Genomic DNA, 72,089 nt, shown 5'->3' with positions numbered 1-72,089 from the left:
TCAGATACATTAGTGAAAGGAAGAAGATGAAAAATTGAATTGTTAATAATAATAATAATAATTTTATTCTTATGTACCGCCATACCCAGCGAGTTCTAGGCGGTTCACATAAATTAGATTAGGATCCGCAAAGATGCTGGGAACTGATACGTGAAGAGTGATGAGGAAAAAGCAAACGTGCTAAACAAATACTTCTATTCTGTGTTCACGGAAGAAAATCCTGGAAAAGGACCGAGATTGTCTGGCAAAGTAACACAAGAAAATGGAGTAGATTCTGCGCCGTTCATGGAGGAAAGTGTTTATGAACAACTTGAAAAACTGAAGGTGGACAAAGCGATGGGACCGGACGGGATCCATCCCAGGATACTGAGGGAGCTCAGAGAGGTTCTGGTGGGTCCTATTAAAAACTTATTCAACAAATCTCTGAAGATGGGAGTGGTTCCTGGGGATTGGAGGAGAGCGGATATGGTCCCTAATCATAAAAGTGGTCACAGAGATGAAGCGGGAAACTATAGGCCGGAAAGCCTCACTTCGGTTGTTGGAAAAATAACAGAAGTGTTGCTGAAAGAAAGGATAGTGTACTTCCTAGAATCTAATGGATTACAGGATCTGAGGCAACATGGCTTTACCAAAGGTAAAATGTGCCAAACAAACCTGATTGAATTTTTTGATTGGGTAACCAGAGAGCTGGATCGAGGACATATGCTAGATGTAATTTACCTGGATTTCAGCAAAGCCTTTGACACGGTTCCTCATAGGGGGCTCTTGGACAAACTTGAAGGACTGAAATTAGGACCCAAAGTGGTGAACTGGATTAGAAACTGGTTGTCGGACAGACGCCAGAGGGTGGTGGTTAATGGAAGTCGCTCGGAGGAAAGAAAGGTGAGTAGTGGAGTCCCTCAGGGTTTGGTGCTGGGGCTGATCCTGTTCCATATATTTGTGAGTGACATTGCTGAAGGGTTAGAAGGAAAGGTCTGCCTTTTTGCAGATGATACCAAGATTTGTAACAGAGTAGACACCGAAGAGGGAGTGGAGAATATGAAAAAGGATCTGCAAAAGTTAGAGGAATGGTCTAATGCCTGGCAACTAAAATTCAATGCAAAGAAATGCAGAGTAATGCATTTGGGGATTAATAATAGGAAGGAACCGTATATGATGGGAGGAGAGAAGCTGATATGCACGGACGGGGAGAGGGACCTTGGGGTTATAGTGTCCGAAGATCTAAAGGCGAAAAAACAGTGTGACAAGGCAGTGGCTGCTGCCAGAAGGATTCTGGGCTGTATAAAGAGAGGCGTAGCCAGTAGAAGGAAGAAGGTGTTGATGCCCCTGTACAGGTCATTGGTGAGGCCCCACTTGGAGTATTGTGTTCAGTTTTGGAGACCGTATCTGGCAAAGGACATAAGAAATAATAGTAAATATTAAAGAACTAAGGCCAGTATTGGGAAGGCTTGCATGGCATGTGTCTGTATATGGCCTTTTGGTTGAGGATGGACTGGGGAGGGCTTCAATGGCTGGGAGGGTGCAGACAGGCTGGAGTGAGCTTTGACGGAGACTTCAGCATTTGGAACCCAAGCACAGTACCGGGTAGAGCTTTGGGCAGACTGGATGGACCATTCGGGTCTTTATCTGCCATCATCTGCTATGTTACCCAGAGAACCTGACAAATCAAATCAAGCCTGTAAGGCGCGTGAATCCTCTAGTCAAGCGGCTGCACCAATTGCACAAAACAAGCCATTTAGATGTACGAGGGGCCAGCACGTTTAATAGACTGGCCACACAGACATCCCAGCAGAGTGCTTCTGGGGACCAATGTAGTGAACCTCACATATAATGGACGCGTTGGCACTTAGCGCGTGCTAAATCAGCTAACGTGCCTTAGTAAAAGGACCCCTAAATGTCCCAGGTACACAACTCACATAACCCCCTTATAGTGTAAGGCTAGCCCTCTAAAACCCACCTAAAACCTACTGAACCCAACTGTACACCATACCAATAGACCTTTTGCCTGTAGGTGTCACCTCTAACACCCCTCCTTGAGATTTAGATGAACAGCATGGAAATCTATCTAGAAAATAGGTTTCAAAAAAATAGCAAATTGGACGTTTTTGGCGAGAAACACATCCACCTGCCTCTTTATGCCATTTTTTGGGATGTTCCTTTTTAAAAATGAGCCTAAGAGCCACCGTAGCCTGCTATATAGGGAAATGCATTTGTTAGCATACATTCGGTTCATTTGGGTTCCTTCAAGAATAAACCTATGAATAAATGCACATGTAGTCAGTTTTCATAGGTTAAAACATTTTAACATGCATTAAAAAAAAAAAATGCATTAAACAAATCACTGAGATTTCCCAAGTCGGGAACAAGTCCAAAAATTAAGAAAATAATCTGTTTAATCTGTGTAGGGCAGCAGAGATAAACTGGTCGTATATACAGGACTAGAATTTAATATTTATTTCATAATTATTTGCATATAGGTATAGATACGATACTGCTGCCTATAATAAAGTAAAATTGTAATATCCCATCCTCTCTCCTTGACATGGTTATGTCACACATAGAGCCTAGGTTAGCCTGAGGCATTTTTTTCCACTAATATGCAGAGCTCCAGGGGAGGAAGAGAACCTTGTATAGTAAGTGGGAAAATCAAATGCTCAATACGCTTGGAGGCTCTGAAATTTGACAAAACTCAGCTGGCTTCAATTATAATAAGATGGTTACAAAGTAGTCCGGTTGAAAAACGAAATAAACTTAAGGTTTCTGTAACTTAATTGACCCAACAGGAATCCATCCTAGAATCCTTTAGGGAATCTTCCCCTCACCATCCCCTCTTTTTTTTTTTCCTTTTCTTTATTTGGTCTTCATTTTTCTGCCTCTGGAAGAAACTGGCTTCAACAATTTATGCATCATTTTCCCAGGAACTGTATACATAGTTTTCTGTTCTCAGGGGAGCTGAAACTGCCTGTTATGCCATTTCACTTTCTGAACCCCTGCATCTCCCCTGCTCTCTGGACCTAGTGCATTCCATCTGACACAGCTCAAGTCGGTTCCCAGTGGCTGCCGTCCTGGGGGTGGGGGAGATGGGGGTGGAGGCTGCATGTTTTCCCATCACTTTGCCTTGCTTTTTTCTCCGGGAAAACTTGAGTTCCCACAGTACAAAAAAAGTAACAGTTTTTGGCTGTGATGGCTTTCGAAATCCCAGCACCCCTCACTGAACTCTTGAGCTCTCAGTTGTCGACTGCTTGAGATACATTGACATTCAGAGCTTTTTCAGACTTCTCCTCCCTCTCTACACATCGGGCACCTTTTCTGATACAAACAGATCAGTATCTCTGTGATAAAATATTTTACACATCGCTTAGTTCTAAATCGTCAAACACTGTTCTAATCTGTTGTGGGATCTGAAAGTATAAGTACAACACAGTAATCTAAATGAGCAGTGGCCTGCCTGTGTTGATTGCCACCCAGAGTAGGGTGACCAGATTTGCCGTTTGGAAAATACGGCGCTCTAATCTCGCCCCCAGGCCCGCCCAGTTCCACCCTGTCATGGCCTGGTTCCACCCCCAGCCTCACCTCCAATCCTGCCCCCTGCCACCTGCTCTCGTCGGGCAGGACTTCCGCGCATGTGCGGATGCATCGCGATGACGTCACGTACCTTATCTGCGCATGCGCAGATGCTCTACTGCGAAGGAAAGCTTTTCAAAACCCAAAGTGCCAGGTTTTGAAAAGCTGTCCAGACCCCTGGACATGTCCACGGAATATGGTATGTGACGTCATCGCGATGCATCCACACATGCGCGGATGTCCTGCCTGACGAAAGCAGGTGGTGGGGGGCGGGGTTAGGGCGGGATTGGAGGTGAGGCTGGGGCGAGACTAGGGGTCCGGATTTTCCAAACAGATAATCAAAAGGAGGACATGTCCACGGGATATGGTACATGACATCATCGCGATGCATCCGCACATCGCGGATGTCCTGCCCGACGAGAGCAGGCGGCGGGGGGCGGGGTTGGGGCGGGATTGGAGGTGAGGCTGGGGGTGGAACCAGGCCATGACAGGGTGGAACTAGGCGGGCCTGGGGGGCGAGACTAGGAGTCCGGATTTTCCAAACGGATAATCAAAAGGAGGACATGTCCAGGGGATATGGTACATGACGTCATCGCGATGCATCCGCACATGCGCAGATGTCCTGCCCGATGAGGGCGGGGGGCGGAGTTAGGGCAGGATTGGAGGTGAAGATGGGGGTGGAACCATGCCATGGGCGGGCCTGGGGGGCGAGACTAGGGGTCCGGATTTTCCAAACGGATAATCAAAACGAGGACATGTCTGGGGAAATCCGGACACCTGGAAATCCTTAACCCAGGGCAGAGCATCTTCTCCAGGCAGTGGGGGAGTGCATGGAGCAGTTCTGGTGCTGCAGTCTGGTAGGCATAGCTGTCAGCTCTGTGGAGCACGGGTGAGGCTTCCACTTACATGCATAAATGACATGACCGCAATCACTGCCAGGTCTACGGCTGTGTTAATTATGGGCTCATAAATGTGAGGCATGCTGATCCCAGGTTAGGCTAGTTTTCTGTAATGTATGTTTGTGAGTGACATTGCTGAAGGGTTAGAAGGGAAAGTGTGCCTTTTTGCAGATGATACCAAGATTTGTAACAGAGTCTGATGCTGATATAGGCTCTCATCACACAGCCCCACTTTGAGACTTTTTCCCCTAAAAGTGCTCCAGCTGCTGATGTGTCTGGAAGCTATAACACATCATTTAGGGTTACCTGCTGAGGGGAAGCATTAGAAGAGCAGGAAGATGAATTGTAGCCTGTTACAGTACTTCTAGGCTCTAATGAGCTTGAATGCAGTACAGCGAGAAAAGGGGAGGAGGCCCTAGAGAAAAGGGGAGGAGGCCCTAGAGAAAAGGGGAGGAGGCCCTAGAGAAAAGGGGAGGAGGCCCTAGAGAAAAGGGGAGGAGGCCCTAGAGAAAAGGGGAGGAGGCCCTAGAGAAAAGGGGAGGAGGCCCTAGAGAAAAGGGGAGGAGGCCCTAGAGAAATGGCACTACCTACGTGGTATGTTTTGTAAATACTAAAACTCACCTTCTCTTCACTGGCACTGATCTAGCACTACATGACAGGCATGTAGTAGGAATGTTTGTTTATATAGTTCACGTGCCGCCATTGTATGATACAGGGTTATCTGCTGCCATATGCCATGTCAGCCAGACAGGCTGATCCTGTCCTGCTTTTGCATGGAATTGTAGTGCCTGTCTTCACAGGAAAAAATCTGAATTACAATGAGGCTAAACCATAACTATGTCAACCTGTACAGTGGGTCTGGCGTAAGGTGACAACCCAAAATCTAACGTATATACTGAGAATCATGATATATGCATAGAGGCTTTTTTAGCCTTCAGTGAAACTCATTCTTTGCACTGTATGTTTCCATGAAATCTTATTCATTCCCACCAAAATATTTAGTGATCAATAATACTGTATTATTTACTTTCAGCTAGAATTCTTCTTACTAGAGCATACACATTGACACACAGCTAGAAGCAAACACCTCTCTTTTTGACCCCAGAAACATTCAGGAATACAGTATCTTCTTACTGGAGCTCAGGGCCGATCCTGTTCAATATGTTTGTGAGTGACATTTCTGAAGGGTTAGAAGGAAAAGTGTGCCTTTTTGCAGATCATACCAAGATTTGTAACAGAGTAGACACCGAAGAGGGAGTGGAAAATATGAAAAAGGATCTGCAAAAGTTAGAGGAATGGTCTAATGCCTGGCAACTAAAATTCAATGCAAAGAAATGCAGAGTAATGCATTTGGGGATTAATAATCGGAAGGAACCGTATATGCTGGGAGGTGAGAAGTTGATATGCACAGACGGGGAGAGGGACCTTGGGGTGATAGTGTCCAAAGATCTAAAGGCGAAAAAACAGTGTGACAAGGCAGTGGCTGCTGCTAGAAGTATGCTGTGGCTGCTGCCAGAAGGATGGTGGGCGGTATAAAGAGAGGAGTAGCCAGTAGAAGGAAGAAGGTGTTGATGCCCCTGTACAGTTTTGGAGACTGTATCTGGCGAAGGACATAAGAAGACTTGAAGCGGTCCAGAGGAGGGCGACGAAAATGATAGGAGGCTTGTGCCAGAAGACGTATGAGGAGAGACTAGAAGCCCTGAATATGTCTACCCTAGAGGAAAGGAGGGACAGGGGAGATATGATTCAGATGTTCAAATACTTGAAAGGTATTAACGTATAACAAAATCTTTTCCAGAGAAAGGAAAATGGTAAAACCAGAGGACATAATTTGAGGTTGAGGGGTGGTAGATTCAATCTAATCTAAACCTTAAGTTTATATACTGCATCATCTCCACGAATATGAAGCTCGACACGGTTTACAAGAACTTAAAAATATAGGTAGAGAAGGAAAAGGTTTGCATGAACTTATATGTAGAAGGGAAGAAAAAGGGGGGAGGATAGAATTACAATTTGGTGAAAAGCCAAGTTTTCAGTTGTTTGCGGAATAATTGGAGGGAGCCCAGGTTCCGTAGCGGGATGGTGAGGTCGTTCCAAAGTCCTGTGATTTTGAAGAGAAGGGATTTTCCCAGTTTACCTGCATAATGAATGCCGAGTAGAGAGGGGAAGGCTAGTTTATACCTTTGGGCGGTTCTGGAGGAGATGGGACTTGAGGAGTTGTAAGATAGTGGGATAAGGGGAGGAAGGATGTCGTGAATGATCTTAAAAGCCAGGCAGGAACATTTGAAATGGATTTTGGAGATCATTGGGAGCCAATGAAGTTTGGCAAGGAGTGGGGAGACATGGTCAGATTTGCGTTTTATAAAGATCAATTTGGCTGCAATATTTTGGATTAGCTGGAGTCTTTGAAGACTTTTTTTTTGATAGGCTTAAGTAGATGGCATTGCAGTAATCTAGTTTGGAGAGGATGATGGATTGGACAAGGATGGCAAAATGTTGTTGGCGGAAGTAGGATCTTACTTTTCTCAGCATGTGGAGACTGAAAAAGCATGATTTTGCCAAGGAGTTGAGGTGGTCATTGAGGGAAAGAGAAGAATCGATAATGATGCCAAGGACCTTGGCATGAGAATTCAAGCTGCAGTGCCTGAGGGTAATGCGAAGAGGGTGGGCAGGTGTTCTAATTTTGGGCTGAGCCAGAGTAATTTTGTTTTTGATTCATTTAGTTTCATCTGTACAAAGAGGGACCAGGAGCGGAGTCTCATTATGCAAGCTGTAATGTTCTTGTGGAGGTTGGTGAGGTTCTGGTCTGTCTCAAGGAGGACAAGGATGTCATCTGCGTATGTGTAGATTGTTTCAAGGGGGGATAGTTGAAAGAGTTTCAGGGAGGACATATAGATGTTAAAGAGAATAGGGGATAGGGGTGATCCCTGAGGGACACCGCAAGATGGTGTCCAAGGAGTGTACATGGTGCCATTTGTGTTGACGGTGTAGGAGCAAGAGCGTAAGAAGTTTAAGAACCACTTTAGGACGGTGGAATCAATTCCTATCTCGGAAAGTTGGTAAAGTAGTATGTCGTGGTGGACGACATCAAAAGCAGCAGAAAGATCGAATTGTAATAGGACAGCGAATTTGATACGTGAATGTAGTTGTTGAAATGTTAGGAAATTCTACTTTACGGAGAGGGTGGTGGATGCCTGGAATGCACTCCCGAGAGAGGTGGTGGAGAGGAAAACAGTGACTGAGTTCAAAGAAGTGTGGTATGAACACAGAGGATCTAGAATCAGAAAATAATATTCAATATTGAACTAAGGCCAGACTGGGCAGACTTGCACAGTCTGTGTCTGTATATGGCCTTTTGGGGGAAGATGGGCTGCAGAGGGCTTTAATGGCTGGGAGGGTTTAGATGGGATGGAGTAGGTTTTAAAGGAGATTTCGGCAGTTGGAACCCAAGCACAGTACCGGGTAGAGCTTTGGATTCTTGCCCAGAAATAGCTAAGAAGAAAAAAATTTAAATTGAATCAGGTTGGGCAGACTGGATGGACCATTCGGGTCTTTATCTGCCGTCATCTACTATGTTACTATGTAATAAGTCATTTCACCAGGCCCAGTGAGAAAGTAACCATTAATATTATCTAGGAAGTCAGTTCTGCTCAGAGTTTCCCTGAGATATCAACATCTTCATACATTTTATCACCCTGCTTCTTCAAGAGTGAGGTCATAAGCAGTGCACGGAGGTGGCAAAGTCTCGGGTGCACCTCCATTACTTTTTTCAGGTATTTATTTGAATATTTTGGTGAGTGTAACTGAAGTAGATTTTGGAAAATTAATAAGCCGTGCAATTTTGGTCGCACTGGAAATTTCTCAAGCCTAAGTTAAGAACATAAGAACATAAGAAGCGCCATCTCCGGATCAGACCTTCGGTCCATCAAGTCCGGCGATCCGCACACGCGGAGGCCCTGCTAGGTATTCACCTGGCTTATTTTATAGCCAACCATATCTTTATATGCCTATCTCAAGGAGATATGCATCTAGTTTGCTTTTGAAACCTAGGACTGTCGATTCCGCAATAATCTCCCCTGGGAGAGTATTCCAGATGTCAACCACTCTCTGTGTGAAGCAGAACTTCCTGACATTAGTCCTGAACTTGCCCCCCCTTAGCTTCATTTCATGTCCTCTTGTCCGTGTCAAATTGGACATTGTAAATAATCTTCTCTGCTCTATTTTGTCAATTCCTTTCAGTATTTTGAAGGTCTCGATCATATCCCCACGCAGTCTCCTTTTCTCAAGGGAGAACAATCCCAGTGTTTTAAGTCGATCCTCATATTCCAGTTTCTCCATACCCTTCACTAGTTTAGTTGCTCGTCTCTGCACCCTCTCCAGCAGTTTTATATCCTTCTTTAGGTAGGGAGACCAATGTTGGACGCAGTATTCCAAGTGGGGTCTGACCATTGCCCTATAAAGCGGCATTATAACTTTCTCCGATCTACTCGAGATTCCTTTCTTTATCATGCCCAACATTCTATTTGCCTTATTTGCCGCTGCCACGCATTGTGCCGACGGCTTCAGGGTCCTATCTATCAGTACACCCAGATCTCTTTCTTGTTCACTTTTCCCCAGAGTTGCACCTGACATTCTGTACTCGTATTCCTTATTTTTACTGCCTAAATGCATTACCTTGCATTTCTCCACGTTGAACTTCATCTGCCATTTCTCCGCCCATTTTTGTAACCGACACAAATCGCTCTGGAGTTCCTCACTGTCCTCCTGCGATCTGATTGCCCGGCAGAGTTTTGTGTCGTCTGCAAACTTGATGATCTCACTGGATGTTCCGTTTTCCAGGTCATTGATATAAATATTAAAAAGGATCGGCCCAAGTACCGAGCCCTGGGGCACACCACTAGTCACTCTCTCCCAGTCGGAGAACTTCCCATTTATGCCCACTCTCTGCTTTCGGTTTTCCAGCCATTTGCCTATCCATCTTTGTATATCTCCCTCTATGCCATGGCTTTGTAGCTTCCTGAGAAGTCTTTCGTGTGGAACTTTGTCAAATGCTTTCTGGAAGTCCAAGTATATTATGTCCACCGGCTTTCCACTATCAATTTGCTCGTTCACGGTCTCAAAGAATTGGAGTAAATTCGTCAGACACGATTTCCCTTTCCTGAATCCATGTTGACTGGGTTTCATCAAGTCGTGTGTGTCCAAGTGCTGAACTATGCTATCCTTGATCAGTGATTCAATCATCTTGCCGGGGACAGACGTAAGACTCACAGGTCTATAGTTGCCCGGTTCTCCTCTCGATCCTTTTTTGAAAATTGGCGTGACGTTCGCTTTCCTCCAGTCGTCTGGTATCTGACCAGTTCTGATTGACAGGTTTGCAAGTTTTTGCAATAACTCTCCAATTTCAATCTTCAATTCCTTCAAGACTCTCGGGTGAATTTCATCCGGTCCAGGTGATTTGTCACTTTTAAGTTTGTCGATCTGATAGTATATCTGGGCTAAGTCCACTTCAACTGTGGTGAGGCTGTCTTCTATTTCTCCTGCAAACACTTTCTCCGCTTCAGGTATTGTTGAGGTGTCCTCCTTCGTAAAAACGGACGCAAAGAAGGAATTTAGTTTGTCTGCGATTTGTTTATCTTCCTTGATGTACCCTTTTCTTCCCTTGTCGTCCAGGGGTCCCACTGCCTCTTTTGCAGGTTTTTTCCCTTTCACGTATCTAAAGAAGGGCTTGAAGTTTTTGGCCTCCCGGGCTATTTTTTCCTCATAGTCCTGTTTTGCTTCCCTCACCGCCTTGTGACATTTCTTCTGTTCATCTTTATGTTTGTTCCAGGCTTCGGTTGTCTTCGTGCATTTCCATTTTTTGAAAGAGTCCTTCTTTACCTTTATGGCTTCCTTCACCTGTATGGTAAGCCATGCCGGTTCTCTTTTGCCTTTAGTTCTCCGATCTTTGGAAATCCTCGGAATGTAGAGATCTTGTGCTTCTGCAATAGTATTTTTCAATAGGCACCATGCCTGATCTACTGTTTCAAGTTTGTCCACCATCTTCTCGAGTCGTTTTGTTACCATGGCTCTCATGCAATCGTATTTACCCTTTTTAAAGTTTAAGGTGGTGGTTAAGGTTTTGACATGTTTCCCTTTCCCGATGTCAAGTTTAAAGTTGATTACATTGTGATCACTCGTTCCCAGTGGAACCATGACTTCTACTTCTGTTATCGGTCCAGTGAGACCATTTAGGACCAAGTCCAAGGTGGCGTCGCCTCTTGTCGGCTCTTTTACCATTTGCTCCAGGAAGCAATCCCCTAGCACCTCCAGGAACTTGGCCTCCTTGCCGCAGTTGGAGGCTCCTAGTTTCCAGTCTATTCCTGGGAAATTGAAGTCTCCCAATATAACTACATTGCCTGTCTTGCATACTTGTTTGATTTCCTCCATCATTTCTGAGTCAGTGACTTCCGCCTGTCCTGGGGGACGATAGTAAAGGCCAATTTTTATATCTGCGCCATTGCGACCAGGAATTTTGATCCAGAGGGACTCCAGCTTCTCTTTCCTGTCTGTTGTACTCATTCCAACAGAATCTATTTCTTCCTTAACATATAGGGCAATACCTCCACCTTTCTGCCCTTCTCGATCTCTTCTATATAGTTTGTATCCCTGTAGTACTGTGTCCCATTTGTTTTCTTCATTCCACCATGTTTCTGTTATGCCAATGATATCCATGTTCTCATGTCTTGCTATCGTCTCTAGTTCTCCCATTTTGTTTCCTAGACTTCTAGCATTTGTATACATACATCTAAGTTCCCTTCGTGTTACCTTTTTGGACCTTCTACTCTTGGCTGTCCTTACAGTTTCATTTACGGTATCCTTTACTGCTCCTGTGTTATCTCCCATGTTTGCTGTGTGGTCATCCCCTCCTGTGTCTGAGTTGTCCTTTCCTGCTTGTTCTCCTTTGTTGGCTGTGAGGTCGACCTCTCTTGTGTATGAGTAGTGGTCCTTTGTTCCTACGTCGGGGCATCCTGTTGTCCGTGCCATCGACCGGTTGTCGACTGTCGGCTTTCCCCTGTCCTTCAGTTTAAAGCCTTCTCTATTGCTTTCTTCATGTTGCCTGCCAAAACTCTTGCTCCTTCCTTGTTGAGGTGTAGTCCATCCCTTCTGTAGTACTTGCTTTTTCCCCAGAACGCCGTCCAGTTGCGCACGAAGTCGAAGCCTTCGTCTTCGCACCATCGTCTCATCCAGGCGTTGATCACTTGCAATTCCCCTTGTCTCTTTCCATCTGCTCTTGGTACAGGGAGGATTTCAGAGAAGGCCACCTTCACCTCCCTGATCTTCAATTGTCTTCCGAGTGAGCGGAGCTGGCCCTTCATCTCTTCCCTGTCATACTTCCGCCCGCTCACATCATTTGTTCCCACGTGGATAAGCACAGCGGTGTCCACTCCCCGTGCGCCATCTATGATCCTGGAGATCCTGCTGGTCACATCCTTTACTCTTGCTCCAGGCAGACAGGTGACGACTCTGTCCTCTCTTCCTCCTGCGGTGTGGCTGTCCACGTGTCGTATAATGGAGTCGCCTACGATGATCCCCATCTTCTTTATTCGGGAGTTCCTTGGGGGGCGTAGGTCCACGTCCTTGGAGTAGGGCCAGTCATCTTCCTCCAATGATACTCTTGAAATTGTTTCCTGTTCTTTGGGTGGGGGGACATCTTCCTGTGCTCTCACTATTCCTCCTGTTGTGCGGTTGTCTCCTATCTCGTCTTCGTTTTCTTCTGTGTTTGCATGGATGTCTTCTCTCCTCACATGTGTTTCCTGAGTACAGTTTTCCAGCCCTGGGAACTCTACGTGGTGCTGATGGGCTTCCTCTATGAACGTTTCTAGATCCTTGACCTCGTCGTTTGGGCTGTACTCCACTAGAATCTTCCCTTGTGCTCGGATTCTGTCTTCGAGTTCCATCACTGTTCCCTCCAATAGTCTTACCTGACATTTCAAGCTATCCATCTCCATGCATCGATCGCAAATGTATGCCTGGATCCCCGAAGGGAGGTAGTCATACATATTGCAGTCGATGCAGAAGACAGGAAAGCTCATCTTCTGACTTCCTTGGGCTTCCATTTCGTGCTTCACTCGTGGGTTGTCTGAGTGATTTGTTGTGACCTACTGCTGCTCTTTTTCCTACTGATCCTACCTCCCCCTTACCTTCTGACTTCCTGACTGCAAGCTTCCTATTTGAGTGAGTCTGTTTGTGTTACAGTGCCTGTGCCTTTGTGTGCTTGTGTCCCTTGCCTGCTGCTTCCTTGTGTTGCTTGCCTTGTTGTCTCTCTCGTGTGTGCTGTCTCTGCTCTACCTCACCTTGATTGTATGTGCGGGTTGGTTTCTTTTGTGTCTGTCTCTTCCTTACCTTCTGTGGTTGTCGGTTCCTTACCGGTCTGTTCTCCTCTGTTATGCCATTTAATACAACATGGAACGTTGGAAGAGTCTCACCCTGACTCCTCGGAGATATCATTATAATCTTCAAGCATTAAATGCTGTTCCTGAAATTTTTTTGACCCTACTGTGAAGAAACAGTTTTGTGTGAATCCATTAACCCCTTTGATTCGATAAAGGGTGCTCAAATATGAGCCCCCAAATTTAGTGCAGATCCTAGAGCAGTGGTTCCCAACCCTTTCCTGGAGGACCACCAGGCCAGTCGGGTTTTCAGGATCGCCCTAATGAATATGCATGAGAGAGATCTGCATATAATGGAGGTGCGAGGCATGCAAATCTGCTCCATGCATATTCATTAGGGCGATCCTGAAAACCCGGCTGGCCTAGTGGTCCTCCAGGATAGGGTTGGGAACCATTGGCCTAGAGCAGGGTCCAAAATAATTAGTTCAGGCCTCTTTAACAAAGCCGCATGATTGAGTGTCGTGCTGCTCTGAAGCCCATTCCAGTGCCTTTAATTTAGGTGCCATAAAGTGCTTTAACCTCACCATTTTTGCCATTTCTAATGGCGTTCTTCAGTTAACTTATAATTCCCCCCCCCAAGGGTGAACAGGGCAAACTGTTTCATTTTGTTTAGCTTCTGATGTCATTTATGAGATTTATTCATTTTTTTTTTTGCTTTCTTGTTTTGGGGAAATATCATCGATAGCGAACACTGTCTCACAATAATGTACATTGGGGCCCTTTTCCTAAAACCGTAGCAAAAATGGCCTTAGTGCACCCTTATATGAGCCAGAAAACAAATACCCAAGGCACTACTTAAAGAATTTTTCATGCCCTTACTGGGGTGGTAAATTCATCATTGGTCTTGGTAAAGTGACTTGTGCTGTAAATATTTTTTAATATTTTTAATATCAATTTCAATAAATATAAAGTGCATTATGTGGCGAAGAGTTGAGTCGGTTCAACGAATGGCCACCAGGATGGTCTCGGGGCTCAAGGATCTCCCATATGAGGAAAGGCTGAATAAATTGAAGCTATACTCACTCGAAGAACACAAAGAGAGAGGAGACATGATTGAGACGTTTAAATATATCACGGGCCGTATCAAGGTGGAAGATGATATCTTCTTTCTTAAAGGACCCTCGACCACGAGAGGGCATCTGTTGAAAATCAGGGGCGGGAAATTTCATGGCGACACCAGGAAGTATTTCTTCACCGAAAGGGTGGTTGATCGTCGGAATGAACTTCCACTGCAGGTGATTGAGGCCAGTAGCGTGTCAGATTTTAAAAGTAAATGGGATACGCATGTAGGATCTCTAGGGGGGTAAAGTCAGGGGGGTGGGTCATTAGAGTGGGCAGACTTGATGGGCTGTGGCCCTTTTCTGCCGTCATGTTTCTATGTGCGTAAGGTGCTAGAGGAAGGAAAGCACTTATCTTTTGTGCCCGACGGCTGCCCAAACGTTTCACACTCGGTTCATTAGGGGCTATGCCTCCTTCTAGTATTGCACCAAACCTAAAAATATTTACAGCACAAGTCACTTTACCAAGACCAATGATGAATTTACCACCCTAGTAAGGGCATGAAAAATTCTTTAAGTAGTGCCTTGGGTATTTGAGGTCTGGTAATTTAATATAAACTTGATATGAATTTGTTCTCTGGCTCATATTAGTTTTTTGTTTTGAACAAGTTTCTATTTTCTTCAATCTTATTTGACTTAGTATAACTTTACCATGAATCTTGTCCACAAGCCAAGGCCAAGTCGTGCTCCTGACCCAACACCCCCCTCCCTCGCTCATGCCACAGAGGCATCATCAGCAAAGGAAAGTCCCTAGGCTGGCCAGAAACTGTCTGTTGACAAGGCTTCCTCTGCTCTCTGGCTGCCACTACTGCTTCAGGTGAGTGAGTGGGGAGGGGGGTGTCAGGACCAGCTCTACAGCTTCGAGAACAGAGGGAGGAAGGGAGGGGGTTATCAGGAGCGTCTCTGCTGCTTCGGGAATGGTAGGAGGGAGGTAAAGGAGGGAGGGAGTAAAGGGGAAGGGAGAGAAAGTAACCCAGAAAGAAGGGAAGAACAGATGCTGGACCTACAAGTCTGTGTGTGTGTGTGTTGGGGAGGGGGTGCGGACAATAGAGTGAGGTGGAAAGGGAAACAAAACTATTTTTTACAGTAACTCTCAAGCAATCAGAAAGCACAGTTATCTGGCATCTACCAATCCCCATGGGTGTCTATGGTGTTTGAACAAATGAGCATAATGGTTTGCAATTGTGAGCGTGATTTATGCAATAGTGAACCATTTTGAAATAATGCACCCCTTTACACTACTGAAAGACAGTGACACTGGTACAAAATAGTGCCATTGAAAATGACCAGTTATCTGCCAACAAACAATTTTACCAGCCAGGAGCCATTTCTAGTTTTTTATTTTATTTTTTATTTATTCAATTTTTCTATACCGTTCTCCCAGGGGAGTTCGGAACGGTTTACATGAATTTATTCAAGTACTCAAGCATTTTTCCCTGTCTGTCCTGGCGGGCTCACAATCTAGCTAATGTACCTGGGGCAATGGGGGGATTAAGTGACTTGCCCAGGGTCACAAGGAGCAGCGTGGGTTTGAACCCACAACCCCAGGGTGCTGAGGCCATAGCTTTAACCACTGCGCCACACACTCCCCACTGCTTTGAATATTGGTGCGTATCCCTAGACTTTCACAATTCCAGAGGCTCACAGGCAGCTACAGACTTTGGCCTTGCTCTTAAAACCCATCCTAAGTTTTAATTTCACAAATTGTTGAACATGATATCAGCATTTTCAAAGAGTAACTTCTCTGTCCAGACATTTTTGATTAGGGTCTAAAGAATTTCTGCCAACAAACTGTTGTACTGGAAACCACAGCTGACATATCTTTTGTGCACTAATCCCGACTACTATCCCTCAAAGCATGTGGTGCTGCTTCACAGTGATTCACACACAAGACTAAATATAGAACTGAACTGAAAGAAATGTACAAGGAATGTGGAGCATTCCCTCTCCTGCCCTCTCCTGCCAGCTGACTGAGCGTGCTGTGTGATTGGTGGTATTCTTTCTGAATACCAAAGACTGCTGCTTTCAAATATGTTGGCCCCAGTTTGATCCCTCTTATCAAAAGGTATCTGGAATGTCCAGATCTGGGCTCCTTAACATTTTCATTTCATTTTATAAACCTAATTCATCTTTCTTTTTTGCTATTGTAGTTTTCAAAGCCCAACCAAAACTCCCTGCCACAGCTTGTTGTTAAGGATGGTACAGAGAGCATCCCACATTTTGTAAATATGTAGAGATAATCATCCCAGAAAGACCTGTACTTTTATCTTTGAGGATTTGATAGCTTGCATATCACTGGAGCGTGGATGTGATGTACAAATCCAGATTAAAAACTATAGACAAAAAAATACCATGAAGGAACAAAAAGGAGAGGGAAGGTATAGCACAACGATGTAAATCCAAATAGAATTTATAAGTCTAAAATCAAACAGTACACAAAAGAAGTGATGTAAATCATCCGTAACATAGCATGTTAACAAAGAAAAAGAAATACAGTTTACGAGCATAATTCGTTCCAGAAGCATGCTCGTAATCCAAAGTACTCGTATATCAAAGCATATGTCCCCATAGGCCATAATGGCAACACTGACAATTAGTTCCAGAACCCAAAAGGTGCCAAGGAAGTGGCGAGGGGTGGCCCAGGGGTGTGTACCTGCAGCGCTGTCTCCTCTGTCCGCCTCCTCCGTCTGCCAGCCATTGGAGATCCCCGCAGCGCCGCTTTGAGCGAATGGAGAACCTCACAGTGCCGCTTCGGGGGAATGCCTCTTCTCTCCACCAGCCGCTGAAGAACCTCTGAGCCCACACAGCACCGCTTCAGGGGGATTCCTCTGCCGTCCGCCGGCCAGCCTTCCACACCGGGTACCTTCCACATGTTGGAGAGCCTTTGAGAGCCCACGCAGCCTAGTGCCGTCCCACTGCACATTGCGTATGATCACGCACGTCGATGATTCACGTTGTGCGTGATCATACGCAACATGCAGGTGGGACGGCACTCGGCTGTGTAGGCTCAGATAGAGGCTCTCCAACATGTGGAAGGTACCCGGCGTGGAAGGCTTGGCGGCGGACGGCAGAGGAATCCCCCTGAAGCGGCACTTCCTGCAGTGTAAGTGCTCGTTTATCGGGGCAGTGCTCGGTTTGCGAGACGAAAGTTTGCTGAGTGTTTTTCTCGTCTTGCAAAACACTCGCAAACCGCGTTACTCGCAAACCGAGGTTCCACTGTATGCTTATTAAGTAGGCTATGATGAGAAAGAGTAGTCACAATTAAAACTCCACCTCTTCATACTTGATTTAAACATAAACATTAAGGTCCTCTTTTACTAAGGTGTGCTAAGTATTTTAGTGCTTGTTTAGCGTGCAATATTTATCGCGTGCTGAAAAGCATAGCGCACCTTAGTCACTACATTCCCGCAGCATCAGAGAGAGAAGAACCAAGGGATGGACTGGGCCCATATGCCCACAGGAGGGGCCTAAGAAAACTGGGCCAATTACGGTTGGCCCAGGCGCCTAAGGCCCCTCCTATGGGCGGGGCCTTAGGCGCCTGGGCCAATCAGGCCCTAGGCCCACCATTCCGAGGATAGCAGTCCTGCCAGCCAGACTTGGGACCCAGCCGGCCAATGTTCAGGTAAGTTAAGGGGGTGTCCGGGGTTAGGGGGTTTGGGGAGCATTCAGGGGGGTCGCGAGGGTACGCCATGGGCAGGAGGGCCTGGGATCCCTCCTTCCAGTTTGGGGTTTTGTCGGAGGGGATCATGATCATTGCAGTGGGGGATGGGCCAGTTACAGGATTCTGTAACCAGCGTTGTTTTTTGACTGATGCCGGTTACAGAATCCTGCTTTTAGGCGAAGGACTGCCCCCCCCCCCTCCTTCGCCTAAAAGGTCTGGGTTTGGGCGTTTGGGACTTGGGTGATTTTGGGAATGTGGTGTAGGGATAGATGTAGTGGCAGTCTGGGCCAGTAGACTGCTGAAAGTGCAGGTAGGCCATTCTCAAAAAAGCCCCTAAATTTGGACCTTTTTTTGAGAATGGACATTTCCCTGCTGCCAACTTCAGCATCTGCTGACTTAGGCTAAAAGGAGACTTATATGGTGGTTTTTTTTATTATGCCCCTCCACATGTACTTGTATTTCAAGACACTACTTATCAAGTTAAAATTTAATAAAATGTTTTGCTTGTCTTGCAAAAACACTTGCATACCAAGTTACTTGCAATCCAAGGTTTTACTGTACTTAAAAAATGGGGATAGTGACCTTAACATCTAATTCCAGATATGCATGTCAGGTGCATTAGATAGATTGTGAACCCACCGGGACAGATAAGGAAAATGCTTGAAGTACCTGTATGTAAACTGCTTTGAGTGTGGTTGTAAAAGTACAAAAAGGTGGTATACAAGTCTCAATCCCTTTCCCTAACTGTTCATTTGGACTTGGGGGTCTATAGAAGTGATTGCATGGACAATTGTACTTACCTCAGTAATATTTATAACTTCCTTTGGAAATCCAAAATTTATTATTTTCTAGTTTGGTTACTTAATTGGCTCTTCTTGGATATCCAATTTTGTAAAAAAAAACAACCATCATTTTATACATAGGTTGCATAATGATGACATGTACTAGCACTGATGCATCCAAAACTTTTATTGTCTGTTTACACCCCTGCATTTGCTATTGACCTGTCAAATGTTTTGAGGACTGAGAGGGGCTGGAGTGACCCATGCATGGAGAAGGAGTGATATGCTAGAGCAGAAAGGAGCAAGGTGGAGAGAGAGAGAGACTGAAACTCAGAGCAAAGAAACCCACACAAGAAAGGGGTGTGATGATGAGACCAAAGGGGAGGAGCCAATGGAAAAGTGAGGGGGGGAAAGAGAGAGAGAGACCAAGAACAAAGTGGAGGGGTAAAAATGAGGAGAGAAGGGAATAGATGCTACCAGGGTGGATATTTTGGATCTATGGTGAGGGGGGAAATGCTGAATCTGGGGGAAAGCAGAGGGAAGAGAGAGAGAGAAAGACCAAGAAGGAGTGGGAAGAGAGAGGAAGATATGGATGACGGAGGGAAGAGAGCGGGGAGAGGGGGAGATATGCTGAATGAGGGAGTGGAGGGAAGAGAGAGACAGAGGGGGAGAGGCACTAGACTAATAGGGGAAAGGAGAGATGCTAGACCATGGGAGAGGTGCAGGAGGAAGGGAAGAAATAGCAGGGAAGCTGGACATGGGAAAGGACAGGGACACAGAGGGCAGATACTGAACGTGGGGGGACACTGGACACTATTTGAGGAACTGAAGAATTTGGTAATGGTTACCACTTCCTGCTATATTCAGACAGAAGAATGCATTTGGACTACCTTATAAGATAAGTATTCTTCTATATCTTTATTTTTCAAACTAGACTGTTTTTGAGCAATTTTTGGATCTGGGAAGAAGGTGGTGCTATGATGTGGTAGATTGAACCATTACCTTTTGGGGTGGTGAATATCATTTTACTGAGCACCTTTCATTTATTGAACTTTTTTGGTTTTGGGATAGATCTATTTACTTTTTGGTAGTGGTTATAGGGCCTGCTTGGGGCCCATTCGGTTCTAGCTACATCACTAGTTATAGAACTGCTCTCCTACATATATATTTCCCATATCTTTATAGGTATTTCACAGAAGGCTCCCTGGAAGCACTGACTTGCTTTACTGGTATATCTAGGTTATTCCTAGTAGAGGCTAATTTATGAGTAACAAAGCAATTGACATAAGTGCTGAGTTCCGCAGTATATAAAATCCCTTCATTAACATCTAAAGCTGATCTTTTGCTTCTAATGTGATACAACCGTGCACACTGAGGGGAGATGGGGGCAGGTAGGCTAAGGCCCAAGGGAGCAGTGGGGGAAGCTTTAAGTACTGCAGCACACACATTTATTTAAAAAGCTTTTCCTGCCACTAATACCATGATGGTGCCCAGAACCTTTGGCTCAGAGCCAGAAAGGAAAGAAAAACAGGAAGGCAAATGAGGCGAGAATCAGTGTACAGGGAAGAGGGGCATGGAAATAAAAAGAAGAAAGTTCTGGAAGACAAGGAAGGAGGGACTGTGAACAGGGCAAACTACTTCTATGCATCGTAGATAACACATCGACAGTCTCATAATGCAACATTCAGTTTTTCTTACTGTGCTACTCTTTTATTTTGGTTTTGTCAATGAGCTTTTCTGATTTGGACCACTTTTTGTGTGGAGTACACAAGAATAAGTTATCCCAAGGCTTCTCAACTATTGTTGGCCCCATCTAGAATGCTGTATGAGGGGAATGAGTAGCACGTAGTTTATTGGCTACTTAAATTTTGAGATCAGGCATTCAAACCTAAACCTAATGCTGGTCACCAAGTTCTTAAAAACTTCAGATACTTCCAGACTAATTGATATGATACAAAATAAAAGATCATTTCCATGGAATCAGGATCTCTCCCCGTCTGAGCTTATTAAGGGCTCCGGAGTTCGTCTTCCTATGAAACATCTTCCTCGGATGACTTGTTCCGTTGTACTACAAGAGCAACACTTCAAGTTTCTACTGCAGCTGCATGTCTCCCCATTCCGGGCCTATGTTTCTGGATACACCTCTCATGCTCGGTGTCCTTGGTGCCAGTCCACCCCTGCAGGTCTACTTCACATGTTTTGGTCTTGTGAACACATTCAAACATTCTGGTCCTTTGTGGCTCTGTACCTGTAGTCTGCTTTGCGTAAGCAGATTCCTTTGAGAGCGGATGTTCTGCTTTTTTCTCAGGGGGTCCATTTGGGTTTGTCCAGAGAGGGCAACTCTTTTGAAATTTGAATACCTGGATGTTCGAAGGGGAGGTCCTGGGCCTTGGAGGAAATTCAGGAGAATCTGGGCTCCCATTTGGGAGGGATTATCCCCTAGAGCTCGCAGTTCTTTATTGAACTTTTGACACTGGAATACTTTGGGGGGAGGAAGTTGGGGGGAAGTGGGGTGGGTTCAAGTGGGGGGGGGGGTTTGGTTTCCGTGGGTCTTTGTGAAGGAATGACATGAAAGACCCGATTGTTTCAGCATTTTAGTGGTTGTTGGTTTGTGGTGACCTGTATTTCTATTTCTAAGAACAAAATTTAATAAAAATGATTTTAAAAAAAGATCATTTCCTCACTATGTTAACATGACATTAACCCCCTTCCCCTTTTATGAAGCTGAAATAGGGGTTTTTATCGCAGGCAGTGGCAGTAAAAGCTCCGACACTCATAGGAATTCTATGACCGTCGAAGCTTTTACTAATGCAGCCGGGGATAAAAAACCCTAACGCAGCTTCATAAAAAGGGGGGTGGGGGTAAAGCAGTTGTAATAAAATTATACCCATCCCTTGAACGTTGAGGTACCCTTTAGATCTTGTGCATTCTCGGACATGAGCGGACTATATTTCTCTTGCATGCTGCAACCATCCTTCTAGCTTTGCAGATGGGAACCTCTGGAGGACTGCCCCTCTATGTCTGATCATTTGTAATGTCATCAGGTATGGAAACTTCACATGCTTAGCATTACCAATAACTGGGGAAAAAAGAAAAGCTATTTTCTGCATTACTTCGGCAGGTTTATTTCTATTTTCTTTTAAGTAACACAGTGGTGAGAGGCTTATTCAACTAGAACATTTTTAATTGCATTCTCTTGTAGTCAAATATTAATGGAAGAGTCTGAATTGCAGAACCTTGTACAAATACGTGTGAATAATGCAGTAGCTTAGCTGACATTGTTTCTCATCCATCGCAGTCCTGTGAACTCTCATTTAATGGATTACTTAGCTTTGGGGAATTAACTAGATGTGTTCCCCTCTTCTTTCCAGGGTCCACTAAGGTAACGAAAGAGAATGAAGGCAGGAGTTGGAAATATGTACATAAATAAAACGGAGGGAACAATATGAATTTTAGCTTTGTTCAAAGAAGGGGAAATTTCATTAAACATACAACAAATTTTCCACAGGTTCTACAAAGTCCGTTGGAAATCCAAAGCCCGGGTTTTGAAGTTCAACATTAGATAACTGTGTTTCTCAACCAGGGTAATTCATCATTGTAATCATTCCTCTTTCAGAACCGCAGAACTTAGCAACCAAATTACACAACCATCGCTCGAGTCAAAAATATTTATTGGAAATACCATCATTCAAAGACATCAAATACAAAAGTGTCAGGAAATGTGATGGAACTCCCTACCAAAGGAATTAAAACTAGAAAAAGAAACTAAAAAAATTTAAGAAAGGAATGAAGACTTCAATTAATAGAAGAATCATCAATTGGGGGGGGGGGAGTAGAAATATGGTGCAAAAAGCTCACTACTTCACAGTTCATACTTGATAAGGTGAAGCAGTTTAGATTATGGGGGTCTTGGCTTATATTCAGGACATCACCTACCTGCTCCCCTCCCGGGCTGCCGCAAGACCCGGTAGTCCAGTGGTGGACAGGGACACGAGGGATCCCCCCATCTCCTGTCCCAGCCGAATCCCAAACCCCCTACCTCCCCTGCACCCCACCCCCCGCCTCCTCAGTGGCCTCACAGTGGATGAGACATGGGGAATCCCTTCTGCCTCCCTCAAATAACTTTTGGGTCCCTGGTAGCCAGCCGGTGCACGAAGCAGAAGCAATCTTCCTGTCCTCCGGCTCCGTTCGAAGCCACTGGCTGATTGAAACATAAGAATTGCCGCTGCTGGGTCAGACCAGTGGTTCATCGTGCCCAGCAGTTGGCCCTTAGGTCAAAGACCAGTGCCCTAACTGAGACATGCATCACCTTACACTTATCCACGTTAAACCTGATTTCCCATGTTGTGGCCCATTTCTTGAGTGTGTTTATATCACATGCAGGTCTTCGCAATCCTTCTGTGTCTTCACTACTCTGAATAACTTTGTATCGTCTGCAAATTTAATCACCTCGCTCATTGTACCAATTTCCAGGTCAATTATAAAGATATTGAAGAGCACTGAACCCTGCAGCACTCCACTCATGACGCTTTTCCAGTCCGAGTATTGTTCATTTACTCCCCACTCTCTGTTTCCTATCCACCAACCAGTTTTTAATCCACATGAGTATTTCACCCTTGATTCAATGGCTCGCAATTTTTCGAAGTAGTCGTTCATGCGGGACCTTGTCGAACGTCTTCTGAAAATCCAGATATACATCGACCGGGTAACCCTTGTCTATCTGCCTGTTTACTCCCTCATAGAAGTGAAGCAAGTTCGTCAAGTGAAAGGCGAAAGAGTTGGTGTTCGTGAAATATAAAAAAACCCAAGATTGGTTCCAAGAAGAGGAATGCAGAAAAGACTACAGGGTGAAATTTAAAGAAGCCAAGAGAGAGATACGCCTGGCGAAAGCACAGGCAGAAGAACAAATGGCTAAAAAAAATTTCTGATATATTAATGAAAGGAGGAAGATGAAAAATGGAATTGCTAAACTAAAAGATGATGGGAACCGATATGTGGAGAGTGATGAGGAAAAAGCAAATGTGCTAAACAAATACTCCTGTTCTGTGTTCACAGAAGAAAATCCTGGAGAAGGACCGAGATTGTCTGGCAAAGTTACATGAGAAAATGGAGTAGATTCTGCAACGGAGGCTCTCCCTGCATCGGCAACTTAATCATCCTGTGCCTTTTTTGCTTTGCTCTTCAATATGCCCAAGTGCAGAGGGAAACAGAGGGGTGATCTTCCTGCCTCCTCCGCCACCTTGCTAACGCGCCAGAGAGCAATAACATTATTTGCTGTCCCGGTTGTTCAGGGTGTTCCGGCTCATCGAGAGGGATCGATCTCGACTTCGGGAAGCGAAGTTTCGCTTAGCCCAGCTGGTCTGGGAGCCCCCCCACGCCCAGGGAGAATGTTGGGGACGCCGACGGCGTTGCAGGAAGTGGCGGGGACACTATCAACCCCGCCTGCGCTGTCTGGCTTACCCCTGACCCCGGAGGCAGTTCCAGTCTCACTTGATCCATTACAACAATTGCCAGCGATGGGGGACTAGGAGTTCATGGCGGTTCAGGAAATGGAACATTTAAACCTGATTTGGACTCTTCAGTTTCATCGACGATTCCTGTTTTCCCTCCTGACCCCGCTGAAGAAACCACCCGTGATTGACTTGGAAGCACTCTGGGAGGCTATTGAAAGCCTTCATAAGGTATGCTCCTATTCTATTACAGCTATGCAAACTTCTTCATTGCAATTGAAAGATATTGAGGGGAAAATTCAACACCAAGACCAGAGACTAGATAAATTTGAGAAACAGGTCTCTGATTTACAGAAAAATTCTAATCTTCAAGTTAAAGATAAAGCAATGTTGTCCAGGAAGATTGAAAATCTGGAAAACGCTAACAGGAATTTAAATTTAAGACTAATTAATTTTCCAGTCACCAGATTACAATCACCCAAGGAACTTTTTCATCAGTTCTTAACTTCAGTCTTAAAATATCCAGAGACCTCAATGCCTCCTTTACAGAAATTATACTATCTAAATACTTCCAAATCAACGACTCAGGACTTAGAAAATCAACAGACTGAATTAGATATTACAAATATTCTTGAGTCCTCATATTCTGAAATCTCTGAAAGGGCTACGTTGCTTGTGACCTTTGTTTTCTTACAAGACAAAGAAACAGTTCTTTGTCTATTCTTTAGGACTGAGAATGTTGAATTTTATGGTTCAAGAATAGCTATATTTCCTGATGTTTCCAAATGGACGCAATTGCGTCGTAAAAAATTTCTAATGCTATGTCAATCTGTATTGGGTTAGGAGCTACCTTTCAGCTGCGCTTTCCATGTAAATGTTGTAGTATTTATCAAGCAAGCAGATATGTTTTTTATGAACCCGATCAATTACAATTTTTCTTGGAGGGTAAAGCGGCTTCCGTATCCCCTCAGATGCCCACCAAAGTCACCAACCAGATCGTATAGCTAATATACAATCGTTGTGCTCTGTATTTATCTTATGAATATTGTTGGTTTCTTGTTATAATCAGCTATCCCTGATTTGTGCTTGATTCTCTCTCCTTAGTTGTGGACTGCTATCATGGTAATGTATAAGTATTATTTGATATTTTATTTCCTATTGGATATTGTTATGTTTCTTTATCAAATAATTTCTTTTGATGTAAAATAAAGGTAAATAAATAAAAAATTTAAAAAAAAGAAGAAACAGGGAGAAGAGAAATTAAGCAGATATAATGCTGAAAAACAGTGAAAGGAGCAGAATATGAAATGCTGAGTAACTTAGCTTTTAGAAGTTCACAATCGCATATGAAAAAAAGAAGACCTCACTATCACCAACACTTGGATGTCAAATCCATCCATATGCCCAACACTTTTATCTGTTTACAAGCCGGAATCTTAATTGAATCAATCTCAGTCACTACAGGCCATGCAGGATATTCAACTCTCCACACTCTCCCTTTGTTGTCACTTATATTTAAAGTCTACAAAATGGAGGGCAAAGACCAAAAAATAATGAGAGACAGAGAGATAAAAACAAGGACCCTTTTTACAAAGCTGTGGTGGCCAGCAGAGCAAATGCGATACAGCCCATTTGCCGCGTAGGACACCCTACCACAGCTTTATAAAAAGGGGCCCAAAGAAATGTTACACTGATGCATCCAACAAGCCAATACACTTGCAGACATTTAGGACACTATGAGGGGTATTTTCAAAGCGCTTAGACTTACAAAGTGCCGTGCTATGGAACTTTGAAGTCCATGGGCCAGATTTTGTACATGGTACCTACAAAAATGGTGCCAACTGCCATGTCAGTCATGCTTTGGTAACGTTTAAAGAATTGTGGCTAAAGGCACCTACCAGAAAACTTAGGGCTCCTTTTACAAAGGTGTGCTAGCATTTTTAGCGCACACCCCGGATTAGGGCACGCTATAGTGCTCAAGAGGAGGCGGTAGAGGCTAGCATGCGCTATTCCGCGCGTTAAGGCCCTAACGCACCTTTGTAAAAGGAGCCCTTAGGCATCTGCAATGTAGGCCAGGGTTTTACTGGCCTATATTGCAGATGTCCAAGTTCTTTTTGAAAGTCATGTCTACCAGCACCTAATTTTTTTTGACAAGTTTTTAATCGTTTTTTAAGGGAGCGGTCAATTGCCATGCCAATTAAAACCAATTAAAGCAATTAAGTTAGGCAGCAATATGACCCCTTCAAATCTCTTCTCCAGGGGTAAGCAAAGGGCTTCTCTTGCACAAGCAGAATGACACTGGTGATGGTTCATAAAAAAACATACTTCACTTCTCTAAAGTTTATCACATATTTACATGGAACCTGGGCCTAAGAATTAGAAACTTTCTTCCTTTTCTTTGTTGGCTCCAGACAAGTCTGGAACTCTCCAAATGGTTTAATGAAGCCTAATATGCCACATTTTCCAATGTGTGGATCAGAAGCGGTTTGCAATTTAAAAAGCCATATAACATAAAAACAAAAACAGAAGAATCCCCAATAAAATAGAAGAATTTCATTCATCCAGAACAGGATGTCCACAAAAAAAACCCGACGGGTCATACCCAGTGAGCTATTTACAGGTCTACATCATTTAAGGCCAATTTAAAGTTATTTATTTCTATGTATAAAAACCTCCCTAGGATGATGATATGATAATTTGACCTTTATTTCCATTAAGGTTAGAACTGCCAATACCCAATACCCATCCCTCTCTATCTGAGATGTTGGAGCATAATTTTAATTTAATTTAATTTAATTCTTATATACCGCTAATAACCGTGAGGTTTCTAAGTGGTTTACAAAAATGAAGCATTAAAAGATACAATAAATAAAAATAAATAAGATAGGTACTTGGAAATTCCCTAACTGTCCCAAAGGCTCACAATCTAACTAAAGTACCTGAAGAAACAATTTATGAAAAGTAAAGATAAAAATATAAAGACAGAGGTAGAGATAGAGATAGAAATGAATATTCCAACAAGATGGCGACCAGCCAGGTCATCCTCTGTGCTGTCTCCCCTGTCCTGCCCCCGCTCCCGTTCCGTTCCATTTTGCCTCTCTTGATCCCTCTTCCAAATCTCTTCCTTGCCGGCTCCCTGCTCTGTCTCTGCTGTCCCCACCCGGGACCTCCAGTCTCGTCAGTGTCCGCCTCCCCCGAGCTCACCTACACACATAACATACACACAGCAGCAAATGCAAATAAATGATCTGGCAATAGTCTCAATACCTCCAACATATATTTTTCCAAGATTTCCTTTTGTGACACATGAGGGTTTTTTTGGAACATGAATTGATCTTAAGTTCTTATTTTTGGGAAGCTTCTCCAGTGTTTACAATTTTCTTTTTTTTTAATTATTATTATTTATTTCTATTTATTCATCAAAATTTACAAGAATACTTCTTGCTACAATAAACACAGGGAGGAAAACAATCCAAAAGTAATACAAATTCATTCTTAAGAGAATATTCCTTTATCCCCTTCTTAGATCACTATAATGGGGGGATGGTCAAACAAAAAATTATGAGAGAAAATTTAAGGAGGAATTTAATAAACAAATAGGCTTAATGTATCTAAGCACCGGTTTTATTTCTATTATCCCTCAATCCTTAATGATCTTCTTCACATCCAAGAATTCCTTCAGATGGTTTGGAGAAAAAAATGTGTATTTAACTCCCAAATACCTAACTAAGCATTTGTAGGGGTATGCTAGAAGAAACGTTGCTCCCAAATTGATAGTATCTTGGCGCATAGAAAGAAATTATTTCCTCCGTTCTTGAGTAGTCTTAGCGACATCAGGGTATATCCATATTTTCTGTCCCCAAATAATTTGAATTTTCTGTCCCCAAATAATTGTGAATTTTTAAAGAACAATTTCATAATCATATTTACATCTTGCTCGAATACTAATGATACTAAGAGCGTAGCTCTATCAGTGTCATCTGTTATTGTTTGTTCAAGAAGAGTAGTCACATTAGCAAATTCTATTTCATTATTTTTCCTCCTTTTCTCTTTTTCAATCTCATTTTCTCCTCCTTCTCTTCCACATATCTTCTTATTTGGTAAATAGTAAATTTTATTTATTGGAGGTATACAATTTGAAGAAATCTTAAAATTTTCAATCAAATATCTTTTCAATAAATCGAGAGGCAATACACCCGGAATTTGTGAAAAATTTAAAATATGGAGGTTCAAGCGGTCTATTAAAATTTTCAAATTGCTCTAATTTCTTATGTAGAGAGGAGCTGCCTTTAATTGAAGCCATCTTGAACTGTTGTAAGTGCAATATATCCTCCTGCATCTGCTTAATTTGGACTATAGAATCCAATTTCATTGTTTCCACAGTTTTAGTTAATGAGTCCAAGTTCTCCACTATTTTAGTTACCTCTTCAGATGATTTTTCCATTTTGGTCTCCATCTGCTGAAGCAAAAAACAAATGTTATGCAGGGAAACCTCCATCGGAGAGGACAGATTCTCCCCTCTCTTGCTTGCTTCCATCAGCTGACCAGCCACAGACGCTGTGCCCTCGTCGGAAGACCCCGCGTCTCCACTTCCGGGAACGCGTGTCTCTCGCCTCAGCGTCTCGGCGGTTGCCGGACATGGAGGTATGAGGGATACCGGAGGAGACAGATATGTTTCAGTGCACAAAAGGGCAAGTGGCTCCCTCATTTCGTTGCCCAATGCCGGACTCTCCACTCTGGGACATGCAGGCGCCGGAAGGGCCGAAAAGAAGCGATCCACAGTTTGCTGCAGCGGGGTGGACGCCAGGGCCAGCGAGGAAAGGACCCTGACCACCCCTTTCCTCTTCGCATGGGGCATCTGGAGAAAAGGTATAATTGATTAGGAGAAGCAAACTCGGAGAGATCTAAGCGCGTCTTTCACAGCTCCTCCCATCGCCGCCATCTTGGCCCGTCCCCTGTTTACAATTTTCTATGGATCTCCAAATCATCCTCAATTAAAGCAGACTCAGATGACTTAATTTCCAAATCTCCCCGGTTTAACGATTATCTTTGCATGCTCTGAAGTTACCCCAGAAAGCTCAGTGATAGAAGATACAAAATCTTTCAACTGATCTGATGTTTCCCCAAATTATGAATAGAAAACCAACTGTTTCAAATGTTATTACTTGCAATTTTTTTTTTCTTAAAGGATGTTGCGATAAGCTTTGGAAATCAGCAATGTTTTTATCTGGCTGTCAAGGGCCTCCACAACAAAATTAAGTAAGGTTCTTCCAGTAATACCAGTGGTTGCCTCACCCAAACAGGCCTCACCCAAAGAAATTCAAGTTGCAGTGAAGGGTGGGTGGGGAGGGAATATGTGTGTCTGTGCTCTTCGGGACTCTTGGGGAGATATGGACTCCTTTCTCTCTTCTGTTCCTTCCAGTGTCTGCTCCAACAACACACAAACCCATCTCATACCCTGAAGAAAGCCACAGCATGATTGCTGAAATAGCTCAACTTACTCAGAAGTGGCAAGACCTCGACAACTGCAACAATCATGACGACAACCCTGGAAGCCTAGGAGGAAACACAAACCCATCTACAAAGGAGAGGTAGGAAACTAACCCCCAGCAAAACACACAGACATTCTTTATTCTTTTTATGAAAAGACTCCCGGCCCACTAACTCCCTATTTCATGTTGTTGCTCTAAGACCATGAACATTCCTACCTATTATAAAAACCTTGTTAACCTCCCTCTATGCAATCTATACAAAATTCTGTCCTTTCTCCATTGCTGTAGCTCGTTGATTCTCCTCAGCCATTTTTCCTGTAAACTGCCTCAAACCGAAAGGCTTTTGAGGTATATAAATAAAGATTTATGTTATGTTTCCTATATTGTGGCAAATGAATTGAAGAAAACAAATGGAGCTCAAAACACCAGAACCACTGCTATGTTGCTCCAACCCCTCACCCCCTTTTAAAAATAAATAAAGAAATAAATATTCCTTTAAATTTTGTTTTAAACTTTCTCATTTCAACCGGATCTCTCTTGTAAGTTATATGCTACTATAGTACACCTTTAAACTATTTGACTGTGGCTCTGTTGTTGTGCCAAATCTTCCAATCCATTGAGAACCAGGTCTAATGTAATGCCCTCTCTTGTCAATTGCAATACCATCTGCTCTATTTACTAGTCATTTATGGCATCCAGAAACTTTACCTCCCAAGCTTGCCATGATAAGACATTTACCCAATCAATACTTGGGTAATTGAATTCTCTCACTTTTTTTGCTTTATTACCAATTTCATTAGCCTTTTTACTCTCTGTTACTGCTTCTCTTTTATAGTCTTCCTCTTCATCCTGGTCAGATGGATGGTAGAGGTATTTCCTACTGCTATACTTCTCTGTTACACACATGGCATTTCTGACTAGGGAAACTCCACAGTGCAGTGTGTATCCTGCAGAATTTTTATCCTACTTATGTCTATCCCAGAGGTCTCAAAATTGGATCTTGAAAGATCTCAAATCAGCCAGGTTTTCAGAATATTCCTAATGAATATGGATATGTAAACCTGTCTCATACAGTACAGCACAGTGGTTAGAAATGCAGCTTCCTCAGCACCCTGAGGTTGTGGGTGCAAACCCTCGTTGCTCTTTGTGACCCTGACAAGTCACCTAACCCCCCATTCCCCACCCATTGCCCCTGGTACATTAGATAGATTTTGAGCTCATTGGAATATACAGGGGAAAATGCTCACATACCTGAATAAATTCATGTAGACCAATGGTTCCCAACCCTATCCTGGGAGACCACCAGACAGTCAGGTTTTCAGGACAGCACTAAAATGCATGGGGCAGATTTGCATATCTATCACCTCCATTATAAGCAAATCTCCTTCATGCATATTCATTAAGGCTATCCCACAAACCCCAGCTGGTTGGTGGTCCTCCAGGACGGGGTTGCACTGATGTAGACCACTCTGAGCTCCCCTGGGAGAACGGCATAGAAAACGGAATCTATATATATAAAATCGGAGGTATGTATGTGTGTATATATGTGTGTATGTATGTGCCGCGATCACGCAAAAACGGCTTGACCGATTTGAACAAAACTTGGTATGCAGATCCCTCACTACCTGGGATGATATGTTCTGGGGGTCTCGCGGCCCACCTGCACACGTGGGCGGAGCTACAAACATAAAATCAGATTTCACCCATTCATGTCAATGGAAAAAATGTAAAAAGCTGCCATTCTCACAGTAATTCAAAAACGGCTTGACCGCTTTGAATGAAACTTGGTATGCGGATCCCTCACTACCTGGGGTGATATGTTCTGGAGGTCTCGCGGCCCACCTGCACACGTGGGTGGAGCTACAAACAAAATCAGATTTCACCCATTCATGTCAATGGAAAAAATGTAAAAAGCTGCCATTCTCACAGTAATTCACAAACGGCTTCACCGATTTGAACGAAACTGGGTATGCAGATCCCTCACTACCTGGGTTGATATGTTCTGGGGGTCTCGCGGCCCACAACTCTATGTTGCTTGCTCAAGGGTGGGTTCACCCAATAATTTATATGTTCTTGCTCCAGGAGGTGGAACTAAAATTGTTGTTTATAATCACGTTTTGCGTTAGTTGTATTGTATTCATTTTGTCAAATATTTCACATTATTATTTGAATTTGTACTTTTTATTAAGCTGTAAAAAAATACTTTCATTCACCACTATAAAGTATCTTTATTTGAATCCATTTACAGTGTTATTGCTATAATTAAATACCCGTGCAACGCCGGGGCATCAGCTAGTAAATAAATAATTAGGGATACAGTGTTCCCCTGCGAATTCGCAGTTCGCAAATCAGCAATTAGTAGTGTTCTCTGACCACCTCTTCCTGTACTAAATTCAGGTCACACCAATCAGAAGCTGCGTGCCAAAGCAGCTCCTGATTGGTGTAGCCTGACTTTAGTAACAGAAAGAGGCGGTCGGAGCATACCGCGAGTGATTTTGCACCAGCTGGCGCCCCAGCTGCCCTCTCTTGCCTTGAGCGATTTTGTACCTGCCTGTGCCCTCTCCTGCCTTTTAACCGTATTTGTGGTTTTTCAAAATTCACGAAGGTTCCTAGAACGGAATCCTCATGAATTTCGAGGGAGTACTATATACTGAAAACTCACTGGCTTGTACCCTTGAGAACGAACATTTGAGAGCCCAGCTGCATATGACCCTTAACTAGGGTTACCATATTGCTCCAGAAAAAGGACGGATTGAGATATCTGGCTTTTACTTCCATTGGTTTCAATAGAAGTCAAGCCCAGATGTCTCAATCAGTCCTCCTTTATCTGCAGACATATGGTAACCCTACGTCTTAACCAACATTGCTCCCCACCATCCGTTTGTTCGTCCCTGTCAAATAGATTTTTTAGCCTGCTATCGTAATGTCCTCTTTTCATCGGATCACTTAGTTCAGTTTATTTCCAATTTGATTTACCATTTAGCTCATAAGATCACAGTAGTATACAAAAATAAAACCCTAAATCCATCAGTAAGAACAAGGCTCTCTACTGTATATTAGAAAGTAAAGAGCATAACCTACAGAGACAAAAGTTAAAGAGATGGAAACCTCCACTCCGAAATGTGACCCTGAAATGGAATTTTTTAAAATGAGCTTTTAAGAATGTAAGATCTTTTCTTCCAAGAAGTGTTTTAAAAAGCATATTTGATGTAATGCAAAAAAACCTTCTCTTTATAGCCATGGCTATTTACGTAGGAAAAAAAAGTGACGTAATAACCAATAATCACCACAAATATTTAAAAAAGTCTAAACAATTTGCCCCGGCAAAGGGTGCAAAACATTTAGCAGCAGGCTTTGTTTTATTTATTTTGTTAACCTTTATTTAATCAGCACTGCACAGAAGTGAAGCAATGTACATAGACTATTAGCAAATATAATATAAAGGGCATCAAATCACAAAAATAGCAATTTGTGCCATCCAAATCTTCAATAAACAACTCTGACTCTCGTTTCAACTATTATACTCCCTAATGGTGGAGCCATTAGCTTTGAAAAATGACAGGCACAGATGATTTGAAGCTCTGAATATTTAGAATTGAAGGCAATTTTAGAAACTTAGACATTCCAAATAGCAAAGTTTACCTAGATGTTTTTGAAAGGCATATTTAAATATGATAGAAAAAATACAAGAAATTGCTGAAGGGCATTATTCCTTGAGTGTAGAACTTGTTCCTAATATAATAAAAATTTTTGTTTGATAATGTGAATCCTCAGTGTGAGGTAGTAAGCTCGAAGAAGCCCAAACCCAGATGCCAGAAATAAATGACTTCTTAGAGCGGTGAAGTCTCATCTGCCGCGTGTCTGTTGTTTGAAATCAAATTTTTTTAAAGGTTCCTGAAGAAGTGTGTGTGTGCGGGGGGGGGGGGGGGGTGTTTGTTCCCTGAAACCGAGCTGGGTCGAACCGAAATTGATTGATTTAATTAAGGAGATATGAGGCATAACAATGAACGTAGGTCTCATCGAGTGACGTCATGGACGCGCCTTGTGATTAAGTTTAGCTCCATTTGGAATCATTGCCTAATGTTTCCCAAACACTTTCTTGTGGTTGATTTTTGGGCGGGGGGAGGGGGGCTTTCCTCATGATCGTAAACTGTATGCGGTTAAGTTATGATTTTTGTTTGATTCACTTACTGCATAGTTTATTTAAATTATCACTAGTACAAAACAAGAATTCCTATGATGGTGTGCGGTCAAATAGTGGGTACTATTTGCTCACTGGCTAGTTAGGCCCAGTAAAGCATTAGAGCCTTCTCTCTCTGATTCGGGCTTCCTCACACTGAGGATTCACATTATTACACAAAAAATGTATTATACTGTATTGGTAACAAGTTCTGCACTCAAGGAGGAACACCCTTCAGCCATTTTTTGTATCTTGTTTATGTACCTGGTGTGATTTTTTTGGGGGGCCCTCTTTGTGGTATTTAAATATGATACAGGTCATTTTACAGTCTCTGGCAGAAGCTGCATGGCAAGATTTGTACTGGCTCCAAAACAGCAGTTCTTGTCCCACAAGGGAAACCTTGCCTCATAGGACAGGGATTCTCAACCTGCGGTACGCATACCCTAGGGGGTACACAGACTGCCAGTTGGGGGTACACGGACTGACCGCTGCCCACCGCCACTCGATGCCTGCCCGCTTGCCTCCCACCCGATTTAATTATCCCCCACTTCTGCCACAACTACAGGAAGGGAAGGGCCAGGTGCCTGCAGCGACTGCAAGCTGCTGGCCCACAAGCCTTCCATCCCCCCCCCACCCAACACCAATTTTGACATCAGAGAGAAGGTCAAGGCCAGCCAATCGCTGCTTGACTGGCCCGGACCTTCTCTCTGATGTCAGAATTGTCATCGGGGGGAAGGCTTGTGGGCTGGCGTACAATCGCTGCACGCTCCTGGCCCTTCCCTTCCCAGAATTGCAGCAGCAGTGGGGGGTAATTAAATGGAGTGAGTGGCGGACGGCAAGCGATGGGGAATGGTGGCAGACCAGGGGAAGGAGGAATCAGCGGTGGGTCAGCTTGGGGCAGGCAGGCTTCAGCGTAGCAGGGAGGGAGGAAGGACAAAGGCTGGAAGGCAGTGAGGGGGAGAGGGCACAAACTCGGGACATAGGAAGGAGGGAGGGAGGAAGGGAGCACTAATTTTGGACATAAGGAGGGAGGGAATAGAAAGGGACAATTGTTGGGCCTGAGTGTGTGAGTGAGAGGGAAAGAGATTGTGCACATGGGAAAAGGAAGAGAAAAATTGGGCATAGAGAGGAGTGAGGTAGAGATACATGGAGAATAGAAGGATGAGAGGGAGAAATGTTGGATATGGTGGTGGAGAGGGAACAGAGGGATAGATTGAATGGGAAACAAGAGGGAGGAATGTTGGGAATAGTGATGGAGGGAGAAATATGGCATGGTGATAGAAGGAGAAATGTACGGCAACTCCTCCAGTCCCTTAACCATTTTAGTCATGTTAAGACACAAAGCAGCTACCTGCCCTGCCTATTTTCACATTTAGATTGGAAGCCCTTTGGGGCAAGCACTAAGTAGATTTGGCAGTGGGCCCACTGAAAATGCTATGCAAATAGATACATACACTAGGATGCTGATGATTATAATACAATTATTATCATAATTATTCTAAAACCAGTTTGCCACAAATAATTATGTGGGTTAATAGCATAGACCTGCAGCAAGAGAATTGTAATGAATATACAAGTTCATCATTGGCATACCTGGGTAAATGAAAATTTGTTCATCAAATGTATTTTGTTCTTCAGTCTGTCTCTGCATTGGATTTCTTAAGAATGCAAGCCACTCAGTCCTTCATAGCCCCAGGTTCATTAGATAGATTGTGAGCCCACCGGGACAGAGAGGGAAAATGCTTGAGTACCTGTTTGTAAAAACCGCTTAGATAACCTTGATAGGCGGTATATAAAAACCTAATAAACTTGAAGGTTGGCACACCATATTTCTAGATTATTGGGTGGCATGGAATGTGACCGGATTCCTTGTTAGGTGTGCTACGTAAGGTGAGAGATATGTTAGGCAGAGGAAGGAAACAGCGATTACACTTCTCTCTCCGTCTTCGCTGTGACCCGCGAATGCAGAAAAAATGCAAATAACTTTTTCATATGTTATTCGCTGTTTTCTATTAAAAACCATCGTGAATATGGTGAAACCGCGAACATGATGAGAGACCTGGCCTGTTCCCGAAGGAGAGGCAAAACACGGTGAAGAAAGTGTCAGGAATTGGCGATTTTCTCAGTAAGCACTTGGAATCAGTGATGTAATTGGGGGGGGGGAGGAGCCATCAAGCTAAAAACTGCGAATAATCGAAACCGCGATTGCTGAAACTCCGAATACGGAGGGAGAAGTGTAAATTTAACCCCCTTTTACAAAGCCGCGTTAAGCTTTTTTATCGCCGGCCGTGAAGGTATTAGCTCCAACACTCATAGGAATTCTATGAGCATCAAAGCTGCAGCCGGCAATAATAAAATCTGAATGTGACTTCATAAAAGGGGAGGGGGGGAAATTTGGCATTCATAAGAACATAAGAAGTTGCCTCCACTGGGTCAGACCAGAGGTCCATCCTGCCCAGCGGTCCGCTCCCGCGGCAGCCCATCAGGTCCGCGACCTGTGAAGTGGTTACTGACCACTTCTATAACCTACCTCAAGTTCTATCTGTACCCCTCTATCCCCTTATCCTCCAGGAACCTATCCAAACCCTCCTTGAACCCCTGTACAGAGTTCTGGCCTATCACTTCCTCCGGAAGTGCGTTCCATGTGTCCACCACCCTCTGCGTAAAAAAGAACTTTCTAGCATTTGTTCTAAACCTGTCCCCTTTCAATTTCTCCGAGTGACCCCTAGTGCTTGTGGCTCCCCACAGTTTGAAGAATCTGTTCTTATTCACTTTCTCTATGCCCTTTAGGATTTTGAAGGTTTCTATCATGTCCCCTCTAAGTCTCCTCTTCTCCAGGGAGAACAGCCCCAGCATTTTTAACCTGTCAGCGTATGGAAAATTTTCCATACCTTTTATCAGCTTAGTCGCCCTCCTCTGCACTCCCTCGAGTACCGCCATGTCCTTCTTGAGGTACGGCGACCAGTATTGAACACAGTACTCCAGGTGCGGGCGCACCATTGCGCGATACAGCGGCATGATGACTTCCTTCGTCCGGGTTGTGATACCCTTTTTGATGATGCCCAGCATTCTGTTTGCTTTCTTAGAGGCTGTCGCACACTGCGCCGATGGTTTCAGTGATGTGTCAACCATCACCCCCAGATCCCTTTCAAGGTTACACACCCCTAGCAGTGTTCCCCCCATTTTGTAGTTGAACATCGGGTTCTTTTTCCCTACATGCATGACTTTGCATTTCTCTACGTTAAAACTCATTTGCCACTTTTTTGCCCAGTCTTCCAGTCTCGTTAGGTCCCTTTGCAGGGCTTCGCAGTCTTCCGTGTTCCTAACCCTGCTGCAGAGTTTGGTGTCATCAGCAAATCTGATAACCTCACATTTTGTCCCCGTCTCCAGGTCGTGAGGTCCTTTAATATTTTACCCTCCCCCTTTTATGAAGCTGCATTAGGCTTTTTTTTATTGCCGGACGCAGCAGTATTAGCTCCAATGCTCATAGAATTTCTATTAGCGTCGGAGCTAATACCGTCACTGCCGGCAATGAAAAAGCCTAACGTGGCTTTGTGAAAGGGGCGGGGTTAGTGTTTTGAATTTTTATTGTGAGTCACCTTAATCTATGGATGGTGGGATATCAAGGGTTTTTGGGTTTGTTTCTTTTAAATCATGAGGTTGGAAGTGGTGAGGTGTGTCGTCTATTGAATGGTGCTGTTTGGCTGACAAACAGTTAATTCCCTAAGCAGGCAAGAAGACTTCTTGCTACTGTAATAAGAGCCTTGGAGTGTGCTGCCGTAAGATTTACTTTTATCGTATTTACCAGGACTGACGTCTGATGGTTATTATTATTAATAATGATTGATTAAGAAACCCTTCAGCCTTTAGCTAATGGCTGGAGTCACAGTCTCTCACAGAGGGTTTAACAGCATGCACCATAAATTATTGAATTAATAAAGCAGAAGAATGCTTTGTGTGTGCATGTGGGAGACTGAGGGGGTGGGAGCTGAATTTTGTGGGCACTGCCACTGTCTGTGTAAGTGTCTTATGTTAAGTGAGTTTTGATAATATAGGATAGAGATCCCCAAACTTCTCCTGGTGGGTTTTCAGAGCAGCGACCATGGATATGCATGAGATAAATCTCTTTACGCTGAAGTCCAAATATATGCAAATTTATCCCATGCATTTAAATGGGGATGGATATTCAAAATGATTTCACTGGAAGGAGAGGGTCTCGTCTGGTTAAATTGCAGCTAGTGAACCATCCCTGGATTGTCAGCAATATGGTGTCTTTGAAAATCCACTGGGACCACTGAGGCACTTTTGGTTAGTTCCAGAGCAGTTTCGGAGCAGTGCCAATATTTAGTTGGTTAGTGGAAATATTACATAGTAACACAGTATATGACAGCAGATAAAGACCTCCATGGTCTTATCTAGACTGCACAACAGTCATTTTCATTACCAAAAGCAATCCGATAGTATTACAACATTTTACTCACTAAGTTCCACTATGAGTATACAGTGGCAAACTAAGGGGGGAAGAGGGTGTGGACCACCTCGGGCACCGTGTCAGTGGGGGCACCGGAACCTCTTCACCCCACCCTGATCGTGCCATCCCTTTCCCCCCCCCCCCCCCCGGTACCTCTGTAGACCATCACTAGTGCAAGCGACTTCTCCTGCCTGTTGCTCGCGCCAGCCTGGTTCCCCTCTGAATCACTTCTGGGTCAAGGGGCATCAGAGGGGAAATCCAAAGCTGGTGCGAAGAGCATGCTGGAGAAAAGCCACTCTCACTGGTGAGGATTAGGAAGTATGACAGGTGGGGAGAGAAGGGAGAGTGCGAGTGTGGAGTAGAGGGTGGGAGGAGTGGGGCATGGACAGGGTGCGTAAAGGAGGGGGTTGGGGGCACCTACCCTTACTATGTCACTGCGGGTATATGATGTCTTCTCCTGTCCCAATGAGATATACAAGAGCTGTACTCGCAGCATTCCTCATCCATTTCAAGACACAGAATGTAAAAAGGCTGCCCTGTACTGGCCTTACCTCCCAACTACTGGAGATTCCGTCAAAACCCATTCCAGTCCATACTGACCTGCAGGGCCAACTCAAGGGATTGTGGCACCCTGACCCATCCTTTGCATTGGTAGCCCCACACCCACAATCTAGTTTCTCTCCCTCCATTCCTCTCCGCCTTCCCCCCTCCCCGCCTATGAGGCAGTGAGTCAGGGTGCCGATGATAAAGGGTGCCGAAATCTCAGTATTTGTCTAAAGCAGGGGTTCTCAACCCAGTCCTCAAGACACGTCATGCCAGTCTGGTTTTCAAGATGACCACAATGAATATACATGTATATACTAAACCAATTAGGGCATTATATAAATATACATGAGATATATTTGCATACAATGAAACCACAAGATATATTTGCATGCAATGGAAGATTCTGCCTTTGGTCTTTAAGACATGATCTACTCAATCTCCTTATTTTGATCATTATTTGATCCCGTATTCACCATCTCATACACTCCATTCTCTTCAGAAAACTCTTGGAATTCCTTCTGTAAGATATAGCACATACACTATACATCCGCCAGAGAATGTGTTTTTTCAGTCAATGGTCCACAACGTTGGAATGCCCTCCCAAATCATATCCAACTTGAGTCCCACCTTAGACATTTTAAAACCCTTTTAAAATCTTTTTATTTGTGAATGCATTTGGTTGATCATTTTTATTTAATTTCCCGTCTTTCAGGCAGGACTCAGTGATGATCAATCTGGATTTAGGAGCACATATTTCGTTTTTATACTTACTTTGCTATCAATTTTGTAGTTCCATTTTCTACTTTATTTCTACTTTGTGTTAATGTCAGCCCAAACAGCTTCCTTGTAATCGGCAGTATCAATTTTTTTTTTAAATGCTTCTTCTGAAGCGACCCCTAATTCCCTCCTGTTTCTTTCCTCTATTTTTCTAATTTTATTTTTGCCATTGTATTTAAGCTCTTCCCATCTCCCACTTTTCCCTTTTTATTCCAGTATGTCTAAATGTCTTGTCATTCCCCTGCCACTTTTCTTTTTTTTTTCCTATTTACATTTTAAAAATTTTAAAGTTTTAAAGTTTTTATTTAATTTTAACAATACTCTGATAATTGTAAACTGTTTAGGTGTGTTTTTGATAAACCGTATATCAAAGAACAAATAAACTTGGAAACTTAATGAAATGTAAACCGCATAGATGCTTTTGCCAATCGGTAGAGCAAATGTTAAATAAATTTGGCAACTGGGAACTCCTGCAGATCCTGAACAGCTGAGTGTCATGAGCACTGGGTTAAGAACCCCTGCTCTAAAGCTGTGTATATCCCATCCTCCCAGGGCAGCTCTGAACGGTTGCAAGTATACATACATAGTTATATGTTTTTATACAATATTGGTAATACAATATTTATGTTCAGCCATACAAGTTTTAAACCTCTGTGATGTTTGTCTTATTATTATATGGGCATCTAATGACATAAATGACACCCTTGGATGTACACAAAGTAGTATTATCCAAAGTAATTTTGACATTCCCTCTTTTCCATTCAAAAACCTATGTTTCTTCAGTAATGTCACAGATAGAGCTCATACCACATTTTCATTGCCCTAAATTTTTCTCTTGTTAAATAGACCAAACTTCTGATTTACATATTCTATCGTGAATCGGGGTTCACTTGATCTAATGTTGTTGCTGATTCAAACATTGCAAAAGAAAATGGAAGATGAACTTCGTAAATTGGCAGAGGAAGAAACAGTGGGCTACCTTGCAGGATTGTAAGAGACCACTGTCTGATTTTAATGAGAGGTGACAAAGGGCTAGATTCACAAAGCAAACCAAACATGTACTGATCGGTTTGTGACCCCTTTCCAACCCGATTACCCTCCGGCCTGATTCACTAACCTCTCCTGCGATCCGCTTTTGATCGCGCATGCAAATGAGGGGAACAGCATGCAAAGTAGGCAAGGACCCAATTCACAAAACAAATTTGGGACACCGATTGGGTTGGCTGATCAAGAGAAGAAGCGACTGTTGCCGACTCTCCAAATGAGGAGCCTTAGGCGCTTGGACCAATCAGGCCCTAGGATCCTGTGGGTTGGGCAGTGGAGGGGCAGGCCCGCCTCATTTGGACGGAGGCGGGCCTGCTGGCTGGACAGTGAGAGTTGCCGTCCGGCCAAAATGAAGGTAAGCCCAAGGAGGGGTTCTGGGGTGGGGCTTTCATTGGGGGGGGTCCAGGAGGAGGGGTTGGGTACCCTCCTGCCGGCGATCTTAGGGGGTGGCCGTTGGGGGATCCGGCAGGAGGAGTTGGACACCCTCCTGCCGGCAATCGCAGGTTTTATCAGCAGAAGGGGTTGAGCACCCTCCTGCCGCGATCATCGGGGGGGTTGGGGAGGGGAGACTGGCGGTCGTAGCCGCGTCCGCTATACTAATCGAGGCAGGGAGATCCTTGCCACGATTAGGTATAGCGGCCGTGTCTACTTACCATGTAGGCCAGCATTTTGCTAGCCTACATTGTAAGTGTCTCCTGCTCTGCTAGGGAGACCCGTAGGGCCGCCTAGGTTCGCTTAAGGCTACCGCCTAGCCTTAGGCGAGCTTAGGCGGGCTTGAGGACCTCTCTAGGCTCCCTGGATGCGCTTTCAATATAGGCAGCCTGCCTGGGGAGCCTACAGCTGCCTACAATCGGGAGCACTTTGCAGAATCAGGGCCAGAAGCTTCAGTTGTGATTAGACGTGCAGACAAAGCAGGGGCAATTGTAATAATGACAAGAAATTTATCGACAACTAAAGGATGTGACTGTACAGTATATAAGCAACTTGATTTTAATGCGAATGCTTTCCAATCACAAAATTATCATGGGATGTCTCATCCTGGAAACCTGACTGGCAAGGGGGGGAGGGTACTCCAGGACCGAGTTGAGAAACAGCCTTACCCCCTCTTCTTTAAAACCGCGCTAGCAGTTTTTTGCACAGAGCACTGAATGGCCCACTTTGCTCCCAATGCTCATTGAGTTCCTATGAGTGTCAGAAGCGTTGGGCCATTCAATGCGGCTCCCCACGCTAGAAACTGCTAGTGCGGTTTCGTAGAAGAGAGGGTTAGATTTTGAGCCCAGAAGAGCGAAGATATACCTGTTTTTAATAAATGTATATCATAGAAACATCGGCCCAAAAAGTCTGCCCACTCGAGAACCCTCCCCCTTAAGCACTTCCTCGAAGTGAATCCACTTCGAGGAAGTGTAAGTTTATTCCATTTTTTCATAAAATCAAGCACGTTGCTGGCCTCAACTACCTTGAGTGGAAGATCATTCCAATGATCAACCACCCTTTCGGTAAAGAAATACTTCCTAATATCACCATGAAATCTCCCACCCTTGATTTTTAACAGATGCCCTCTTGTTACCGTAGGTCCTGTAAGGAAAAAGATGTCTTCTTCCACCTCAATACGGCCAGTAACATATTTGAATGTCTCTATCATGTCTCTCCTCTCTCAGCTTATCCTTTTGATAATGTGGCCTCCAAAAGTGAACACAATATTCCAGATGAGGTTTCACCATGGACCTGTACAATGGCATCACAACTTCAGGCTTTCGGCTGTCAAAACTTCTTCGTATGCAACCCAGAATTTGTCTAGCCTTGGCTGAAGCTTTCCCCACCTTCATATCTTCACTAATGATTACTCCTAGGTCCCGTTCTGCCACAGTTCTTGTTAAGGTCTCACCATTTAGGGTGTAAGTTTTGCATGGGTTTCCACTGCCAAGGTGCATAATCTTACACTTTTTGGCATTAAAACTCAGTTGCCAAACCCATGAACCTTTACCCTTTACAGACATTCAAGTAACTGTGGCCTAACGTTCCCACCCAGTTTTTCTTATAGTGAGAGCTAGTATTCAGAAGAAACCCAGTTTGCACAGAAGAAAGACTTGCCGTCCCTTCTATACTGATGGCAGAGCACTGCAGAGAAAATAATCATTTTTTCCTCTGGTGTTATTAACATCACAAATGACATTATGAAGAGGTGTGAGAGAGAGAAAACACATCTACTGCAGAAGATTACATACACTGCTTTCTAAGGAGCACTTGTCATGGTGATTGGTATTTCAGCTCCTTACGTCCATTGGAAAAATAATTATTTTATTATTTCTCAGTTCAATTAGGTGCACCAAAATCCATTACAATAGGAGACCATTAATTGAAATCCTGTTCTAATTAATATAGACCAAGACCTGGGAAAATTGACTGGAATTTTGCAGGGTCTGAGAGAGATTACAGAGTAATTCAAGGTTGTTTGGAAGAAAAAATGAAGAAGAGAAAAAAAAAATGATACTGAGGATGATGAGAAACAAGGGGGGGGGGGGTCAAGGTATTTTATCCCTCTGAGCTTTTTTTTGAGTTCAGTCACTGAAACATCCTGCTTAAGAACCGACAGGAGTCAGCTGTAGTCAAGAACTTGTATTTTTCCAGGCACTGAAGTAGGTGTTAAAAGACTTGGATAACTGATGATTATTTGCATTTAAGAAAAGATGCCTTTAAGAATGATAACACAACATGGCATGACTTGAAGAAATACACAAAGACTGTCTGCAAGGCCAGAATACATGACACAGTCTATTTATGTAGATTGTCAATACAAGAACAGAAAGTCTGCTCTGCTGAATTAATTAGAAACAAATTGGACAAAACTCCAAGAGAGAAACTTCTCATTGCTCAGAGCATGGCCAGAGGAAGACAGAAGATTTGTTAATGGGAACTTAGAAAGACTGCTGCTTGCAGGGCTCGAGGGTGAAAGACAATAAGACATCTATTTTAGAAAACTATTGTTCAAAGTTGACATTGAGGGTTTCCTTTTGAAAGGAACATTTTTCCTAGTCTGTGTCTATGGCAAAAATAGAATGCTAAGAAGAGCATCAGATGTATTTTAATGGGATAGATGGGGACAAATATTTCTGTGTCACTTTTTCAGTCTCATCCTGCTTTTCATTATGAGAGATCAAGTTTCAAGTTGAAGTTTTATTAAAATTTGATAAAAACGCTTTTCTAATAAATTCAAAGCAATGTACATTAAAATTAATCACATAGAGACATACAATGGACTAACTATAGACGTCATACATGAAAAGGTGGGGCTAAGGGAGGAACTACAATTTCAAAAGAAAAGAACAATTACGGGAAACAAAACCCCACTGACGGAGGGGGACCCTGTTAGCTAAACATGCTCATTCGTCAAGATCACAGCATTAATGGCGGGGGGGGGAAAGAAATCAGTAGATTTATGCTAAGCTAATTCCCGAAAGCATGAACAAAAAGGAAGCTTTTTAGAGAACTTTTAAATCTGGTTCTAATACTGATTCTTCTCGAAGATGAATGGGTAAATGATTCCATTGCTGGGGTGCTGTAACTGAAAATATTTCATTTCGCCTTGTATTAATTACCTTTAAAGAAGGGATTGTAAGAAAATGCGGTTTCAATATTACCTTGACAGAAAACATGGAGTGGATTATTCGGTCCTCCTTGTTACAGCTAGGAATGTACAATATATCCAATTGAAATGACATAGGAAATGAGAACATTATTTCATACGATGTTTTCCGGTGTTTGCCCAAAAGTGTTCTGATTATTATCTACTTTTTTTTTTTCTATTACACGTGTTTTTGCTCATAAATATTATTGGTAAAATGCGCATATGGAAATGTGCATATGGCCTTGGGGCATAATCTGGGTGTGTTTTCTACTTCAAAAAAGGCACACAGGTTCGTTTGCCAACATCAAGATTTGCACGCTGAAGCTGCACTTTTTTTTTTCAATAAATTTTTATTAGAATTTTGTGATTATAAAAGTCAACAATATGGTACATTCTAACAATACAGAAATAAAACAGTATACAATTAAGGAGAGCCGAAGAAACAATGTCAGTGACAGACCTTCCTCCATACCACCCTCTCCTTCCTTTCGCTCATAAACATAGAATTCAAAGAAACAGTGCCATCTCTATCCCCATCCTAATACCAACCCCACAATCATCCATATTATCCCCACCTCCCCTAACTCATATTGCGCCCCATGTGGCGGCCCCTCTGTTGGTTCTTTAGAGAGGCCCTCCATCACACACACACACACACTTCTGCTCGCAGATATAATTAAACATATTGAAAAATTTTCTTCTAAGACCTTTCCTGCTGTTCATAATGACCATAATGCTTTGCAGCAAGACATTCCATCTGGGCCAATTGGCTGAACTTAAGAAACCATTCCTCCCCTGAAGGAACAGCCGTACATTGCCAATACTTTGCAATCAAACCTCATATGCACAAGCATAGTCTGCCAAGGAATGCCTGTATCCCCCAGCAAACAAACCTGTGGTAGAATTTGCACTGGATCCTGGATCCACTGAGTTAAAGTATTAGTAACATGCAATCAAAACATCTTAATCATCGTACAATCCCACCATATATGTAAAAAGGAACCAGGACCCATCCCGCACCTCCAGAAAATATTAAGTACATTGGGATGTGTAATGCTCCAGAGATGGTAGTAGAGATGGTTGCACTCTTAATTCCCCGGTGGTTTTTGTTCCTCTCGAAAGCAATATTGGCAAAGGATATCAAACTTTATAATTGCATTGGAAAAAATATACATGTATGGACCCAATACTCAGCCAATGGTAATCAGTGTTTTGCTAACTGCTGCCATATTTATAATATGCTATGCTATATAGATCTCATATCCACAATTTTTCAACAAATATTCAATGCGGCTAACAAAACACTTAGTACAGCATTACAGATGGAACATTGAATGAAGTGAGAGAGATCGGTGGTGAAAGATGAGGTTAGAGTTATCCTATAAGGAAAAGTGACTTTTATCCTGCTTTTTTGTAGTTTTTTCACAACCACACTCAAAGTAGTTTACACACGGATACTTCAAGCATTTTCCCTGTCTGTTCCAATGGGCTCACAATCTATCTAATGCAGTGGTTCCCAACCCTGTCCTGGAGGACCACCAGGCCAATCGGGTTTTCAGGCTAGCCCTAATGAATATGCATGAGAAAGATTTGCATATAATGGAAGTGGCAGGCATGCAAATCTGCTCCATGCATATTCTTTAGGGCTAGCCTGAAAACCAGATTGGCCTGGTGGTCCTCCAAGACAGGGTTGGGAACCACTGATCTAATGCACTTGGGGCAGTAGAGGATTAAGTGACTTCCCAGGGTCACAAGGAGCAGTGTGGGGTTTGAACCTACAACATCTGGGGTACTGAGGCTGTAGCTCTAACCACTGTGCCGCACTCTCCTCCAATACAATATTAAAAGTGAGCCAAGTAGAGAACAATGAAGCTATTGTGACATCACTGATGAGGTCGGTTTCTACTGGTGGAATAAGGCATTATGACATCAGGGAAAGGGGTTGGGACTTGTATACCGCCTTTTTGTAGTTACACAACCACACTCAAAGCGGTTCACATACAGGTACTTCCTTATCTGTCCCAGTGGGCTCACAATCTTTCTAATGTACCTGGGGCAATGGGGGATTAAGTGACTTGCCCAGGGTCACAAGGAGCAGTGTGGGGTTTGAATCCACAACCTCAGGGTACTGAGGCTGTAGCTCTAACCACTGTGCCACACTCTCCTCCAATACAATATCAAAAGTGAGCCAAGTAGAGAACAATGAAGCCATTGTGAGATCACTGATGAGGTTGGGTCTTATTGGCGGAATGAGGCATTATGACATCAGGGAAAGAGATTGGGACTTGTATACCACCTTTTTCTAGTTTTACAACCACACTCAAAGCAGTTTACATACAGGCACTTCAAGCATTTTCCCTATCTATCTAATGTACCTGGGGCAGTGGAGGATTGCGTGACTTGCCCAGGGTCACAAAGAGCAGTGTGGGGTTTGAACCTACATCAGGGTGCTGAGGCTGTAGCTCTAACCACTGCGCCACACTCTCCTATGTCTTAAGTGTCTTCTGGAAGCAGAAGTATGAGGTGATCTGTCATAGAGAAATAGGGAGTTTATTCCAAATGTGTGGAGCTCGAAATTCAAACGTGGACTCGAACATCTTTTTTCGGCAGACTTGTTGAGAAGAAGGGAAAGGAATCTGGGCCCTGGCATTGAATTTTGGGGTTTCTGAAGCTGGCTAATGCATTGGTTCAGTGTGATATTTAGCACTGAACCAGTTGTGGGTTACTGCATAAAGATAGGACCGATTTATGTGGTCCTGTTAATGCATTAATGCTGAATATTGGCACTTAACTGGTCAAGGGCTGACTCCGCTCCCCAGAACACCCCCAAAATAGCCAATGTGCAGTTCAGTACAAACCAATTATGTTCAGTGGAACTAACCAGTTACATGCCACTGAAAATTAGCAGTTATCCCCAAACAGGAGATTTAGGGGATAATTTTCAAAGCACTTAACCTACCAGGATCCATTTTGGCCAGTTAAATCACTTTGAATATTAACCCCTAAAATTCTAAAATGGCTGACAAAAATGTATATGTACCGGCTTATACAAACGCAAGTTGGTGTTTCAGAACATAAACAAGTATATACTGGCACATGTACATTTATGTTGCGATGTTGACCCTGTTGATATTATAGGCATTTATGGTTCTAAAATGGATCCCACCACATGAAAACAGTGTATAAATGTCCACGCCAGGTTCTATGTTGGCAGATCCTGTTCTTGTTGCTAGTGGACCTCAAGACATCTTGACTTGGATATTCCAATTCTGATTTATACATTCTCTATATATTCACTGGTGGTGACTACTTTATACATATGAGAAGGGCATATAGATCTCTAGCCCCTCTACCAGTAAGAAGTGTGTAACCTTTTCACTTGAAAAGCTCTTGCAATTTCCAGAAACACGGTTGACCCTCCTGTCTGAGTGACAGTAGTAAGAAGAGTTTATTCTTTGGAGGGACACTGAAGGACTATAAGCACCATGCCCATGAGATTGGCCTTGTCTTTGGATTTTTGCTCTCCTGGCCACTGCACCATTAAACAAACATAGAAACATGAAGGCAGATAAAGGTCAGATGGCCGATCTAGTCTGCCCATCTGCAGCATCCACTATCTCTTCCTCTCCCTATTGGCTTTTAACACTTGCATTGTGATGTCATAGAGCTTTAAGGTTATAGAAACATAATGGCAGATAAAGGCCAAATGACCCATCCAATCTGCCCATCTGCAGCGTCCACTATCTCTTCCTCTCCCTATTGGCTAAGGCTCTTAACACTTGCATTGTGATGTCATAGAGCTTTAAGGTTATAGAAACATAATGGCAGATAAATGCCAAATGACCCATCCAGTCTGCCCATCCACAGCATCCACTATCGCTTCCTCTCCCTATTGGCTAAGGCTTTTGACACTTGCATTGTGATGTCATAGAGCTTTAAGGTTATAGAAACATAATGGCAGATAAATGCCAAATGACCCATCCAGTCTGCCCATCCACAGCATCCACTATCGCTTCCTCTCCCTATTGGCTAAGGCTCTTAACACTTGCATTGTGATGTCATAGAGCTTTAAGGTTATAGAAACATAATGGCAGATAAAGGCCAAATGACCCATCCAGTCTGCCCATCTGCAGCATCCACTATCGCTTCCTCTCCCTATTGGCTAAGGCTCTTAACACTTGCATTGTGATGTCATAGAGCTTTAAGGTTATAGAAACATAATGGCAGATAAAGGCCAAATGACCCATCCAGTCTGCCCATCTGCAGCGTCCACTATCTCTTCCTCTCCCTATTGGCTAAGGCTCTTAACACTTGCATTGTGATGTCATAGAGCTTTATGGTTATAGAAACATAGAAACACAATGGCAGATAAAGGCCAAATTGCCCATCCCATCTGCCCATCCGCAGCATCCACTATCTCCTCCTCTCCATAAGAGATCACACATTTCTGTCCCATGATTTCACAAACAGTCCAATAAAAATTTTCAAAAGTAGCTCACTCAGATGTTCACTGGGCAAACAGGAGTTACACATATTTTCAGTGAAGCACCAAATGTGTGCATTTTTAATCAGCACAGTTGCTGAAAATTGACCTGAATATAGTGCTGAAGAATACTTAAGTAATGGATTTGCAGGTACTAGGCAGAAAGGACTCTATGTTGTGTGATGGTGCAATTGGTATAAGCAGTCCAGAACTCAAACTCCTAAATAAGGCCAACGATAGAACTAAGAAGTGGATCTTGCTCACGATTAGACACGAAGACTTTGTATCAACCAGAGCAAATCCTAGTTGTTAAACTTACACCTGGGCTATCATTTTCTCTGTGAGCTTCTTTTAAATGACATTATTATTTTTTGCACTTTTCTTTAGCTTATGCTGTGATGGTTAAGAATAAGGCCCGGCTTGCCTCCCGACAGGGACAGACCGAAGGTCCATCAAGCCCGGCATCTTGTTTCCAACAGTGGCCAACCCAGGTCCCAAGTAGTAAAACATGCGGCTTATCAGCCATCTCAATAATGGCCTATGGATTTTTCTTTTAGGAAATTATCCAAACCTTTTTTAAAACCCTGCTAACCTAACTGATTTTACCACATTCTCTGGCAACAAATTCCAGAGTTTAATTACACGTGTGAAGAAATATTTGCTCTGGTTTGTTTTAAATCTACTATTTAGAAGCTTCATTGCAAGTACCCTAGTCCTAGTATTTTTGGAAAGGGTAAACAAGTGATTCATATCTACCCTTTCCACTCCACTTAGTATTTTATAGACCTTTATCATATCACACTTGAGCTGTCTCTTCTTGAAGCTGAAAAGCCCTAGCTGCTTTAGCCTTTCTTCATAGGGAAGTCATCCCATCCTGCTTATTATTTTTGTCACCCTTTTCTATACCTTTTCTAATTCTGCTATATCTTTTTTCAGATATAGTGACTAGAATTGTACACAGCATTCAAGGTGCGGCTGTACCATAGAGCGATATGAGGGCATTATAGCATTTTCATCTTTGGTATGATGTGGCCAGTTTTTAGTTTATTTTTCTCTGAAATAACTCTTGTGGATTATAGAAAACTCAGCTAGAAGCATGACTGCTTGACAGGATGAACAAAAGCTGCTTGGAAATCCAGATTGTTGTGCTTCTGTGAATTTCTAATAGGTTGTCTTCTAGTAGAAGGAACTGGCAGAATCAGTGGAGACATAAGGAAACACTTGTAAGATTTAAAATTCACAGAACAATTGTAATTTTATGTAAGATAGTAAATTTATGTAAGGAGATGAAAGTAAGGAAGAGCTGCTTCTCCAGCAGTTGTTCATCGAAAGTGAATGAAAAAAAAAAAAAAAAAAATACATTTCATTCACTTTCGATGAACAGTTCATGGAACAAGTCACTAGTGATTAAAACTGAAGCAAAATTTCCTATGCTGGTAGGCAAACAAGATAAGACAATAAAAATTATTTGATGAAAAGGTTTAAGAATTCCATGTTATTCCCATTCTGTCACTGTACAATTGTTCATTTCTCTGTCCCCTCCTGGATTTCACTTTTCTTCATTTTTCTCCATATCTCCATTTCTTTCTTCTTCCTGCCTTCTTTCCTGACTGCTTCTCTTTCTCAGTAGCAGTGATGTGGATCCATCAGTCTGAGACTCCAAGCGGCAGGGAACTGGCACATCAATCACGTCTCTGCTCTCGGAATTAATGATAATGCCACAGGGACGGGCTGTCATTCACCGACTTCATTTTGCTGCCTCCATATGGCTGCCAGCCCGTATACTCAAACTTGCCATTCCCTTGACAATTAAACTCTCTGTACTCCCAACTTTCTTCTATTATATTTAGAATCTGATTATTTTAATTAAACTAAAGGAAAAATGGCGAAGATCCTTAAAACCTCTACTTTTTTTTTATTGATTCCATAAAGTCGCAGTGGTTATTACAGTAACATTAAATGAGAAGGATTAATCTGACTTCAGTGTACCAAAATAAACCACTATTGTTTAATATGGGCTTTCTTCTGAGATTTATGCCTTCTTAATTGCCAATATGATAGACTATTTCTATTTTTCCAGCTTATAATGAAGTTATGCTTTAGTGTTTAAAATGTTGTATGTTGTGAGGGTTTTCAGGGATTTAGTGAATCAGCTCTAGAGCCCTGGGTTTTTTGTTTGTTTATTTCTTCCTTGATGCAGTCTGATTTGTTAAGTAGGCATCCTGCTCAACCAGTCAAACTGCATCAAACAAAAAGTAACCCCCCCCCCCAAAAAAAAGCAGGACTCTTGGCCTGGGGATTCTCTGAACCCCCTGAAGGCCCTGATAGTACGGATCTGAATTTGATTGGCTGAGCAGCATCTGCCTGTTGCCTGCTCAACCAATCAAATTCAGAGCAGTGCTCTCAGAGCCTTTGGGGGGGGGGGGGAAATCCCCTGAAGATACACCACTGTTCATATCCAAAGTTCTATTGTATTTGCAGTTCAGGACACAAACTATTTAAATATAAAGAACACAAGTTGTCTTTTTGTAAATGTATTTTAATGTGCCCATGTCATTCCTCTTCCCCGCTCCACAAAACCTTCAGGACTTCTCTTATCTACATGGTGCCCCCACATTTCCTTCTGTCTCAATAACAGACTCATTATTTTTAATGGAAGGTTTAATCTTGTTGGATGGACTGTAAAGGTCATCTAATAAGTTTTGCTTTGATTAATTGTCTCACATAAAAATCACATGTGTTTTTACACTATTGTACATGAACTTGGTGTTTTTCAGGGCTGAGTTAATAGGACACACCCAAGATACTTGATCTTTCACAGTTTCACTAGCTAGTGGTTCATAGTCAAAAGCACGTGATGACAAAGGCGCGCCGACAACCCAGCGCAGACAACTGAGGACAAGGCGGAAGCGCGCCGAAGAAAAACAGTATTTTAAAGGGCTCCGATGGGGGAACCCCCCCCCCCACTTTACTTAACAGAGATCGTGCCGGCATTGTGAGGGGTTTGGGGGTTGTAACCCCCCTCATTTACTGGAAACTTAACTTTTTCCCTCTTTTTTAGGGAAAAAGTGAAGTTTTCAGTATAATGTGGGGGGTTACAACCCCCCAAACCCCCCACAACGCCAGCGCGATCTCTTAAGTAAAGTGGGGGAGTTCCCCCCACACACCCCGTCAGAGCCCTTTAAAATACTGTTTTTCTTTGGCGCGCTTCCGCCTTGCGCTCAGTTGTCTGCACTGGGTTGTTGGCGCACCTTTGTCGTCGCGTGCTTTTGACCTGTCACCCTAGCTAGTAGATCTTTGTCCCCATCGGCAGGCACAATGGTTACCATCTTGAGCACACCTAGCAATGCCAACATTTTCCTCACAATTACTACTTAGCTTATGTTCAGGGAGGAGGGGGGAAATTTATCCTGCCTAGATTGTAGGGTTAAGAACATAAGAACATAAGAACATAAGCAGTGCCTCTGCCGGGTCAGACCACAGGTCCATCCTGCCCAGCAGTCCGCTCCCGCGGCGGCCCAAACAGGTCACGACCTGTCTGTATCACCAGAAGGGGCTCCCTTGCCACCTTGGTTTCTCATTTAAGTCCTGTCTTCCTATCGAAGTCCTAACCCTCCGGTCTTGCACATGCACGACCTGGTTTGGTTTCTATACTCATTACCTGATTAGCTTTCTATACTTGTGTTACATCCCAGCTCCTCCCTCAGTATCCCATGATCCCTTTATCCTTCAGGAATCCGTCCAATCCCTGTTTGAATCCCTGTACCGTACTCTGCCTGATCACTTCCTTTGGTAGCGCATTCCAAGTGCCCACGACCCTTTGGGTGAAAAAAAACTTCCTTGCGTTTGTTTTGAACCTATCTCCCTTCAGTTTCTCCGAATGCCCCCTTGTACTTGTTGTCCCCTTCAGTCTGAAGAATCTGTCCCTATCCACCCTCTCTATGCCCCTCATGATCTTGAAGGTCTCTATCATATCTCCCCTGAGCCTCCTCTTTTCCAGAGAGAAGAGCCCCAGCCTATCCAACCTCTCGGCATATGGGCAGTGTTCTAGCCCTTTTACCATTTTCGTTGCTCTCCTTTGGACTCTCTCAAGTACCGCCATGTCCTTCTTGAGGTGCGGCGACCAATACTGAACGCAGTATTCCAGATGTGGACGCACCATCGCTCGATACAATGGCATGATGACTTCCCGCGTTCTGGTTGTTATGCCCTTCTTTATGATGCCAAGCATCCTGTTGGCTTTTTTCGAGGCTGCTGCGCACTGTGCAGATGGCTTCAGTGATGCATCCACCAGCACACCCAAGTCTCTCTCAAGTCTGCTGTCTCCCAACAGTACCCCCCCCAATTTGTAGTTGAACAACGGGTTCTTTTTCCCTATATGCATGACCTTGCATTTGTCCACGTTAAAGCGCATTTGCCATTTGTTTGCCCAGTCTTCTAGCTTGTCCAGGTTATGCTAGTCAATGGTCAAACAGATGCTCTGAACCACCAGGAGAGGAATATTTACTGCCCTGATTAAGACTGACAAGTCCTCTTTGGTTAGGGTTCAGAGCAATACGACAATGAATCTAGGTTCCACCACCAGTTGTAGCTCCAGCATTGGAATATTTACAAACGGGGAACTTCCTGGTAGAAGCATATACTCTATACCAGGGCTGCCCAATTCCGGTCCTTGAGATCTACAGGCAGGCCAGGTTTTCAGGTATCTACAATGAACATGCATGAGAGAGATTTGCATCCCAAGAAGGCAGTGCAGGCACATCTCTCTCATGCATATTCATTGTGGATATCCTGAAAACCTGGCCTGCCTGTAGATCTCGAGGACTGGACTTGGGCAGCTTTGCTCTAGACTTTCAGAAAGTTATTAAAATATTGCAATAACTTTATGGAAAAAAAATACTCATTACTCCTCCCTTTTACAAAACTGTAGTGCAGTTTTTAGCACCGCCCGTGGCGGTAACAGCTTCTGACGCTCATAGGAATTCTATGAGCGTCGGATCTGTTACCATCTCCAGCCAGCGCTAAAAACCGCACTATGGTTTTGTAAAAGGGGGGAGGGGTAAGTTTTCTTTACCCATACAGTTAGTTGCGCCAGTCTTGGCTTATGATCATCCTTAGTTCATAATGCTTCCAACAGCATTGGAAGAATGTATTGTGACCCGAGGTGCAAATAGGAACCACGAGTTGTGTTTACAAATAACAGATGAAAACTAGAAAAGATAAGAGGGGTAAATTTGAGCAACTTTCAATTCTAAAAGTCAGTTGAAAAGGACCAGGCATCTTTTTTTTTTTTCACAGAGATTAGAGAGATATATGACGGGATGCTGAAAAGTTCTCAGCCCAACCAAGAAGAGAATGATATGGACATGGTTCAATCAAAGATCTGAAACAATGTCAAGATATAGAATTATGTTTCTGCAAATTAGCACTTAATGAAATAAGTCTTTTCAGTTACAGGGGCAAAATAACGCTCTGAATTTAGGAAGTTGGTTGGTTGGGCTGAGAACTTTTCAGCACCCCCTTGCATGTAATAAAAATGAGTCAAGTGTAGGACAATCAAGCCGTTGTGACATCACTGATGAGGTTGGCTCTTATTGGTGGAATGAAGCATTATGACATCACAATCTCAGCTCTGGTTACCAGAGACTGAAAGTCTTCACACTACCAGGGGGTGCTGAAAAGTTCTCAGCCCAACCAAGAAGAGAATGATGTGGATATGGTTCAATCAATGATCTGAAACAATGTTAAAATATACAATTTTATTTCTGCAAATTGGTACTTAACGAAATAAGATAAACACTCTTTTCAGCTACAGTAGCAAAATAACGCTCAGAATTTAGGAAGTTGGTTGATTGGGCTGAGAACTTTTCAGCACCCCCTCATAGATGTTTTGTTACTTTCCAAATGTGTTTTTCCCAAAAAATTCACTTTTGATACATTTCTCATTTTTATTTTTTAAAATGTTTTTTCATATGAATCATAAACATATACAAGTAATAACTACTTGGTAGAGAAATAATAAATATAGGAAAACAATATTCAAAAAGCAATGTTAAGTACTCTTATAGCCCACTAATACATGGAGAGGGAAGAAAGTAGGGGGATAAATTAATATTAAGAGCTCCTTTTACAAAGCTGTGGTAGTGATTCTTCTGTAGAAAATACACTTAAGTGAACGAACACTAGCAGACAGACTCCACTTTGCACCATTCCTCTAAAGTACACCATGTTTTGTTGACCAGTCATGCCCTTAACTTATTACATATGTTTGTTAAGCGACTGAAATGGTTAAGGGGCTGGAGGAGTTGCCGTACAGCGAGAGATTAGAGAAACTGGGCCTCTTCTCCCTCGAACAGAGGAGATTGAGAGGGGACATGATTGAAACGTTCAAAATACTGAAGGGAATAGACTTAGTAGATAAAGACAGGTTGTTCACCCTCTCCAAGGTAGAGAAAACGAGAGGGTGCACTCTAAAATTAAAAGGGGATAGATTCCGTACAAACGTAAGGAAGTTCTTCTTCACCCAGAGTGGTAGAAAACTGGAACGCTCTTCCGGAGGCTGTTATAGGGGAATCACCCTCCAGGGATTCAAGACAAAGTTGGACAAGTTCATGCTAAACTGGTGAGACTGGACTCATTTGAAGCACTAGTCTTGACTTTGGGGCCGCCGCAGCAGCGGACTGCTGGGCAGGATGGACCGCAGTGGCAATTCTTATGTTCTTATGTAATCCATTCTGAGCTACCGGGATCGGAATTGAAATAAATAAATAAAATGATGCATTTGCCATGGGGGAATCGCTATGACAACTTTGTAAAAGAGGCCCAAAAACAGAAAAACATCACCACTGAACAAGAAAATACAGCCCCTAATCTTTAAACTTGGAAGAATTATACTGATCTTAACTGGAAATGTAATTATTTCAGATAAATGAAAATATAGGCCTTCTTTTATTAAGCCACGGTAAAGGTTTCTACCACGGCCCAGAGCACTAAGGCCGGGATTCTGCATAGGATGGCTGATCTCAGCAGCCGCCTAAGCGGTTCTTGAGAAACGCACATGGGCGTCCTATACAGAATCGCGTATAAGCCCGCTTCTCTAACCAACGTCCATGTTACAGATAGAATCGGGTTGCCACTGAGCTTATCGCGGTAAGGGATCTCCTTGCCGCAATAAGTTTAGCGGCAACCTGTTCCCCACCTCCCGCAAAGGTGAAGACTACCAGAAGGAGGGATGCCCAATCCCTTCTGCCAGAACCAACCCCCACCCCTCCCACACATCACACGTCAGGAGGGTTGCCCAATCCTTCCTGCCAGACCACCCCCCACCCCCCTGATGAACCGCCCAGCCCACCCCCACCCCCACCCAGACCTCCCTAACCTTTGTTTGATGGCTGGCCGGACGGGTCCTCCTTACCGGTGCATTGTGGGATGCACCTGGGAGAGGCCTAAGGCCTGACTGGCCCAGGGGTCTTAGGCACATGGGCCAACCTAAGATTCTAGTTGAGTGTTCTAGGTATGGGCCCAAAATAACAGACTGGTCACCAACTGGATGAGTGGAAGGCGACAGAGGGTGGTGGTTAATGGGGATCACTTTGAGGAAAGGGATGTTACCAGTGGTGTGCCTCAAGGTTTGGTTCTTGGGTTTGTTCTTTTCAACATTTTTATATGTGATATTGCTGAAGGACTGTCTGGCAAGATTTGCCTCTTTGTGGATGATTCCAAAATCCACAATAGATTAGACACACCTCAGGCTGGGGATAACATGAGTAAGGACCTAATGAAGCTTGATAAATGGTCTGAAATTTCGCAGTTAAGATTTAATGCTATGAAATGCAAGGTCATGCATTTGGGCTACAAAAAACTGAGGAAATGGTAAGTTTAAGTTTATTATTATTAAGTTTTATTAGGATTTTATATACCGCCTATCAAGGTTATCTAAGTGGTTCTACAATCAGGTACTCAAGCATTTTCCCTCTCTGTCCCGGTGGGTTCACAATCTATCTAACATACCTGGGGCTATGGAGGATTAAGTGACTTGCCCAGGGTCACAAGGAGCAGCGCGGGGTTTGAACCCACAACCCCAGGGTGCTGAGGCTGTAGCTTCAACCACTGCGCCACACACTCCTCTGGGAGTTCCCGTAGTCTCTCGAGACTACGACGGGAACTCCCTACAGCCATTTCCTCATGGCGATCTGCACGGGGCAGGAGCGTAGGAAGATCGCTCCTGCCCCGAAAGCCCTCTAGACCACCAGGTAAGGCCGGGAAAGCGGCAGGGAGGTGGGGGTGGGTCAGAGCCGGATAGTCGTGGTTTTTTGGCATTCGCGGTCTGGCTCTGCCCGTATGCCCCGCGAATGACGAGGGAGAAGTGTAAACAGGATGGAGTAGATCAAGAAGGCAGCTACTAAAATGGTTAGACATATGGGGACAGACTTAAATATCTCAAGGCGGGAAGTGGAGACAAAGACTGTGTCTAAATTCAAGAAAGTATGGGACAGACACATGAGATCCCTTAGGGAGAGGAGGAGATAGTGGATGCTGCGGAAGGGCCATTTGTTCTATGCAATATCTGTTATTAGCCATTTTCAGAGGTTAGTATTGAGCTCGAAATGCTATAATAGTGTTCAAAGTACATGACATTTGCTTTGTCACTTTTTAATAATAATTCTATGAAAACCAAACAGCAAAATTCTAAAGTCGTAGTGATCAGACAAGCAGTTTATGATACAATATCACAATATGGGATTTCTGAAAATAGCCCTGGGGTGCTTCAGAAAACCTTATTTCTTTGTTAATTTTGGAAATTTGAATCTGATAAGCAGTCATGGCGTATTGTAACTACCTTCAGTAGAGATTTTTTTTTTTTCAATGGGAACGCTGATGATGCCTGGAACGGTTTGGGGGACGAGGGGGAAGGGACAGGAATACAATGGCTGGAGGATTATTGCAAACTCTTGGTGCTCTTTGCTGTGTCATACCTGTCACTGTGATTGACGCTTCTATGACAACTCCATGAGCTTTCCTAAGTGACAAGCACAATAAAAAACACTAATTGAAAGAGCTGCCAGGAGCCCCTAGTGTACAGACAGGAAAAATGGGCTAATATGATGTAACATAGGCTCACAGCATCGCAGAGGAGAGCTGAGGTGACATTTGTCAGCTTAGGAAGAACATGTTTTAAATATGGGCTTACAACTGTGATGGCAGGCAGTTCAAGATATGACAGGCAGCCTTGGTGACATACGGAAAGGTGATCTCTCTTTCTGCCTCTTTCCTTTTCTCCCTCTTACTTAAGCATCATTCTGCTTCTGTCTTCCTCCTTTTCTCTCTCTGAATCAGTTTTTTACTTTCCTTCTTCTGTGTAACTTTCCACTTCCACAGCAGCTGTTAACTTAGGCATTCGCCCGCATACTCACTGACGTCACACAGCCCTTTTCCTCAATTCAACAGAACCATATTCTATTAAACGTAAGGAAATTCTTCTTCATCCAGAGAGTGGTAGAAAACTGGAACACTCTTCCGGAGTCTGTTATAGGGGAAAACACCCTCAGAGATTCAAGACAAAGTTGGACAAGTTCCAGGTGAGGCTAGATTCATTTAGATTACTGGTCTTTGGAGGCTGACCAAAATGGCGGCGATGTAGAGGAGCTGCGAGAGACGTTCTCAACAAGTTCCTAATCTGCGTTTTTCAAATACCTTACACGGATGCCTCCTAAGAGGAAAGGGGTGCTTAGGGCTTCTGCCTCGTCGGCCCTGATGTCCACCCCGATTCAGCAGACGATGGACCGTTTCTTCGCGCCTTCTCCGGCGCCCATACAGGCTGGAGTGGAGAGCTCGGCGTTGGGCGGTGACGGGAGGGAGTCACTGGCCCTTTCGGGCATTGAAACATCGTTGTCTCCTTCAGCTCCCACGACGCCTCCGTGTCCGGCTACAGCCGAAACGTTGTGGCGAGAGACACACGCTTCCGGAGGTGAAAGCGTGGGGTCTCCCGGCGAGGGCTCAGCGTTGTCGGCGGGACGGCAGATGGAATCAACAGCAGAGAGAGGGGATTTTTCCCTCTCTCAAACGGAGGTTTCTTTGAACAGCATCTGGCAATTGTTGCAGAGGATGGAAGGGAAAATTGAAAAATCAACTGATGAGGTAACAAAATTAAATGAAAAACTAGAAATTTTGACTGGGTCAGTTGAATCTATGAAAATGGAGTTTACAGGCCAAGCCAAGCAAATGCAGGGGGACATACAACAATTGCAACAATTCAAATTGGCTTCAATTAAAGATAGCTCTATCATTCATAAGAAACTAGAACAATTTGAAAATTTTAATAGGCGTTTGAACCTCCGCTTTCTAAATTTTCCTCAAATTTCAGGAATGTTACCTATTGATTTGCTGAAAAGATACCTCATTGAGAATTTGGAAATTTCTTCAAATTGTATTCCTCCAATCAATAAAATTTATTATTTACCAAATAAAAAGATGCCTGATGGAAATGGAAAAGGAAAGGTAAATGAAGATGGAAATGAGATTGGGAAAGTAAGAGAAGGAGAGACAAATGTGATAGATTTTGCAAATGTGACGGCTTTATTGGAACAAACGATAACATCTGAAATGGACAGAGCAACATTATTAGTATCATTTGTTTTTGAACAGGATGTGAATATGATTATGAAATTGTTTTTCAAAAATTCCCAAAAATTATTTGGGGGACAGAAAATATGGATATATCCTGACGTAGCTAAGACTACACAAGAACGGAGGAAAGATTTTCTTGCAATGCGACAACAGACTATAAATATTGGAGCAACATTTTTATTGGTGTATCCCTGCAAATGCCTGGTTAGGTACTTAGGTGTTAAATATGTTTTTTTCTCTCCTAACCATCTGAAGGAATTTCTAGATGTTAAGCAGATCATCAAGGATTAAGGATTAAGGGATAATAATAATTGGGCGCTAGATACATTATGCCTTTCTTTTTTGTATTATTCCTTTAAATTTCTCTCTAATTTTAGTTTTGGTCAACCCCTGTTTATTGTGGTCTAAGAAGGGGTTTATTATCATTATTATGATGATTGTGGCAAAAGTATTATTGCGTTAAAATTTTCTTTCCTGTATTTAATGTACAAGAATTAATTCTTGTAAAATAAGATTGTATAATAGATTACTGGTCTTTAACTTGGGGGCTGCCGTGTGAGCGGACTGCTGGGCACGATGGACCACTGGTCTGACCCAGCAGCGGCAATTCTTATGTTCTTAAATGGCGGCAACAATTTGGCCGAAGCTTTATTAAATCTTAACAATTTTCTTCAACAAAGTCGTTTCAAATTATACAATTGATCATCATCTGACCCCTCATTTCCAGTTCAGCTAGATGGTATCGAACTAGTTGATATATAACTCCATACTCTCAAGGACTGTGGGGGCGCTGGGCCCCTTCATAATCCCGAAAATCGCTCCAGCTCAAAAAACATGCATTTAGTCCTCACCCACATATTCCCCTCTCAATTACTGACCCCCCCCCCCGAACCCACTACCCCCACCTACAACCCCATCTCCTGATGGGTAGGCGTGGCAACCAGTCTCCCCTCCCCAAATCCAGAATCCTCTCTCTTCTTTCCAAACCCCTCCTCACATCCTGCCCATCCAATCAACGTCTTTCATTGCTACCTCACCTCTTAACCCTTCCTTCTCTTTTATCTCATCCTAACCTGCTCATGCGAGCTCAGCCAAGTCCATGAGCATTCCTAATCTGTTTCTACAGATCTAGTCTTCCTATATAATTTATTTGTATCATTTCCATGGTCTTCACCTCTCTAGCTCAGCAAATGGAACCAATATTATCTCAAGCCTTTTTTTTGCAATTTCCAATTAAAAATGCAGGTACAAAGAAAGGAAATCTTACATTTGGAAGGTAAAACATCTGTCCATCTTCCTTCCTCCCACCCAAGATCAAGCAGTCCCTATTAACGACCATTCCTCATTCTCTTATTCAAAGGACTTGAACTGAATGAACTTTACTCTAGACAAGCAACAGTTATCAATTTTGTTTAATGGTGTTTCATTGTGTTTTCACTATACTTTGGCACCTCCCTAGTCTCATACTCAAAAGACTGACTATGGACAGATACTATTTAACTTATAGCATATTTGGCTTCTTAAAACACCATCATTTTTAAAATGCTATTCTTTAATTAACGTGTCAGCAGGTGAAAAGAATTAATATTATTGTTTTTTTTAATCCTCTTTTTCTTTTAGAAATTTTATTTTTATTGGGGCAGCAAGACCCTGACAACTGCAACAATCATGACACCAGCAGCGGATGAATTTCTCATTCTCTTGGGGGTCTCTGTTGACGTGGACTGGATTGCTATTAAAAAGTGATACTTGGTTTTTGTTATTTTTCCTGCAAGTTTCCATATTGCATTTTGTGCTTTTGCTAACTGCAAATTATTTACCCCCCACCCCCTTTATCAAGCCGCGTTGCCAAGCAACGTGGGCTAAATGCTGAGCTGCCCATTCTAATCCTATGAGTGGCTCACGTTGCTCACCTTGATCGATTTATTGTGAATTGAAATCCTGATGTTTTCTCATAAGAACATAAGAATTGCCGCTGCTGGGTCCATCGTGCCCAGCAGTCTGCTCACGCAGCGGCCTTTAGATCAAAGACCAGTGCCCTAGCCTTACCTGCGTACGTTCTGGTTCAGCAGGAACTTATCTAACCTTTTCTTGAATCCCTGGAGGGTGTTTTCCCCTATAACAGCCTCTGGAAGAGCGTTCCAGATTTCTACCACTCTCTGGGTGAAGAAGAACTTCTTTACTCCCCTTTTAACTTTAGAGAGTGTTTCCAAGTTTCCAAGTTTATTAGTTTTTAATATCCCGATCATAAAACAAATATCTGACCGGTTAACAATAAAAATTTTAATATAGATTTGAAAGAAATAGTGTGGATGTGTATGAATAATTAGGGTAAACATATATGACACTTACAGACAGACTAGATAGTGAGGGTAAGTTGGGAGGAGTAGAAAAGTTACATAATTGTTAGAGGAAAATGAGATAGAGGAATGGGAAAAAAAACATGAGGGATAAGGGTGCATGGAAAAAGTGATGCATACTGATTAAAGTTGGTTTCTTAGGGTAGCTGATAAATTAAGATTTGTCGAAGGCATCTTGAAATGAGAGTGCCCTCTCATTCTCTCCACTTCGGAGAGGGTGAACAATCTCTCTTTCTCTACTAAATCCCTTCAATATCTTGAATGTTTTTTGATCATGTCCCCTCTCAGTCTTATCTTTGCAAAGGAGAAGAGGCCCAGTTTCTCTAGCCTCTCATTGTACGGCAACTCCTCCAGTCCCTTAATCATTTTTGTCGTTCTTCTCTGGACCCTTTCAAGTAGTACTATGTCCTTTTTCATGTATGGCGACCAGTGTTGTAGGTGGGGACGTATCATGGCCCGTTAAAGTGGCATTATAACCTTCTCCGATCTGTTTATGATCCCCTTCTTAATCATTCCTAGCATTCTGTTCGCCCTTTTTGCCGCTGCGATAAATAAATTAAAAATACTATTTTTATTAGAGAACTATGTCATAAATTCAGTTCATTATAATCCACCTTATCTTCATATATGTATAATGTATGATTGTAATCCTACTCTTGAAGGCCTGCCTCATTCACACACCCCCTTTATAAAATCACAGAAGCGTTTTTTAATGCAGGCTCCCAGTTCCAGCCTGCACTAAAAACCTCTTCCATGGTTTTGTAAAAGGGGGGGTGTCAGTGCTTGAGTTCTTATCACATTCTTCTATACCACAATTTTCAGCAAGGATTCGATGCGGTTTACAACAAGATTTCTAATCAATGGGCATGAGCAATGAGCTGCAGAATTGAAAACAGAACTGTCTTTATTAATTGCTAGTCCCATTCATCCATGAAATAATTGACAACCTTTTCTTAAGGCTTGTTTAATGGGGGGCAGTCCTATTTATCTTGTTATTTTCTCTTCATCTTAAAAAAAAAGGAAAGTTTATACTACCCCGCAAGGATAGAAGGAAGGAAGTCCACTTAATTTATGTTTAAGCATATTGGAAATCTAGGACGTATGTCCCATTATAATGTATAAGGACTTCTGCATAGTTCCTTCAGGATTCCCAAAATTTCAGAGGGAAAAAGTAGTAACTTAATTGTAGGAATAAAACAAGCAAAACATGTTTCTCCATTTTCCCTATGAATCAGCCAGAACCTTTTTTTTCTCCTGCTTATTGCAGGACAGTATAAGTTTCACATAGATATATATTGAATTTATTGTTCATTTTTATCCTTCTATCATAAGTTGTACCACAAATCACAACCCAATTTTCTATCCTGCAAATACCCCGAGGAGTTCTATGTGACTTACATCAAGGGTGGACTGGGTATCCCCAGAAATTATGTTATGTTAATCAGGTTTTCTATTCCACATTCACCTATTCAGTTTAAGGTCGGATTATACTACAAGAGGTTGGGTCAGTTACCCAGAGAGTTACAATGGACTATTTGACATGGACATTAGAGAGTTGCGCGGGGACAGAAATCCCACCCGTCCCCACCCGTCCCCGCCAAAGTCCCACCCGTCCCCACCCGTCCCCGTGAGGAATCCCTCCGTCCCCACCCATCCCCGTGAGGAATCCCCTCCGTCCCCACCCGTCCCCGCGAGGAATCCCCTCCGTCCCCGCCCGTCCCTATAAACTTCAGAAATAGTTATTTCATTTAATTATGCTACTGAATTAAAGGCTCTGGTAGAAACCCATTTACAAATAAGCAAAAAGACTTTATTAATTTGAAAATATTAATTGGGAAGAATACATACTTTGTAAACGGGTTTCTACCAGAGCCTCTAATGTTTATAAATTTTTATCAACACAACTAATATACTACTTTATCCTGAAGCAAAAAAAAAGAAAAAAAAGAAATAGAATTCTTTTCCTACCTTTGTTGCCTGGTTTCTGCTTTCCTCATGTTCTCATTCAATTCCTTCCATCCACAGTCTCTCTTCCTTCTGCATCTTCCATTTGCTCTGTTACTGTGCCTCTCCCTTTCTTCCCCCTTCCAAATTGGTCTGGTACCCATCTTCTTCTCTCCGCTCCCCCCATAGTCTGGCATCTGTCTTCTTCCCTGCCAGCGTCTTCTCCCTACTCTCTCTTCCTCATTTCCTTTAAATGTCCTTCTCCCCCCCATCTTCCCCATGTCCTTTCAGCGCCCTTCTCCCTCTCTGTCTTCCCCATGGCCTTTCAGCGTCCTTCTCCACCCCTTTGTCTTCCCCATGTGCTTTCAGCATCCTTCTCCCCCCTCTGTCTTCCACAAGTGCTTTCAGAGTCCTTCTCCCCCCCCCCCGCCCTTCCCATGGCCTTTCAGCGTCCTTCTCCACCCCTTTGTATTCCCCCATGCGCTTTCAGCGTCCTTCTCCCTCCTCTGTCTTCCACAAGTGCTTTCAGAGTCCTTCTCCCCCCCCCCCGCCCTTCCCATGGCCTTTCAGTGTCCTTCTCCATCCCTTTGTATTCCCCCATGCGCTTTCAGCGTCCTTCTCCCTCCTCTGTCTTCAAGTGCTTTCAGAGTCCTTCCCCCCCTCCTGTCTTCACCATGGCCTTTCAGCGTCCTTCTCCCCCCCCTCCTTCTCTACCGCCCTGGGTACAGCACAGCCGGCCAGGTCCCCTTACTTTTGTGGCACTTCCCCGACCGACCGACAACAGCCCCGGTCCGACAAACCTCCCTGCCCTTAACCGCGAATCTAAATTACCTTCTTACAGCTGCTGTAAGAAGGTAATTTAGATTCGCGGCTACAGGGCAGGGAGGATTGTCGGACCCGGGCTGTTATCGGTCGGTCGGGGAAGTGCCACAAAAGTAAGGGGACCTGGCCGGCTGTGCTGCAACCGGGGCGGGGCGGGGCGGACCGCCCCCCTCCCTTGGTAGCCATTCGAACCGCGAGGCTACTCTCCTTCTCCTTACCTGCCCTGCCTGCAGCACAGAGCCGAACGGAAGTCTTCCCGACGTCAGCGCTGACGTCGGAGGGAGGGAAGGCTTTGTTTAAGCTTTGTTTAAGCCCTCCCTCCCCTCCGACGTCAGCGCTGACGTCGGGAAGACTTCCGTTCGGCTCTGTGCTGCAAGCAGAGAAGGTAGGAAGAAGAAGAGCCGCGCGACTGAGTACATCCAGCCCCGCAGGAGCCCCGCGACCCTCGGAGGCGTCCCCATGGGATCCCCGCGACCCTAGGGGCATCCCCACGGGATCCCCGTGACCCGAAGGGGGAACCCGCGGGATGCCCGTGGGTCCCGCGGGATTCCCGTCGTCCCCGTTCCCGTGCAGCTCTCTAATGGACATTCAATATGGTTGTTGGTATAGGTAGATTAGTACAACTATTAATACAATTAGGTTGTAATCACAAATGCATAGTTACAAGTACAAGTAGGTCATCATTGTCTCTTCATTTTTTCCTTGGAATTGTATTAGACAGTTTAGAAATGGGATTTTACAATTGTCAGTCAGTTAATTCAGGGTTGGTTCCCTGTCTTGGTAGAGGAATGCTTTTAAAAGATTTCTGAACCCGAGATAGTGGTCACAAGATCGTAGTGTAATCGGTAGTTGGTTCCAGCATTTTGCTAATTGATATTGGATGGACAAGGCAATTTGCCTGGTAGACTTTGTATTGTTGCATGCTGGGAATTTTAAGTGGAAAAGATTTCTGGTAGAATATATGCTGGATGCACTCTGAAATAGGGGTGGCTAATTCTGTTAGTTTTAAGGTTCTTTCTAAACTGACCATAGTTCTGCATCATCCTAATTTTTAGTGGTAACAGACCACAATTCAGCAGCTAAATATTGGAAAGCTGACAGTAGGTGTTAATTCACTTGATAGATTTGAAAAATTTACTTGATAGACTTCTGAGAGGGACTTTAGCTTCTAGGTTTGCTTAAAGGCTAACCTTAACCTCCAGATAATTTTTTAATGCGGAAATAAACGATATCACCACTAGCATAATCCAACAGGGTTTCCTGTTTTGCTGGTGCGCTTCTTCAGGGATTTGAGCATCGATTCACCCACTTCAATTTCTGTTGAAGCGGGTAAATCGATGCTCAAATCCCTGAAGAAGCGCACCAGCGAAACAGGGAACCCTGTTGGATTATGCTAGTGGTGATATTTAGTAGCTGCTATGCTCTGAGTTTGTCTCCTATGGAGTGATTTTCTCCTGCTTCTAAGCTCCAGGATCACGTTCTTGTGTTTGCAATTTGATTGAGAAGACAACAATTTTTAGATAAGTGTTTTTTTTGAAAACTTTTTGAGACTTAGAATTAAGACTGTTGAAATTCACTGTGAAATTGTGTCCTCAACTTTTTGGGAGTTTTTGACCGAGGATGTGTCTGTTGGCTGCAAGTGATATTTGCAACTAGCCTGTCTATATGGGTTGCTTTGATTTTCCCTATTAGACACTGAGGTCTTTTCTCCCTTAAGAGTAACACTTGGACTTGTTATCTTAAAATTTCACCATTCATGGTCGGAAACCCTTAAGTTGTTTTTTCAATAAGTGACAATATATGCAAGGCTAAAGCAATTATAAGATCAAATAATCTAGAATATTTGGGTTGGGGTTGGACAAGTGAAGCATAAAAGTATTCTATAAGTTAAAAGAGCAGTTATAGTAAACATATTAGAAATGGTATCCCAAATTTGAGACCAATATTGTGATAAGTTGTTACGGAAAAAGATCATATGTGATAATGATCCAGGTGAAATATTGCAGGACCAGCAAAGATGAGGTGATTTACATGAAAGTATTAATTACATGTTTCTGTTAATGCCTTTATTGTAAACCATTTAGATAACCCTGCCTTATTGTCTGTATCTTAGGAATAGACTGTCATTAACGACAAAATATTATTCACTGATAATTGTTATCCACTCATCTTTTTTTTTTTTTTTTAATTTATTTATAATTTCTATACAACCAAAAATGGTACAAGAAATACTGAAATACACTGACTAAAGAAAAATGTACAAAGCAATATATAACTTATAAAGTCCTCAATTCAAGGAGGTAGGCAAGACATAAACACCCTGGGGAGAAGGGATATAAGTACAATTAAATATAAAGCAAAAGACCAGTACTTAGATATTAACCTACCATTAAACTAAATTCCGCACTAAACACTTGATTCATTCTGGCTGCGTTAGAGTCCCTTTACTCTCCAAGAAAAAAACCTAATTGGGCAGGCTCAAAAAATATATATTTATTCCCTTGATAGGAAATAAAACATTTGCAAAGAAATCTTAACTGAAAAGTTGCCCCCATAGAAATCACTTTAGGACGAAATTGCAAGAATTCTTTCCTCCTGGATTGTATCCATTTCGAGACTTCTGGAAACCCTTTCACCTAAAAAGGTGATTTGTTTTCAATTAAAGTACAATTTCAACAGCATTTCTTTATCCTGTAAAAATACAAGAGAGACTAACAATGTCGCCCAAGCCACTTTTTTAATTTCAGAAGATTGCAATATAGCTGATACATCTAATTGCATAGTTTCAGCTTTTTGCACATTCTTTAAATAATAAATTCTCTGCGTCGAGGGAAGATTCGATTCGACTGTCAACATAAAGTTCTTAAAGAGTTCCTGATGAGACATAAATTTAGCTATTGGAAAATTAAGAATCCTTAAATTCAAGTTTTTCTGTTGATTTTCCAGGTTTTTTATCTTCCTCAGAAACATCATTCTATCAGTCATTTGTTTAGTCACCAAATTTTTATTCTCAATTATTAATTTCTCTAGTTTAGAAAGTTCAACCTTCTGCTGCTGAACTGAAGTCTCCAAAAGGATTATCTTGGAAGAGGATTTAAAATTTGTACAAACCGAGTGCAGGTTTTCAATCGCTGACCAGATAGAATCAAGAGTCTTGAGGGGGAAGATAGCTGCCAGATTTTCTTGGGCTAGATTCCCAGAGAGCAAACTCCGGGCTCCCTTCCCCTCCCCACCGCTGGTCCCCTCAGGTTCCATGCTCCCAAGGTGCAATGACTCCTGTCCTAGAGTCAGCATTGCTGAAATCACTTCCGGATCAATTTTGGGTGCAGTACGCGCCATGCTCGATGTATTCGGCATGCCCTCCAGCAGCATCTGCTCTCCCAATGTTTTGCCGGGCTTTGGGGGCGTGTGCGGTCCTCGTGAACTCAGTGAAGGTTCGCCGTCCAAGCTGTGCTCTGCCACAATCACAGCAGCGGATGCGCCCGATGAGTAGGATTGGACTGTAAACGCTGTTATTACAGTCTGTCGCGGAAGGTGGAGGAAAACCTCTCTGTTTTCCCCTTCTTTTAGGCATCGAATAAGCTGTGTGAACGGGAGCTTCTGCTCAAGACGCCATCTTGCCTGTTATTCACTCATCTTACCCAAGGTCAATAGTTTAGAAAAATAAATTCTAAGTCACTTATCTTCAGTTTATATTGTTCAAACTTCAGCGAATCATAGTCCGATAGGGGACTCTTCAACCATGACTCACGTTTCGCATGAAAACGCTGTTTCAAGGTCCATCCCCTCTTAACAATGCTGTTAATGTTGTCAGCCTTCCTTCTTTTGCAGTCCAAGAGAATTTTAAAGAATATAAGAACATAAGAATTGCCGCTGCTGGGTCAGACCAGTAGTCCATCATGCCCAGCTGTCCGCTTATGTGGCGGCCCTCTGGTCAAAGACCAGCGCCCTAACTGAGTCCAGCCCTACCTGCGTATGTTCTGGCTCAGCAGGAAGTTGTCTAACTTTGTCTTGAATCCCCGGAGGGTGTTTTCCCCTATAACAGCCTCCGGATGAGTGTTCCAGTTTTCTACCCCTCTCTGGGTGAAGAAGAACTTCCTTACATTAGTACAAAATCTATCCCCTTTCAATTTTAGAGAGTGCCCTCTCGTTCTACCTACCTTGAAGAGGGTGAACAACCTGTCCTTATCTACTAAGTCTATTCCCTTCAGTACCTTGAATATTTCGATCATGTCCCCCCTCTCAATCTCCTCTGCTCAGAGCATCTGACAGCTTTAAGCAACAAAATCTTGTCCTATAAGTAGGCAAATCTGATAACAAAGAAACCGCTTTATCAACCAGATTCCTTATCAGACACGTTTTATATTTACCTCACACAAAATCAACACATTCCCTTTGAGATACTCTGTATCAATGTCCTGCTTAATTATTTCTTTTTGATTTTAGTTTTGATAACTTCCAGTCTTGGAAAAACTGAAGACTTGGAGAGCTAAAGTCTTCATGTCATCTTTTCCCTTTCAGTGCCATTCTTTTTTCACTTCCCAGAATTCAACAAATTTAGCATTTTGCCAATGAGTTATTGCGAGGTTAAAGGCTTGTGATAGTGTCAATATCAAAAGATAGGTTATTGGGTTATAAAGGGCCTGCTGCCTCTGCACATTACATGAATGATCAATCGGTCTCTTTAGCTTGTCACACTTTGTTTTCTGTGCAATCTTTAGACTTCGACTAAGTGGCAAATTGCTAATCTAATTCCTGTTTAACCTGGTTAAAAGATGCATTAGTTCAAACTGGAAGAGAATAAACCCCTTTTTCCCAAGTGAACCTCAGAGCACAACTCAGGTTTTATAGGAAGGGAAGAAAGACAGGGTTGAGTCAAGTCACTAAGGTCAACTGCTTCTTTGCACTGTATTAGCCAAAGCCTCGATTGGGAAATGGGAGACTGAGTTCCCGGTTGCTTACTTCTCATTCCTACTATGAAGGTGTTAACCTTCAAGATTTGTCCGTAGTGTTGCCTTTATTGCTCAGTGAGCGTTTTCTTGATTTAAAGGGAGACTCAATGTTCCTTCCTGGTCTTTGAATAAAATCATCATACCAAAAATAAATAAATAAATTACATTTAAGGGATATAAAAGTTGCAGAGGATGTATTTAATCTCTCAATACCTTCTCATTTCTCTTTCTTCAGTGGGTCTAAGGGAATAGAGCAATGAAGGGTATGGAATCCCCTTCGTCTATGAAACAGTAGGAGGCATCTCATGGAAAAAGAAAATGGGGATGTAGAGGGAGTGACTACTCCAGGAAGTGACATCAGAGAATGCGCTGAAGCCGATGCAGGCAGCTAATTTGTCACTGCTCGTGCCAAAATTAAAAAGATATGGGGAAGGGGCGGGCATGGCGAGGGGGCAGGAAAGAGGGCGTGAGAGGGGCGCTACCGCCCCAGATGCTGGTCACCCTCTCTACGCCACTGAAAACATGACAAAAGGAGCAATTTCCACAGAAAAAGCAGCAAATCACAGTGGAGAGAATACGATGCAAGGCCTACAAATATGCCAGTCTTTATTATACTTCAGTAGGTCTCAACACGGGCTAGGAATCGGGAGTCTTGAAGCGCTTGAAAAGGTCTTTTCCTGTTTTTACAGCATATTAAAGCTCCTGATGTAATCTTGATCAATCGACTGACATTTAAAATACTGCTTTTACCATTTAAAGTTAAGCAGGACCACACGTCAGCATTTATAGATAAACTACCTGTCCCTTACATTCCTTCATGGACACTCAGATCAAGTCAACAAAATCTTCTTACTGTTCCGTCAGCTCACCCATCCTGGGCTCTCTGGGGAGGATGGGATAGAAAACAAATTAAATAAATAAATATAGGCCCTCTTTCACTAAGGTGCGCTAACCGATTAGTGCGCGCTAAATTCTAATGTGTGCATGTTAGTCTATGGACGCGTTAGCATTTAGCGCGTGCTAATTCTATTAGCACGCATTAATCGGTTACCGCACCTTAGTAAAAGAGGGGGATAGTTTATGATACTACCCATAAATCTATTTTTCTGTAACAGCTCCTACTTGATGGAATGCTTTACCACTGTATCTTCACCATGAAACCTCCTTAGTCTGTTTGAAAGCCTTTTTGCAACCTTCCTCCCCTAATCCCACTATCCTTTAACTCCTCGAGTCCTGACTCCACCAGATCCGCCCAAAGATATAAACTATCGTTCCCCTCTCTACGCGGTATTCTCTATGCAGGTAAACTGGAAAAATCTCTTCTCTTCAAAATCACAGGTCTCTGGAACAACCTTACTATCCTGTTGCAGAAACTGGGCTCTCTCCAACTATTCCGCAAGCAACTGAAAACTTGGCTCTTCTCTAACATGTCATTCTATTTTCCCCTTTACTCTTCCATTCTATATATAAGCTCATGTAAACCTTTTCCTTTCTCTTCTTCTATTTTAAGTTCTTGTAAACCGTGCCGAGCTCCACTTCTGTGGAGAGGATGCGGTATATAAACTTAAGGTTTAGTTTATGGCTTTAATTAGTTTTATTTTTTTAATTGTAAATCGCTCAGACAACTGGACGTCTTTATTTTTTGAAAATGAGCCCCAGACTTTTTAATTTATACATGTAGAGGGCAATTCGATAAAAGGGTGCTTATATTTAGACCTAGAACAGATGTCCTCAGATCCAGCATCCAAAAGATCCACAACCCAGCCTGGTTTTCAGGATTTCAAGTGAATGTAAATAGATCTCATGCATACGCATTGTGGAAATCATGAAAACCAGAACTGGATTTGAGGCCCCCCAGCGAGCTATTCTTTGAAAGAAAGTAGGTGTCGCTTTCCTTTATAGAATACACACACTAGGTGCAACCTCTAATTCTCGGCCTAGATTGGGGAGATTTGCATATAAATCTGCTTAGTTGATTTTTTTTGCCCATTCTCCCAAAGGAGCTCAGAACGGGTTGCAAATCATGTATGCAAGCATTTTCCCTATCTGTCCAATCTATCTAATGTACCTGGGGCAGTGGAGGATTAAGTGACTTGCCCAGAGTCATAAGGAGTTTGAACCCACAACCTCAGGGTGCTGAGGCTGTAGCTTTAACTACTACACCACACATAAGAACCTAAGAATTGTCATAGGTCCATCAAGCCCAGTGGCCAACCCAGATCCCAAGTAGTAAAACAGATTTTATGTGCTTATCCTAGGAATAAGCAGTGGATTTCCCCAAGCCATCTCGATAATGGCCTATGGACTTCTCTTTTAAGAAAATTATCCAAGTCTTTTTTAAACCCCGCTAAGCTAACTGATTTCACCACATTTTCTGGCAGCGAATTGCAGAGTTTAATTACATGTTGCATGAAGAAATATTTTCTCTGGTTTATTTTAAATCTACTATTTAGTAGCTTCATCGCATGCCTCCAGTCCTAGTATTTTTGGTTAAGAATGAACAAGTGATTCACATCATATGAACTCCCAAACTGCAAATTTCACCCAGTTACAGAGTAGCATATAACCAGATTTCTGGCATTCCACATGCACATAAGAACATAAGCATAAGCATTGCCCCTGCCGGGTCAGACCAGGGGTCCATCGCGCCTAGCAGTCCGCTCCCGCGGTGGCCCCCCCAGGTCCATGACCTGTAAAGTGCTCCTTACCTAAGATCTTTATACCCTATTTATTTAGTATCCTGTAAGTAACCCTGCTATCCCCTTCTCTATGCCAATGTTCTGGTCATTTACATGTATATTTGGTGCATAAATGCTAACACCTTTTTGTAGAATTATCATGGTACTTTTTAGCTTGTAAGCAGCAGACACATTCTAAGAATCTCTATGGGCAAACTATGGCTGAAGTTATGAAATGCTTCTATT

The 72,089-nt window shown here is 43.1% G+C and overlaps 1 long non-coding RNA gene across 1 annotated transcript; it reads left to right on the top strand.

The window, feature by feature from the left end:
• The first annotated feature begins 14,684 nt into the window (after positions 1-14,684).
• Positions 14,685-50,392, top strand: LOC117351599. Its single transcript, XR_004537486.1, has 3 exons — positions 14,685-14,767; positions 29,266-29,434; positions 50,089-50,392. It is a non-coding gene; the product is annotated as an uncharacterized LOC117351599 (long non-coding RNA).
• Positions 50,393-72,089: the final 21,697 nt, after the last annotated feature.

Source organism: Geotrypetes seraphini, chromosome 18 (assembly GCF_902459505.1).
Source record: "Geotrypetes seraphini chromosome 18, aGeoSer1.1, whole genome shotgun sequence".
NCBI lineage: Eukaryota > Metazoa > Chordata > Amphibia > Gymnophiona > Dermophiidae > Geotrypetes > Geotrypetes seraphini.
Note: the sequence above shows the minus strand (reverse complement) of the source record. Positions and strands in the feature narration are given on the sequence as shown.